Raw genomic sequence first — 70,996 nt, 5'->3', positions numbered from 1 at the left:
TTATGCCAGCATATGCATGCTCCGACCACGGCGCACTGGTGTTTACTCAAGCGGGTCTTGCGGTATGTTAAAGGTACACTTCACTTTGGCCTTCGTATTCATAGGTTGTGTTCTCTTGAATACATACTTTTTCTTATTCGGATTGGGGCGGTGATCTAGAGGATCGTAAGTCGATGAGCTATTTTGTCGTTTTTCTTAGTAGTAATCTGATTTATTGGGCCTGTCGGAAACATCGCACTATTGTGGCTCGTTCTTCGACTGAGGCCGAATACAAGGCTCTCGCAGATGTTTCTGCTGAGGTCATGTGGTTGGTGTCTCTCTTGAAGGAGCTTGGTATACCGCCTTCCTCTACTCCTAAGTTGTGGTGTGACAACTTGGGTGCTGCATATCTCTGTGCCAACTTGGTGTTTCGTACTTGGTGTTTCATGCGAGGACGAAGCACGTAGAGATTGACTACCATTTTGTTCGCGACAAGGTGTCCAAGAAGGAGCTTTAGGTGACTTTCATCTCTACGAATGATCAGTTGGCTGATATATATTTTCACGAAGCTTTGTCTGTGATTGTCTGTGATGCGCTTCTCTTTCTTACGAAGAAAATTCAATGTTGTTCTTGTCAACCTTGCGATTGAGGGGGAGTGTTAGGAATATGTTATTAGTACTCTAGTAGGACTGTAGTACTACTCTTCTCTATCTCTCTTGTATTTCTGGTTATTGAATCTATCATATAATACATTCCTCATCTATATAACTAGGCAACTTGAATGTTGAGAGTTAAAAGTGAAACAAAATGAGAATAGAGTCTTGCAAAGAGTGAAGACTGATCTCGACCATTTATTAGTGTTCATTAATGGTTGAGAGTTTTAGTAAAAAAAATATGATGTTAATTTTATAATTATTAATAACTTTTAAGAGTGGAATTCATTTTATAATTATTTCAAATTTTAAAGTTTAGTAATTTGTAAGATCATATACCCTTTGATTTCTCAAGATGGAGGGTTTGAATGTGTCTACATTTGTTATGGGAGATGTGTTCTCACCTGAATCGCTACATTTGTTTGTCCTTGCAAGCGAAAATGGGGGTGATAGAGCGGTTATATAAACTTAAAAAAGGCAATTTTGTTAATATTCTTGTTTATTTTATTGGTTATGATATTTTTATTATGCGAGTCCCAATAAAAGTGTTTACATCAAGGATTTGTGAGAGAGAATAAAAGTTGAGATCAGGGGCGAATCTAGAAATCTTCTCCAATTAGAGCGAAAAATTAAAACTAGATATTTTGAAGAAAAATGAAACACTTAGGGACTGAGTCATAAATATTGTTGACTAGGAACGAAAAATTAAAATACATAAAGATAAAAAAAATATTTAAAACAAAATATAAAGCATAATTAATTAGATAAAATATTTTGAATTGAAAACACATTATATATAAATCACTCATCTCACTATTAATATTAAAAAATAAAAAAAAATAAATAAAAAAGGAGAAGAAGTCACCATACAAATAAAAAATCTGTTAAAAATTTCACTGTCAATATTAAAAAAAAATGCCAAAAACAAATAAGTGCTCTAAGATTTAAACTGCTGACCGTTCCACATTATATGTGAACAATGACCTTACCATCTAAGTCAAATAAACCTTTTATATAAATTTTGATATATTTAATATATATATATATATATATATATATATATATATATATATATATATATATATATATATATATATGTGTGTGTGTGTGTGTGTGTCAGTGTGTGTGTGTGTGTGTGTGTGTGTGGGAGAGTGGGCACAGCTACTCCCATTGCTCCCACTGTGTTTGTGGCTCCGCCCGTGGTTGAGATTAAAAAGTGGAAGTGGTCAAGTAGTATTTTTCTTTCCCATATTAATATTTGAAGCAAACGCCAATAACTTTATGGTCTAGTTGCATGAAGTAATTTTTCCAAATGCGATGTCATGAGTTCAAAAAAAGAAATATGAATTGATATTACATTGTAACAGAATCAGTAGCACTAACAAAATATTTGAAGCAAACGAGGAGTAATTAAGTACTTGAAGGCAGAAATGATAAATCAATCGAGTGTAAAGCTGCCTGCAAAGTGGTGTCATCATATTTATTTATTATATTTAGGCAGCAGAGCGTGCAGGCTTTGGAGAAGCTAGGCTGAAAGTAGAAGTACTCCGGATTTGGTAATTAACGTAAGCTACAATTAAAGAAGCTTTGATACTTGGATTCATTTTGCTAGATTCCTGTTATGAACATGTACCCACCTGGATTTATATTCCCAACTTCTTTATATTCCTTATCATTTTGTGTGCCTCATTTATTTTTTAATTTTCAAATAAACCTTCTTTTAACTTTTATTTATTAACAAAGAACATTCTCAATGGTTTGATTTTTATCTTGATTTTTGCATAGACATATATAAAAGGGAGAAGAGAGAAAATAAAAAAGAGGAAAAAGAAAAATTGAGAACAAAACCGGAAAACAAAAATAAAAATAAATAAAAAAGTAGATTTATGGCCTGTGCATTGCAACTGGGCGCAACTGTGTGCCCCACGCACAGTTGCGCAACATATGCTTCCATTTTTCCTACTCAATGGATCCCACAAAAGAATTTATTTACAAAGAGAAAACACTATCAAAAAATCTATCCCCATTGGTCTAAAAACCCACACCAAGTTTTTGTTTTCTAAATAACTCAAAAAAAAAAATCCCAAAAATAATTATCTTTTTCCAAAAATCAATTTCAATGAATATGGAGAAACACCAACTCTATAATGGGACGTGATCTTATTTAATAACGAAATTCTACAATGTCGATTCGATATGGTGTTAAATAATTTATAATTCTAAAAATAATGAGGTAGTATTTAATAACTAATTATATATTAGTTATCTACTAACATAATCAATTATTAACAAGTTATACTGCTAAACATCCTTTTTAAGTAATGTTATGTATTCCTTTCACATTTTACTGGTTTTATTTACTATTTAATGGCCAAATCAACTATTTTTTATACTTATTTTCATTAATATTTTTTTATGATTTTTAAATTTAGTTATTTTTTTTTGGTGTTTAATACTTTTAATTTAGTTTATATATATATATATATATATATATATATATATATATATATATATATATATATATATATATATTAAAAACAATAGTACTAAATTTAATATTACCAAAAATTACATTATAAATAACTTTAGTGAGTTCTAGTTAATCGAACTGAACATATAAATTTATAAAATAAGAAGAATAAATATATTTTTTCATTTTCAAAAACATTAAAAAATGTATTTTAGTTTTCTATTAAATATTTTTTTTTCTAATTTTTATATGATGAATGGAAAATTGCACAGTGAGTTACGTTGTTTAGGAAAGTGAAAAATTAATCCGCATAGGCAGCTCAGTTGATTATAGGAATAAAGTTTGAGAAGAATGACGATGGGTCAAGTCTCACTAACGATATTAGTGCGGGGACACTTATTCCAATTTTTTTCCTGTAAAATTCTCTAATTTTTACTTTATCTCAAGAGCCCCACATTCCGTCCAACAGAGTATTTGAGAGGATGTAAATCATGGTAACTAAGCTGAACATTATTATTATTATTTCTTCCCTATGTTCCCACATTTATGTATGAATTTGGGCACTGTTCAGCTCATGTCAACTGTTGTAGTCTTGTACGGCCAGCACTAGAATTGAAAGCTAGAAGGTTCAAATTAGGTGTCCATGTCAGTGCTTCATTTATGGCAATATGCTTTCAATTGCGTTTACACGTGTAGATAAAAAAAAAAAAAAAAAAAAAAGAAAATGACACTTTTGGAAATATAAGTTTTAATTAGGCTATCTTTGTCAAATCTAGCTGAAAAGGTTTCTGAAAGCTTAAAAGAAATTGAAAGTTGAAAAATTATAAGTTAGGAGTTGAAAACTGAAGAGTTGTTAAGTTAGCCATTATGCTTGAAAGTGTTTGTTAAGATTAGCTTTTTGATATGTTGATAAATGTAAAAAATCAAAAAGGACATATTCATAAAATTTAAATTAGTTTGTTTACATATTAAAATTTAACATTTTGTCTTAAAAAAATTTAATATTTTGAAATAAAATTATTAGCATAATCATGATCTAGCATCACATAATGAAGTAGAAAATTTTGTTGCGAATCTCCTTTATCTAATAATAATAATAATAATAATAATAATAATAATAATAATAATAATAACAATAATAATAATAATAATAATTGCGGTGAAAGTTGTGGATAAATGATAAAAGAAAAAGATTTTAATTGGGAATGGTAAAAGATGTCATTTCTTTAAAATAATAAGGGCAATTATGGGAAAAAAAAAGTTAGGAATCTACTAGCTTACTTTGAAACGCTACCTTAGGTAGCTTTCCAAAATAAGCTCTTATTTTAAGCTACCAGCTTATTTTGGCAACATTACCAAACAGAGTTTATTGCTTATTAGTAGCTTAAAATAAGTTATAAGCTTCTAAATAAGCTCTACCAAACAGACTCTTAGGCTATGTTTAACAAACCTAACGGAAAAGGTAGCTGAAAGCTTAAAATGAGCATAAAGCTGAAAAGCTATAAGCTAGGAGCTGTAAACTGAAGAGTTGTTAAGCTAGCTGTTATGCTTGAAAGTGTTTGGTAAAATTAGTTTTTTTATAAGTTAATAAATGTAAAACGACAAAAAGAACATCTTCATAAAATTTAAATTAGTTTGTTTACATATTAAAATTTAACATTTTGTCTTTAAAAAAATTAACATTTTGAAATAAAATTATTAGCATAATCATGATTTAGCATCCCATAATGAAGTAGCAATATTGTTGCGAATCTCCTTCATCTAATAATAATAATAATAATAATAATAATAATAATAATAATAATAATAATAATAATAATAATAATAATTGCAGTGAAAGTTGCGGATAAAGGAGAAGCGAAAAGAATTTTAATTGGGAAGGATAAATGATGTCATTTCTTTAAAATAATAAGGACAAAGATGAAAAAAAAAGTTAGGAAGCTACTAGTTTATTTTGAAACGCTATCTAAGGTAGCATTCCAAAATAAGGTCTTATTTTAAGCTACGGGCTTATTTTGTGAACATTACCAAACAGAGCTTATAACTTATTAGTCGCTTAAAATAAGCTATAAGCTCTTAAATAAGCTTTGCCAACAGAGCCTTAGTGTCGGTTTGAAAATACAAAAAATAATTTTTGGGAGTCATTTTTCAAAAGAATAAGGGTCAAATAGGTTATTTAACTACACAACAAATTGTAATTGGATCATCGAACTCAAAAAATTGCAATTAGGTTTCCGAACAATGCAAATTCATCGAATTTAATCTAAAATGACCTCTTGACCTGGTAATATGCTGACGTGGCTACCCAATTTAAAAATATATTTTTTTTAAATTTTATTTTAATAAATTTAAATAAAATAATTATTTTAAATATGTTGTTATCATACTACACTAATGCAATCAGTTGTTAAGATAGACAAGCAAAATGTCATTTAAAAGATTTGAAGTTTTATATTTAGTTTTCATATATATATATATATATATATATATATATATATATATATATATATATATATATATATAATAAAAAGTTTAATTTTATATAACTCAATAAGGCATAATTTTAAAGCTATGTTCTTTCAAAAAAGCCTCATATAAGGGGAGTATAAATTGTGGAAAGGAGCCCATAGTGTTGGTCTAGTGGATAAAATGTTTCATTTAATAGAGACTTATTTCTGGCAATTGAGTGGAAGTTTAATCCTTCTCCCAAACATTGGGGGTTTGGATTGGCATGGTGGAAACTCTGCCATGAACATTGACTATTTACTTCATGAAACTGTTATATGTTTTTTTTTTTTTTTTTTTTTTTTTTTTTTTTTTTTTAATTTTCAATTTTTATTCTTTGTTTTATATTCTCTCTTTTTATTTAAAAAACATGTTTTCTAACATTCACTTTTTTCAATGTTTTTAGATTAACATTACAAAATTAAAACCATTTAATTTCGAATAATTTTTATAAGTTTAATATTTGTGAAAATTTTAAATTTTATATACGAACCAAATTTATATTCATATATATCATAACTAAAACTATATTTGAACTAATAACCTATTAAGTAGTTCACCTAAAAGTTAGTTTAGATAATATTAATAATTTTTGAGCTAATATTTAAACTATTTTTGGATATATTAATTTGAGTGAAATGCATATATATAATTTTAATTTTACTTTGAAGTCTAATATATGTGAAATTTCAATATTCGATATCTGGAACAAACTTATATTACGATATAACATAATTAAAATATTCAAACCAATAATTTATTTATTTCAATCAAAATCTATAACTTGGTGTAGAGTTCACGTTTTAATTGTGATAATATGAATAATATCTAAGTTAATTTAAGCGTAAGCAAATGAGTTATATTTATATAAATAAATGCGAGTAGAAAATTTAGAAGATAGTTATAAGTAAAAGAAGATAGATAATGAATGTAATCATTATAATATGTAAGTAGATAACTGTGAGAATGTGGTTGTACTGATATATAATCAAATAGATGATAGAGATTTTTATTTATTTATAAAACAGCTTTTAAAAATTCTTCAATTTTCTAAAGATCAGAATTGAAAAATGTTTATAGTTTCTATTATTCAATTCTCGAGTTAGTAAACAGACCATGGTTAGGAAGTTTGGGGTTGAATCCAGTTTAGTGTTATGTCTTGAAACTATATATTTCGAGGAAACCAGAAAACTTAGGTTATCGAAAACTAAAAAATTGGGGGAGAAAAGGCAGCGTACGTGACAAAATAAGGCGGAGCTGTCAATATGACCACCTGCCAACCAGGCATCCTACCACCTCACTTTAAAGCAGTGTCGCATAAGTGGTGTTCCAAACCCACCCACCCACGTACGCAAACCCTCCTATCCCACAAAAAAGAAAGCTAATAATAATAATTATAATAATCATACATTGCAACACTTAACAATGTTCGTATAGTCACAATTATATTGTTACACAAAAAGGGTTATGGCCTGCTAGTGGTGTGAAAAGAGGAAAATGGGTGGCCATAAATTTTGTTGTGGTTGATGATTGTTGAGAAGATGGATCACAGGAATTGAAGTTGTAAGACAAAGAGGTTGGCATATGATGCAATGATAGAGGTGATAATTTGTATTGGATTGGGGAATAGAACAAAACATGAGATGATAGGAGAGCAGTACATGGTACGTTTGGTTACTCAAGAAAGGCATATATACATGGGTGTGTGAGTGACACAAAGGTGTCAAGGTACTTTGTATGTAATATAATATAGCATTTGGTGGATAAGGTTCAATTCAGTCCCTCATCTTTCATGTACTAAAATGGTATATAGTAATATTTTCGATCTCTTACTATCAACTTAAATTTTAATTCTAACTAATGGAATGGACTCATACATCCTTAATAAAAGGTCAATGGTTCGATCATTGACTTTGAGTATGGAACAGTATTAAATCTCTAGGTCAGCTGTCCCAACCAAAAGAGGATTAGACATTAATTCTAATTATTATGATAGGGTGATAATTAATATAAAGAAAAATCTTGATTGTCGGAAATGCAAATGACAAATCTAGTAGTAAAGGAAATATAGATAGGGTTCCAAATGAAGATGGGAAAAAAATTTAATTCCACTAGAATCAAATTTGTATATGTTTTGCTCCATTGACCAATAATGAGTCTTGTATCAACTCCATTATAATCTAACTTGTGGAAAACTCAACCTTGAGTTTATCTTGATCTTTGGACTCACCACTCTTCTCTTGTCCCTCTCACAAGGCCCATTGTTCTTTGGTTTAGATTTATTGTTAGGCCCCATTACAGATTTGCCTGAATACTAATACTGTTTCTACTATGACTACTTTTATCTTGAAATTCTTGTTAACTTCTTAGAGTATGTTTGGTTCATGGGTTTACATACTAGGAATGCGAATCAAAATCATAGTTAGTGTTTGGTTGACAACTTTTTAAAATACATGAGATTTGATTACCTGGCCCATCAATTAAAAACATCATTCCTTAATCAAAAAAGGGGTACACTCCATCTTATTGGTAATCTAGTTTTTAAGTTTGGACTAGTATATTTAGATTTTTGTTTAATTTGTTCATATAATCATATTAGTGCTTTGGGTGTCATTATATTAGGATCAATTGCCTTGATTTTTTATTTTTATATTTTTAAAATCTTTATTTCAATTATAGGGTTATACATAACCAAACATCAATATTGGTAATCATTCCAATTTCATCCTACTACTAAGCGTATATATAAAATACTTTCAACAAAACTCATTACCATTACCAAGTATTTGATTCATATTTCGATTCTGATTCACATGTGCGAACCAAACACACACTTAGAATATCTTCTATTGTTATAAATATTTTTAGATATGATATTGTTAATATTTTTTCCCTTCAGTTTAGACCTCAATCTCTAAGATGGACATTTCTCTCACTCCTTGTTCTATACATGGGGTCCTTGGGATGGTTTAGCTACTAATTAATACTTTGGGTGTGTTTGGTTGACAGGTTTAACATATATAGCTTTAAGGGACGGGTATCAAAGTGATTGGTATTGTTTGGTTGATAGATTTTTAGAATACTAATATAGGTTTTAAATACCTCATTAATTAAAAAATTCATACCCAAATAAAATAAGCTAAGGGTATCATCCCCTTTCGTTCCCTTATTCCTTCTCATCTCCTTTGATTAGTGCTTTTAGATTTTTGTTTTTATTTATTTTGTTCATATTGGTGTTTTGGATGTCTTTATATTAGAATCAATTGTCTTGATTTTGTGTCCTTGTATGTTTAAAATCTTTATTCCCATTATAAGATCATACATAACCAAACAATATTTATAACCATTCTCATTCCACCATGCTACCAAATATGCAAAATACTTTCACAAAAATCAATTATCATTACCAAGTATTTGATACCCATTCTGATTCTGATTCCCATGTGCGAACCAAACACACCCTTTGTTGTTCTCTAATGGGGTAGTTTTCCTTTGGGGTGTTTGAAAAATAGCTTAATTATCAGTAAAAGTATAGTTTGTTTGATCAACTTTAACTTATTGTTTGACTAGTCAAGCAGCTAATATGAGTGTTTGATAAACAATTTTTTGAATTTACTTATTGATGTCAATAAGCTGAAAATGAAAAAGCTACTTTGAGTAGCTTATTGATATAAACTTATATATATATATATATATATATATATATATATATATATATATATATATATATATATATATATTGATATTTTTGTAAATAATTGAACATTGAAGTGCAAGTAAACTGTGTTAAAAGTGTAAGTAACAGTTTCATATAGTGCACCTAAGTGCAAGTAAAATGTATTAAAAGTGCAACAAATAATGTACACTGAGCATCAATATTAAGTGCAACTAACGTTATCATTAAGTACACCAATGTGAAAGACGTTATCATTAGGTGCACCAATGCTAACAACATAAATTACTTACACTATTTAATGAAAATAGTTGCACTTTTAAGTGATTTTACTTGTAAACTTGCACCAGTTACTTGCACCAAAGTTTGAGTTATTTACGAAAATGTCACCGCGTCGTTTTTTCAAAATTACATATGATTCGTTAAATTTGGACACGTGGACGGGTGCGATTGGTTCTTAGTTCTTTCTTGGACTATATATATATATATATATATATATATATATATATATATATATATATATATATATATATATATATATATATATATATATATATATATATATATATATATATATATTGTTAGGAATAAGTATAATTTAGATTTTGATGATACCAAAAGTTAGAAAATTTTAGTCTCCAATTTCTTTTTATTTCTTAGACTTAGAAACTCTATTGTTCATTTTGAATAGTTGGAATAGTAACTCGAATAGTTACATCTCGGATAGTCAAATGACAAGCATCGAAGATTTGAATATCAGAAAGGTTCAAGTTGAAGAGTCGAAGAGTTCAAGACAGGAATGTTGCAAAGGCCGAATTGTGGAAGGGTCTACCTTACCGAATAGAAAGGGTCGGGACTCGGGATTGTAAGAGGGTGTTCGAATAGTAAGAACAACTATTCATAACCGAAAGGTTATAAGCTTTAAGGTTCGAAGCATTAACTCGAATAGTAAGAGTTAAATGTTCGAAAAAGAACTGCTCGAGACATTCTTTGAGAAAAAAGTTCGAAACCTTAAACATATGAGCTTTATGAGAAAATGTAACCAAGGCAAAAAGAGTCCTAGGTACACACCCCAAGAGTGATTTTCCTTAGGAGGCCGAACCTGAAACTCTCGTGTGCTAACAGCAAGAGCCAAAGTGACTGTTGTGAAGATTAAATTCATCCGTTACGGAATTAATCTTGTACTAATTCCAATTTTGAATTCTATTGTTCATTTTGAATAGTCGGAATAGTAACTCGAATAGTTACATCTTGGATAGTGAAATGACAAGCATTGAAGATTTGAAGATCAGAAAGGTTAGTTGAAGAGTCGAAGAGTTCATGACAGGAATGTTGCAAAGGCCGAATAGTGGAAGGGTCTACCTTATCGAATAGAAAGGGCCGTGATTGGAAAAGGGTGTTCGAATAGTAAGAACAACTATTCGTAACCGAAAGGTTATAAGCTTTAAGGTTCGAAGCATTAACTCGAATGGTAAGAGTTAAATGTTCTAAAAAGAACTACTCGAGACATTCTTTGAGAAAAAAGTTTGAAACCTTAAACATATGAGCTTTATGAGAAAATGTAACCAAGGCAAAAAGAGTCCTAGGTACACATCCCAAGAGTGATTTTCCTTAGGAGGCCGAACCTGAAACTCTCGTGTGCTAACAGCAAGAGCCAAAGTGACTGTTGTGAAGATTAAATTCATTTGTTACGGAATTAATCTTGTATTAATTCCAATTTTGAATTCTATTGTTCATTTTGAATAGTCGGAATAGTAACTCGAATAGTTACATCTTGGATAGTGAAATGACAAGCATTGAAGATTTGAAGATCAGAAAGGTTAGTTCAAGAGTCGAAGAGTTCAAGACAGGAATGTTGCAAAGGCCGAATAGTGGAAGGGTCTACCTTATCGAATAGAAAGGGTCGTGATTGGAAAAGGGTGTTCGAATAGTAAGAACAACTATTCGTAACCGAAAGGTTATAAGCTTTAAGGTTCGAAGCATTAACTCGAATGGTAAGAGTTAACTGTTCGAAAGTACTGCTCGAGACATTCTTTGAGAAAAAAGTTCGAAACCTTAAACATACAAGCTTTATGAGAAAACTTAACCAAGGCAAAAGGAGTCCTAGGTACACATCACAAGAGTGGTTTTCCTTGAGAGGCCGAACCTGAAGCTCTCGTGTGCTGACAGCAAGAGCCAAAGTGACTTTTGTGAAGATTAAATTCATTCGTTACAGAATTAATCTTGTATTAATTCCAATTTTTAATTTTGAATTTAATTTTCAGGTAGTGGCCTACTATTTGAGTTGTTGCAAGCTGATTTTTATATAAGTTTAAATGCCAAAATAAATGTTATTCAGTCCAACAGCCCTATATAAGAAGTGGTAGAGCAGCAGCATCTTTACAAGAACAAGAAATTATAGTTTTTCAGCTCCAAAATCTTTGCTTCGATCTACTCCTTATCCTACTGTGTTCAAAGCTGTGCTCTAGTTCGCCAGGTTCAAAGTTTGAGTGCTCAAACGTTGAACCGTACCACGTTTTATCCTGGAAAATCTAGGCTACAACACTCTGTGGGAGGAAGCAAATAAGGTTTTAAGGAAAGAGTGGTTCCCTCGACTCGTGTTAACCACCTACACCAAACCCAATCCATATCTCTTCACCCTTTCCTTCCCTAAATTTCTATAAAAATAATAATCTTTCCGTAGGATTATTATTGGGTTTTAGCAACGAATTATCCAACATTAAACGCAAAGGGGAGAAGATTATGGGATTACCAAGACCAAAGATGCACATAGCATATACAATTTAGTTTAAAACACCTAAAATTTCTAATAAAAAAAGTCATTTTCATTTTAAAAAAAGGCCGTCAAATAAGAATTTGTTTAAAAAAAAAAATAAAAGTTAGACACATATGATTGAATAGATATGATTAATTTTCACGATCTCATATGAAAAGGTGTTCTCACCTGATCATATATATATATATATATATATATATATATATATATATATATATAGTTGCACTCGGGTGCGAACGGCTCGCCCAGACGCGAAATAGGAATGGATTCTGTTCGTCCACGTGTCCAGATCTAATGGATGAGAAACACTGATTTTTTTAAAAAATGTGGTGGCATTTTCGTAAATAATTGAACATCGAAGTGCAAGTAAAATGTATTACAAGTGCATGTAAAATGTATTATAGGTGCAAGTAAAAATTTACACTGAGCATCAATACTTAGTTGCACTTATAGTTCTAAGTAGTTGCACCTATAGTTCTAAGTAGTTGCACACATAGGTATAAGTAGTTGCATCTAGGTGTATGAATGTTTGCGAGTGGTTTTCAGGAGTATTACTACCCGCTGAACTCAGATCAATGAATGTTAACAAGACAAAATTACATGCACTTATAGGTGAAAGTAGGTGCACATATAGTTATAAGTAGTTGCACCTATAGTTATAAATAGTTGCACATATAGTTATAAGCACACCCAGGTGCATGAATGGTTGCGGAAAGTGAATGCTAACAAGGCAAAATTACATGCACTTATAGGTGAAAATAGGTGCACTTATAAGAGATTTTACTTGCACTTCGATGTTCAATTATTTACGAAAATGCCACCGCATTTTTTTTTTAAGTTATTAGATCTGGACACGTGTCACGCGCTGATTCGTTCGCATTTCCTTCCTGGGCATTTATTCGCACCTGAGTGCGTCCCTATATATATATATATATATATATATATATATATATATATATATATATATATATATATATACACGCACGCACGCACAATTCATTACATGATATTTTTTCTTATTTTTACTCGATAGTACGTATTATTATTGATGCCCGGTTAGAATTATAAAATTTTTATTCTAACGAGTAAAACTAATTCTAATGTAATGTCTTTCATATCCTCTGATCTCCACCATGCATGTAACGCAACTGCAACATATATAATTGAGACGTTCATCACGCACTACAAAAATAAGACATTATTATGTGTTAAAAATTACGTACGTTTGGTCCTATAAATGAATGTTATAAATCGCAATAATGGAGTATACATTATTGTTCGATTTTTATAGGGACAATATATTTGATTTCCTTTTCAAACTCATTTCCTCCACTATATTATGCATTTCTCTCTACAATTATAGCAAAAATAATTTTCCCAACCTAACCCTACCAAGCACCGGCCTTCATGGCTGTGCCACCTCCAACGTACATTTTTTTAGTTTTCAATTTTGTATGCATTGCATGCGAATCAGTTGATGAAAGTCCTGCTCATGTTTTTGCTCTTTGATTTGCTATATTTGGACTCATAAATGAGCATCAAACCCTTTTAAAGATACAGAATTGGAGAGAGGTATTATGCTACAAAGAGAAAAAAAAAAAAATTAATCATGATAATATAAGTATATTCGTTTTTAATGAGGGGATGGGTCAGCCAAATTTTTAATGAGATATTTTTAACAATATATATTTTTTATAATTAATTTTATTTATACAAAAAATATATATATTTAAATGGTAGTTAACCAACTAATATCATTGATGGTTTTTGGGTTTTCGGGCCCAAGGAGGTCCAACACAACCTATAGCTGGTGGATACACCTTTCACAAAAGGGTTTGAGTCTTAGTAGAATATGATGCTTAACAGTACTTGTCTATTCCCTCTCCGGGTCCTTGAAATCTGTCCCATACAAGGGTGGAGGAGCCCTCTTTATAGTGGCTCCTCCTCTACTGACTTAAAGGCTTATGATGGCCGACTTAAAGATTACATTCAATGTGCCGAGCTGTTGGGCGACGTTACGGAATCTGCCAACGGCTCTCTTTGGCTAGTAACTGGCGGACCGAGCCCGGCCTTTAATGCCTCAACGGCTCCTTGTCTTAACGGCGTTGAAGGCTCCCTCAACGGCTCTCTGGACCGAGTCCTCTCCTAGATCGGGCCTGGGCCGACTCCCTGTCCCCGTTTGGCATTGGGCCGCCCTTCCGGTTTCTGAACTGGGCCTCCCTCTTTGGATCTGGGCCGAGTCCTAGACTCGGCCCATGCATTCTTTCTGGGCCTCTTTTCTTGGGCCGGGGTTCTCACCCCATCAACTAGTCCCTCACTTTTCCATACCCGGTCCACCAACCTGGGTTTGGAAAAGTAGCAACCATCTCTTGCTCACCGAATCCGTGCCTTGAATGACTCAGGATTGGCCCAGATTATTCGCTATCTCCCGGATCTCGCGGGACCGTTCTGATCTCCTCGGCTTGGCCTGACACTTATAAATGACCTTGGCCGTTCTTTTCTTAACTTACTAATTCCTCATGGGTCGCTCACCACTGAAAGGGAAGCAGATTGATTTTGGGTCGCCCCGGCGCCCTTTGCCTTTGAAACGGACTCGGCCTGAGAGGGAGCCTAAGAGGAAGGCTTCCCGTCCGACTCCACAGAGATCACCTGCTGGCGCTGCCTCTATGGCTCTTCATCCGCCGACTCCTGCTCGTCGTGAAGTCGCTCCGGCTTCTCGCCCTTCTCCTCCTCCGGGGTCTGCTCGAGTGACTTCCCCAGGCGGGACCGTTGTTGACGTGCCTGTCCCAGAGCAGCTGACCTTTCGTATGACCTTTTCTATTCCTCTGGATGACTTGGACGGTCCGGTTACCGGGCTAATGAACGAGGAAGACTTCGCTCGTTATCAAGAGATGTACCCGGACGATGAAGAGCTGGTTGTGCCGCCACTCATGCCGGCGTTCTGGGACTCGCTTTGCCCACCCTCTCCTGGGCCATCGGAAGGGTTCTTTGGAAGCGGCTCCTCCTCGCCGAGTGAGTGATCTTTGTGAACTGGGGTCGGCCGGATTCTTTAGGGGGGTAGTTCTGTTAGGAGCACTCGCTTACTCTGTAATAAGCTCCTTGTAACCTGCACCTTCTTTATTTTATAATAATACATTTCCGGCCTTCAGTTTTCATCTTTTTCAGTATATTTAGTGCGCTCGTCCGTCTCAATTGTCGAGGAGTCGGCTGCGATGTCGAGTCCTCCTTCCGCTTGACACCTGTAAATCTCACTTCCCAGGGCGAGCCAGGCTTTTTCCAGTTTAGCGTGCGAATCTCACCCTTCCTGAGCTAATTGGATGGGATTAGTCTCTGACAGAGATTCACGCTGCCCATCCAATCCGGCTCAGTTATGTCAGTTACGATTCCCTCCATGATTTGCGCCTCGGTCGTTGCTCTCTCGAGGCTCTATATAAGGGCTTTTGGTAGCTCTGTGCTTTCTCACCATTTTACACCTCAAAAACCTCAAGCTATGAGTTTCAGGGACGGTGATCGTCGTTGGTCCATCCGTAATAAGGAGCATGCCCGGCAGGAGGAGCTCCGGCGGAAGAGGGCGGCTAGCGGAGGGTACCTGGTGGGCGACTCCGCTTCTGATCCCATCGTGGTGCCTCCTGACATGCTTGATCCGATGGTCGTGGAACCGGAGGAGGACGAGATGGTGCCCATGGTAGAGGATCCAGAGCCAGAGGGGGACCTAGACTGGGAGGCTCCTCCGCTTTTTGGCGTGGCCATGTCGCCGAGTGCTCTGGAGAGGCCCCTGCAGATGGTCGTAGATGGGAAGCCTGCTGTGTATCTGGATGAACTGCCCGAGCCCGAGCCTGAGCCGAGTCCGTTGCCTTTCCGCCCCCACTACTATTTGGAGGGTCCGGAGCCGGTGCGCCACGCGGAGGAGGAGGAAGTTAAGCCCTAGGCCTGTCTTTTCTGTGTAATGCCTATAGCCGAGTCCTCGGCCTTGTACCCCTGTCTTTATGGAATAAAATCTCGTTTTTACTTTTCCGACCCCGGTTTTTGGCCGACTCTTGGTCGTTATGACCGACTTGTAAACTCTGTCCGGCTAAGTCCTGTGGGTGGGGGACTCGGCAAATCTTGTCGGCCGATCTTGCAACCTGAAGCTCGTCCTGGCCTCTTTATTTGGCCGGACCCGGCCGGATCACTTCCAGAAACTTCTAGCGTGGTCTGGATGGGCCCCCATAGCTTTTGCCTTGATGGGCCTTTGGTCTGGCAGGCCGGGTCATCGTCACTCAGCCTTGGCCTAGGGTAGACGCGCCGCTTGCAGGCTAGCCCTAGACCTGAACCGTCGTTCCGCCCATCGAGGCATTAAATGCGGCGTCCCTTCGACGTCTTATCGCCTCCGATTCCTCCATTACGGAGATGCCGCGTGGCAGCCTCTTGGACTTCTTTCTCCCTTAAAAAGGCTTTTTCCTTCCATTCTTCTTCTTCAATTCTCCCACCAAGCTTCTGCTCTGTCATCGTCTTCTCAGCCTCAACTCCAATCTGTAAGTAATGTCTCCCTCTTCTCATTCATCTTCTTCCTCCCGCCGGCCGTCCTTTGACAACCCGGCGGGGACTTCTCCGTCGTCCTCTTCTTCTTCTTCCGTCGTCCGCCGCCTGGAAATGCCGGCGGACTTCCAGGCGGTGTCTTCCTCTTCCCTCTTAGCCCCTTCTTCTTCTGGGGCGGCCACTCCGATGAGCCCAGCCCCGTTAACTACGGTGGCGGCTTTGCCGGGCGGCGTTGTGCGGCCGCGAGGCAAGTTTGACTCGGTTGTCCGGCCGTCCGGTCTTCCATCGTCGGCCACAGCGGCGGACCTGGATATGGCCCGCTTTCTTCTTGGCCCTTCGGCCATGGTCGTCGCGGCGGAGGGCCGGCCTATCCACGACCCGCCGGAGGGTTTTGTGGGTATCCATTTGCACTCGGTTGCATTCGGTTTCCGAGTGCCCCCACACCCATTTCTTTCGCTTCTCTTTCGGCATTATAACTTGGTCCCGGGCCAGCTAGTGCCTAACTCTCACCGACTCCTAACCAGCTTCATCAATCTCTGCCATTGGTGGAAGTGCGAGCCAGATTTGGACCTATTCCGGTACCTCTTTACCGTGAACAAGGTCGGCTCTCACTCGCCCGGTTTTATCCAAGTCGCCGCCCGTCCGGGGCGACAACTTTTCGAGGGGTTGTCCGACTCGATAAAAGAGTGGAAGCCTCTTTATTTCTTCGTCCGACCTCGCTCCTCTTCCTTCACCTTTCCGACCCTTTGGCCGGCGACTCTCTTCAAGCCCTGCTCTCGGCGCGCCGTCTTTACGGAGGATGGTGTCATGGGCGGCGACTTCTTGAAGGACTTCGGGCCGTACTCCGTTAAGTACTGGTCTCGAGTCCGGGCCATGGCCAAGCATGGCCTTCTGCCGGAGGGCGCCGCCACCATAGGTAGCGTCTCTTTCCTTTTCCTTCTCGTTTTGCTCTTGTCTTCTACGGGAACACTCATAAGTGAGTGTATTTCTTTTACAGGTCCGTACGACTCCGATACCTCCAGCTCCGGCGAAGCAATCGCACCGACTCCTGAGATGGCAAATAGAGCGGAAAAGATGAGGCGTCGCCTGACGCAACGCTCCACGGGTGCGGTCGCTGCGTCCTCATCTCAGCCATCGCCGGCGGTCCGGCCGACTCCTGCATCTTCCCACAACGTGGTCGACCTCACGCCTTCGCCCGTGGTATCGCCCAGTCGGCAGCCGCCTCCTCCCTCTACTGAGAGTCCGAGTTCTAAGCGGCCTGCTGAGCCTACGGAGGGGCCGGCTCCAAAGAGGATCAGGCTGTGCCACGAGGTGGACGAGGACGCCCAAATCTGGATGGGCAACACCTCCGTTCGCAAGTGGTGCAAGGATGTCCTTTTGCCAAAGGATGTGGAGTCGACCCGTGCTCTTGGCGACGGGTTCATCATCGAGGCTTTGCTCCGGCAGTCGTATCGCGTAAGTGTTACTCATTCGGCCTTTCCCTCTGTTTACTCTCTTTTCTGTTCGACTGACGGCTGGGTGTGCAGGACCTCGCCCTCCAGATGGAACTGGGCCATCGGTTCCAGGGCTTTAGGAACGATATGCGGGCCATGACCGCCAAGCAGCGCCAGACAGAGGAAGCTCTTCTGGAAGAGCAGGCGAAGCAACTCAAGATGGTGGAGGTGCACAACGCCGAGCTACTGAGGGTTACCCGTCAATGGGAGGAGGAGAAGGGCAAAGTGGCCACGATCGCTGCGACTTACGTCGCGGACTATAAGAAGTCGGCGGCCTTCGAGGCGGATGTGCAGGCGGCGGTGGCAGCTCGAAGGAGAGAGGTGGCCAAGGAGTGGCTGGCGACCCCGGAGGGCGATGATTTCCTCCTCGACCTGGGCGAGCGAGATTACCGCCTCGGTTTCCGCGAGGCGCAGATGGAGATTCACGCCACATTGTTGGCCCGCGACCCTTCGTTCACTCCCGAGGGCTGGGGCCTCAAGCCGGTGCTGGACGCTGATGGGCCGACTGCGCCTACTGACCCGGCGACTCTTCCTGCGGCGACGCCTCCAGAGCTTGCCGAGTCCCTTCCTCAGGCGGAGGACCCTTCCTCTGCTCCCCTTGCTGGACCATCGGCGGGGGCGCAAGTTGAAGGGGTCGCCGTCGATACCCCCTCCACTGTAGTCTAGGGTCTTTTTTAGAATAGACCCTCTTTTTGTAAGGGCTGGCCTCCTTATCGGCCGTATTTTAATAAAGAAACAGTTTTTCCATCCCTTTTCACGGAATTTTGTCCTCGGGCTCTTTTAATATTGGCATTCTTCTAAGGCTTCGAACTTTGCTTTATCCTCGCCGAGCTCCTCAGTCAAGGCGACTCTTTCATGCTTCTTCCGAGAAACGACTAAGGGCCTGGGCTCTTGTCTCCCAGCTCTTTCTCGCCGAGTCCCTCAGTCGAGGCGACTCCTTTCAGCTTTTTCTCTTGGAAGCGACTAAGGGTCTGGCCCCTTGCTTCCTATCTTTCTCTCGCCGAGTCCCTTAGTCGAGGCGACTCCTTTAGGCTTTTCCTGTTCTCAGAAACGGTTTAGGGTCAGTGCCCCGTTGTTTCTATATATATTTGCCGAGTCTCTCAGTCGAGGCGACCCCTTTTGGCTTTTTCACGGAAACGTCTAAGGGTCTGGGCCCTTGTTTCCTATCTTTCTCTCGCCGAGTCCCTCAGTCGAGGCGACTCCTTTAGGCTTTTTCTGTTCTCAGAAACGGTTTAGGGTCAGTGCCCCGTTGTTTCTATATATATTTGCCGAGTCTCTCAGTCGAGGCGACTCCTTTTGGCTTTTTCACGGAAACGTCTAAGGGTCTGGACCCTTGTTTCCTATCTTTCTCTCGCCGAGTCCCTCAGTCGAGGCGACTCCTTTAGGCTTTTTCTGTTCTCAGAAACGGTTTAGGGTCAGTGCCCCGTTGTTTCTATATATACTTGCCGAGTCTCTCAGTCGAGGCGACTCCTTTTGGCTTTTTCACGGAAACGTCTAAGGGTCTGGGCCCTTGTTTCCTATCTTTCTCTCGCCGAGTCCCTCAGTCGAGGCGACTCCTTTAGGCTTTTCCTGTTCTCAGAAACGGTTTAGGGTCAGTGCCCCGTTGTTTCTATATATATTTGCCGAGTCTCTGGGGACGATTGACTGCAACCCACGCACTTTTATTCAGATTTCTTGGAGTCCTCGAGTTCATACATGGCCTATCATGGGCTACTGATAAAACCTTTTCAAATGTGCTGCATTCCATATACGGTCTATAAGCTTGCCTCCCATGGTCTCTAATTTGTAAGTTCCGGCCTGAACTATGGCCGCGATGCGGTACGGCCCTTCCCACTTGACCGCGAGCTTGCCTCCTTCGGTGGGCTGGCTGGCTTGTCGATCCCGCAGCACTAGGTCGCCAACTTGGAAGGTTCGCGGGCGAGTTCTGCGGTCGCGGTATCTTTTCACTGCCTGCTGGTACTCAGCCATTCGCGCACTCACGGCTTCCCTTCTTTCTTCTAGAAAATTTTTCTCAATCCGCAGACTCTCCTCATTTGTTGCGTCCGAGTAGGTGCGAACCCGATGGGTGGGTTCGACCACTTCGACGGGAACCTTGGCCTCAAAGCCGTATGCGAGTGAGAACGGACTCTCTCCCGTCGCTCGCCGCTGGGTAGTGCGATAGGCCCAGAGGACTCGATCAAGCTCGTCCGCCCAGTTTCCTCGGACGTCCTCGAGTTTCTTCCGGATCCCATCGACCAGGGTTCGGTTCACATTCTCCACCTGTCCATTTGCCTGGGGGTAGGCCACCGATACCTTGGTATGCTTGATACCGTGTCGGTGGCAGAATTCGGCGAACGCCTGGCAATCAAACTGTCGCCCGTTATCGCTGTCGATGTGCTCGGGCAAGCCGTAGCGACAGATCACCTTTTTCCACAGAAAACGTCGACACTGGTACTCGGTGATGGTAGCCAGGGGTTCCGCCTCGACCCACTTGGTGAAGTAATCGATGGCCACGACGCAAAATTTCAATCCCCCCGGGGCGACGGGTAATGGTCCCAACAGGTCTATTCCCCATTTGGCGAAGGGAATGGCAGTGGTGACCAGTGTATAGAAGGTGGCTGGCCGAGTGTTTTTCCTGGCGAATGCCTGACAAACGCCACATTTGGACATCCGTTCAACACAATCTCGCATCATGGTCGGCCAGTAATACCCTTGAACGACCAATTTTCGGGCGAGCGTGTGAGCACCCTGGTGCGCAGCGCAAATGCCTCTGTGGGCTTCATCCATTACCTTCTCGGCCTCAGGCTTAAGTAGGCATTTCAACAAGGGTCCTCCGAACGACTGTTTATATAGGTCTCCGTCTACGATCCGGAAAGAGGGAGCTTTCCGCCGAACCCTTGCGGCGACTGATGGGTCAGCTGGCAACTCGCTTGTTTCCTTGAATCGCCGGATGTCATCTATCCAGAACATCTCCGGGTTTTTCTCTCGATTCTACCCTTCGATGCTTACTTGCTGGACATCTAGCGGCGCCTCTTCGACGCTCGGCCGACTTAGCTCCTCCTTCCGGCAAATCTTTATTAAGCGGTCCGGCACCCCTTCCAAGGCGATTTTAGACAAGATGTCGCCCTCTACGTTGTCCGCCCGGGATATGTATTCTATTTCGTAAGCTTCGAACCCCTTCAACATCTTGGTGGCACATTCTTTGTACAACGCCATCCTCGCGTTCTTAGCTTCGCACGTACCTGAGATCTGCCCGACTACTAGTCGGGAGTCGGTTTTGACTCGTAGCCGTTCGATTCCTAGACCCTTGGCGAGTCGGAGGCCATTCAATACTGCTTCGTACTCGGCCTCGTTATTTGATGCAGGGAACAAGTACCTTAGGGCGTAATACAGCCGAAATCCCTCCGGGGTGATGAGCACAACGCCGCCTCCGCAGTGCTGTCGACTTGATGCTCCGTCCGCATGCATCTCCCACCACTCGCCCGGGGTGCTTTCCGAGGCATTTTCCTTCTCCTCCTCGCTCGCCGTACACTCGACCAGGAAGTCGGCCAAAGCTTGGCCTTTGATGGAGGGCCTGGGTTGGTATTCGATCCCGTATTGTGTCAGCTCGACGGCCCACTTCACTAGCCGGCCGGAAGACATGGGGTTCCGTAGTACATTCCCGAGTGGTTGATCCGTCAGGACCCGGACAGTATGGGCTTGGAAATAAGGCGCCAACTTGCGAACGGTGACCACCAAGGCATACACGATCTTTTCCAGGGCAGTGTACCGTGTCTCGGCAGCTTTCAGTGAGCGGCTTACATAGTAAACCGGGTGCTGGACTCGTTCCTCCTCTCGAACCAGCACCGAACTTACCGCTTTGGCCGAGGCAGCGAGGTACAACAGTAAGGGCTCGCCCTCCTGGGGGGTAGACAGTACTGGGGGAGTCGACAGATACCGTTTTAATTCCTCGAACGATTGTTGGCATTCGGCAGTCCAAGCGAATCCCTCTTTCTTCTTCATGGCTTCGAAGAAAGGCACAGTCTTATCCGCTGATTTGCTCAGAAAACGGCTGAGAGCGGCCAGTCGTCCGGTCAAGCGTTGTAGGTCCTTGATAGTAGTAGGAGGCTGCATGTCGAGGATGGCTCGTACTTTCTCTGGGTTAGGCTCAATGCCTCGTTTGGTGACCATGTAGCCCAAGAACTTACCGCCTTGGACGGCGAACGCACACTTCTTGGGGTTCAGTCGGAGGTTATACTTTATCATTACTTTAAAGCAGTCGGCTAAATCCTCCGCGTGCTTGTCCTCCTCTCGACTCTTGACGAGCATGTCGTCGACGTACGCGGCCATCGACTTTCCTAGCAGGTGGTGGAATAACCGGGCGACCATTCGGGTGTACGTGGCCCCGGCATTTTTGAGTCCGAATGGCATGACTCGATAGCAATACACTCCGTCCGGAGTTAGGAAGGCGGTCTTCTCCTCGTCTGCCGGGTGCATGAATATTTGATGGTACCCTCTGAAGGCATCCATAAAACTGAGCAACGCCGACCCGGCCGTCTCGTCGACTAGCTGGTCGATTCGGGGCAGAGGAAACGGATCCTTTGGGCACGCTTTGTTAAGATCTGTGTAGTCTACACACATTCGCCACGTCGGGGGCTTGGGCACAAGGACCACGTTAGCCAACCATTCCGGGTACTTGACCTCACGGACGTGTCCGGCTGCTAACAGCGTGCTGACTTCTTTCTTCACAAACTCCCTCCGATCGTTTGCCAAATATCGTTTCTTTTGCACGACCGGCCGGTGCTCCGGGTCTACGGCGAGTCGATGTGATATGACCGATCGATCTACGCCGGGCATATCTTCTGGGCCCCAGGCGAAGACCAGCCGGTGTTCTTGGAGTACTCTTGTGATTTCCCCCTTTAGCTTCTCCGAAAGGCCGACTCCGATTCTCACTCGCCTGCTTGGCTGCGCTGGGTCCACTTCAACTTCCTCTAGCTCGACGGCCGGCTCCGGGCGTGGTATCACTGTTTTCTTAGGGGGCCTCTCGGTGATCTCATGGACCTGCATCCCACGCTTGCCCATACCTCTACATGCCTGCAGATAGCAGTCGCGGGCGACCTTGCGGTCACAACGCACCGTTCCTATTCCGTTCGGCGTGCGGAATTTCAGGCACAAATGTTCGATTGAGATCAGAGCCCCGAGGTCTTCCAAACCCGGGCGGCTGAGTATGGCGTTGTGTGAGCAGGCTAGATTGACCATGATGAACTTCATGCTCAACTGCTGCATATTCGGATAGCTGCCGATTTCCACAGGAAGAGTGATGGACCCTTCCGCCTCCACCGAGTCCCCGGTGAAACCGGCGAGAGGGGTGTTCACGGGCCTGAGCTGTTCTCGGGTCAGCCCCATCTTGGTAAAGGTCTCCAGGTACAGCACGTTGACGCTGCTCCCGGTGTCGACCAGGATTCGGCGAACGACCACACCGTTGATGTCCATGGCGATGACCAACGCGTCTCGATGCGGGGTTTCCCCGGCTGGCAGGTCTTTATCGGTGAACACGATGGGCTCCCGACATGTCTTTTTGGAGCTCTCTTCTCGACCATAGACTGTTCCGACATATAGCTGCCGAGCCCAGGCTTTTCGGGTGTTCGCGGAATCGCCGCCTTCTGGCCCACCGACTATTATGTTAATGACCGGCTTCTGGCGCCATTGGGCTTCGTCCTCTTCGGAAGCCGGCTGCTTGCCTCGGCTGTTTTCTGAGTCGGCGACGGGTCCCTCACCTCCTCGATCGGTCGACCTTCGCTTCCATTGGTTAGGGGGCGGTGTCCCTTGCTGGATGATCCCCTCCATAATCTTCTTTAGATAGTAGCATTCTTCTGTGCTGTGAGTATAAGATTTGTGATAGCGACAATATTTAGAAGTCTTACCCGTATCCTCGTCCGCTGCTCGGTCGTCCATCGGCGGAGGCGGAGGCGGGGCGACCACCTGTACTTCGCGGACTGGTCGCTCTGGAACCGGCCGATAGGTGCGAACGACGGGTCGATCATACGGTCGCCTGACCTCGGGTCGCCGGGCGGCATCCGAACGCCTTTCTCTCGTTTCCACCCGCGTCCTTTTTCCACTGGCGGACCCACCGACCTCACGCTGCCGTTTATGCTTCATGGCCTGCTCTGTGTTGGCCCTCTTATTGGCCATCTGGACAGCCTCCGCGTATGTCGCCGGGCGGTTGTCCCTTAGATCTCGATACAGCTGTCCGGATCGCAAAGATTCAATGAAGAAGGTGAGCGCTGTTTGGTCCTCCACCTCTTCTATCGACTGGATCTCCTTCTGCCAGCGAGCAAGATAGGCTTTCAAGGATTCGCCTTCATCCTGATGGATGTCGCCTAAGTGCGTCAGGTCCTTCTGTGGCTTGATGTTAGCGGCATAGTGGCTCATGAAGCGGTCTGCCAACTCTTCGAAGCTGTGGATCGACCCCGAGGGCTGACTTACAAGCCATCTTTGGGCGGGCCCCTTCAGCGTAGGTAAGAAGGCACGGCACATGACCGGATCCCGCACCCCTAGGACTTGCATCTTAGCTTGGTAACTCAAAAGGTGTTCTCGCGGGTCGCCTGATCCGTCAAATGTGGCTTGCTCCGGGAACTTAAAGTCGCCCGGTATCTTGAAGGCCATGACCTCGTCCGAGAAGGGCAAAGCGGTTAGCAACGTACGCCCCGGGGATTTGGCTTTTCCTTCCATCCGTTCTCTTAGATTTCGTACCTCTTGTACTAGGTTGGCCACTTCGACCCTTTCCCGGGTCCGATTCCCCGTGGATTCCGTGCTTTCGCCGACTTCGGACTCAGCCGGTTGGGCAGGGTTGCGAGGAGGTTGCTCCACGCGGCGAGTCTCAGTCCTGGCCCTTTTGGTTCGGCTCTTTTCTCGTGCGGCTTGTCGGTCGCGGGCGACTAATGGGGCACGACTGGGCTCCCTCCGGCCTAATCGCTCCCTTGCCGACCGACGTCCGACACTGGGACCCAGCCGGGAATGAACGGATTGCACCGGTTGGCTTTCTGCCCGTCGGCTCAACTGCCGATTGTCTGGCCTCTGAGGCGGTTGCAACTCGTGTTGCAACTGGCGAGTGATGGACTGTTCTCTCACTCCTAGGCTCGCTTCCGCGCAGGCACGTCCGATTGCGCGCAACTGCTCCGGGGTGAGCTGCACTTGAGGTAATTGCGGGTTTCTCAGCGGCGTCGGCGGCGGTGTCGGCTCGTTTTCATGGCTTCGGGCATTTCTTCTATTCAGCTGGTTTCTCAAGTCGGCCTCCCGTCCGTTGTCTTGACGGCTCGACTGTTCCCCGCTTCCAGCCATGTCTGGAGTTGGCCTGATTCAACTATTGTTTCTCGGACTCGCCTCACCCAAGTGGACACGTGACTCTTCGTTTCGATCCCCACAGACGGCGCCAGTGATGGTTTTTGGGTTTTCGGGCCCAAGGAGGTCCAACACAACCTATAGCTGGTGGATACACCTTTCACAAAAGGGTTTGAGTCTTAGTAGAATATGATGCTTAACAGTACTTGTCTATTCCCTCTCCGGGTCCTTGAAATCTGTCCCATACAAGGGTGGAGGAGCCCTCTTTATAGTGGCTCCTCCTCTACTGACTTAAAGGCTTATGATGGCCGACTTAAAGATTACATTCAATGTGCCGAGCTGTTGGGCGACGTTACGGAATCTGCCAACGGCTCTCTTTGGCTAGTAACTGGCGGACCGAGCCCGGCCTTTAATGCCTCAACGGCTCCTTGTCTTAACGGCGTTGAAGGCTCCCTCAACGGCTCTCTGGACCGAGTCCTCTCCTAGATCGGGCCTGGGCCGACTCCCTGTCCCCGTTTGGCATTGGGCCGCCCTTCCGGTTTCTGAACTGGGCCTCCCTCTTTGGATCTGGGCCGAGTCCTAGACTCGGCCCATGCATTCTTTCTGAGCCTCTTTTCTTGGGCCGGGGTTCTCACCCCATCAATCATTTTAATTAACTTGAAGTATTGTTATAATGACCCTATGCTCATATTTGATACATATAATTTTTTAACGAACCTATAATATTATTATAATGAACCTCAATCCATGGTAGAATTTGTCATGTTCTTCTATCGCAATACTAGTGCAGATACAACCAACTACAATATAATGGTCACTTTAAATACTATAACAGCACATTTGGTTCACGAAATGAATTTTAAGGTAATAGGAATGCTATTTCATAAGGAATGGAATATGTAAGGAATAGAATAGGGATTGTATTCTTTTGTTTGGTTCGCGCAAGTAATAGACTTTAGAAATTATATCACATTGTTTGATTGGTTTAAGGAATAGAAATGATATATGTTTTAAAAAAATATAAATACCCTTATAAAAATATGTGATGGTAGTGGTGGCGGCGATGGCGGCTGTGGTGGTGGTGGTGGCGGCAGCGAACCAGCGATGGTGATGGTGGTGACAATAGCGATGGTGACGGTGGTGACAATACTGATATAACTGATATATATATATATATATATATATATATATATATATATATATATATATATATATATATATATATATATATATATAAAGGGTATTTTCGATATTAGAGTACAAAAGCTATTCCCAAATACTTGAGAATAGCTAATACGAGGAGTCCCCTAAGAATGGTTATTCCCCCTGCAAAGGGAATAGCTCATTCCCGGAAATATTATTCCCAGCCATGAAGAGACAAACCAAACAATGGAATAGGTCTATTCCCGAGAATGGTATTTCATTCCCGACCTATTCCATGAACCAAACACGCTGTAAATTAACAATTTTGCATTTTGTTTCACCCAACCACATTTACCAAACAAATTTCTTTACCAAAAATGTCTACTACTCATTCAATTTTAGTTTCTACTTCACATTTTTTCACTCTATTAAAGATCAATGGTGGCTAATTGGGGAAGAGTGCATTTTCAACTTGATAAAAGAATTATATATGAAATGCAAATAACGTGCGGTTATATATTTATATAGAGTTAATTCCAGCAAAGGTTCTTTGTCTTTAGTGCAATTCCAAATATAGTCTCAAACGTAACTATGAATTTTGTTATTTAACACCTCAGACTATCATATTTTGGACACATCCAAATCAAATGCGATATCCATGTTAGATTCACACTCATAGTTAATGCCAGTAGTCACATGAGTCGTTGAAACAGAGAACAATCCAAATGGCAGATGACCAGTCTGAAATTAGATCTTGAGCTGCATGCTTTTGATCTATTTCAAGGGCTCAGATCATTCATTCATTTCAATCCCACTTCTCTATTCAAGGGTGGAAAGTGAGAGGCAAAACTATTTTCTTGCCATTAAATCTTGTACTAACCTTAGAACCTCGTTGCGCATCTCCGAAACAGCACTGGAGTTAATCTGTTCCTTCAAGGAAGGAAACCACAGATCAACATTATCCTTGGATCCACTGCTTGCATACCAATTACAAATTACCCTTGCAATGGCGAGGACGTATACACCACAATCGTATCCGTTTTCTTGCTTTGGTGTGTCAGGGTAGTCGATATAAGAAGCGTCGGTTGTTGTATAAGGAAGAATGGCATTGTAGACCCGTTTGGCATCCCACTTGTTCATGCCCGAGCTGCTATCGTGATGCACGAACACATTGGTGTTTCTCTCAAATGCGAGTAAGCTCCAATGGGTGCCCCCTTCAGCTAGATTCACATCAGAGTTATTATTGATTGGAAAGATGATCAACTTCCTTCGAGAAAGATGGAGGGGTTCTACAAAGTCTTTAACACTTGCGGCGTCTGGGCACTCTTTTATCCAGAAAGCAATTGAAGGTGATACCAGTAATACGTCCTCAGATGGAAAGCTGGAACTGAGATAGCTCAAATAGAACTCAATAACGCGGTCATTTAGAAAATATGGACCGCTGAGAATGTCTAGATCTGATCGCCTGAGTACAACATCATTGTAACTGAGAACCTTGTCACTGGCTTTCGGAGCCATGCGTCCGTTGAAACTGTGTGCATGGAGAAAAGCAATTAAGTTACATAATATGCAAAATGCAACACAAAAATGTGAGGAAAAAAAAAAAAAAACCCAACAACAGCAACAATCATGAGCTATAACAATATTTCTAATTGCTCTGAATTTATCAAATATTCAATAGGGCATTCTTGCCCCAAAAGGCTGAATCCCAATCCCCAGCCTAATAGAGCATTTGGGAGGATATAAATCACGGTAACTTAGCGGCTCAGCATATAGGGCCTAATGCCGGTGCGCACAAGGGATCTGCCCACTTTGGGCATAATCCACACACAGCCGCTGCGAGTTTCGGACCTTGGTCTCTTGCCCAAATTACTGCCTACTGAACCAGTAAGCTAAGCTCGAGTGGGTTTCAATAGGCCATTCTTTGCATGCTTTATTGAACCCATATGATTATCAAAAACTTTAAATATCTAAATGCTTACTCTATAATATCAGAGTATTAGCAATGCCAGAGGTGACTTCACCAATTCGTTGGAAAGTTTAGTGATTATTTGATGAATGATATATTGCAGCTATACAAGAACATTTTACTGAAACATGTGCAAAGTAGAATGAAGCAGGAAAGCGGAGAAACTGAAAGAGGAGGAAACGGTCTAGGGATTCTCCTGAACATTCCTTAAAAATAACAAAAAAAGAAGAAGATAACATTGACAAAAAAGCTTCAGAAAGCTCTTGAAACTCAATTATAATTCAACTCAACAGAAGATGTTTATGAAGTACTAAAGACACAAAAATAAAACAAATCTATATGTAGCTTAATCCAACCCCAGCATGGATTCAACTAAATTTGGATTGAACTTAAAACTGGACCACAATAACATATCCAAGTAAATCAAAAACATGATTTTCTATCCTACACCCCCCCCCCCCCCCCCCCCCTTTCTTTTTTTTTTTTTTATTTCTTTTACTAATATGATCCATAAACCAGGAAAAATTATTGAGCTTGACAATAAAGAAGTCATTGCATCATCCTGTCCTTTAATAGCATGTCAATATTAGCAGTAACAAAGCCAAATATGACTCACTTGTAACCCATTATCTTATTAGCTCATTGAACTTAAAAAAAAAAAAAAAAAAAAAAAAAAAAAAAAAAAAAAAGAAAAAAAGAAGCAATTGAGTTGGCAACAAATCAGTGAGTAATCCATTATTCCATTGGCCCATAGAATTCAAGTTAATTTGTAATCACTATCCTACAAACTCATATGCATAGAAATTAAAATGGTAAAAGAGACTTGCATACACAACTGGCAACCTTATAGTCTCATAAAACTCAAAAGCAACAGACTTGACTAAAGATTGAAATGCAACCCATTATCAAGGAATGCAGAAAGAGTTACATGCAAATTACTAACATTTTAATTCAGTATATTACATCAACAAAATTATTTTGAGCTTCAAATTAATCCTAATCAAATCAGAGATTTCAGGAAATTTTAAAATCAAATTAAACTGCAGAAGCAAAGAAACTAGGAAATGGCTCAAAGGTTAAACAGAAAAGGAAACCCAGAAGCAGAAAATGCTAAGCATACCTACTCAGGCGAGTCGCAGCGATTTGCTGATCCGCTAGGACGATTCTAGTAATTGAAGGAACTCTGATTAATTTTTGGGATAATTTCACTCGATGCCTGGCATTTGAAGAAAGTGATTCTTGAACCCCTTATCATTTTCGGGATTTACATTATGACCCCTAAAGTTTCCTTACTAATTTCATTCCACTCTACGATATTAATCAATTGATAGCTAAAACAAGTTATAGCTGTTTGTGGTAAGTATCAGGGTTTGAGTTCTAAAATATATGCTGATTTCTGCATTTCGTTTCATATACATAGTGTTTTGTTCAACTTTCAATTTAGTTTGTATAATTATTTAAAATTAATTATTTTTAATATAATTACATGTATGCTTGCGAGATTTAAACATTCAATGTATTGGATAATAAAAGTTAACCACTACGTACCGTTTTAGTTAGGGGTGTCAATGCGGGCCGCCCCGACCCATTAGGCCCGCTCCACCGCGGGCTTTTTATTTGGCGAGCTTTTGCGGTTCGGCCCGCGAAGTCCGCGGGCTTGGAACTACATAGCCCAAGCCCGCCCCATGCGGGCTTGCAGGTCTCGCGGGGTGGCCCGCAGGCCATCAGTTCAATTTAAAAAAAAAAACAGTAAATAGTATATAAACATGTTAAAACCGCTTGAAATATGTCGCCATTTATTGGTCGTTCTTTCACATCCTCACGGTGTATGATACACCTCAATGCACTGGAAACTTCCATAAAATCCATCAATCTCGCCCAAATCTCACTGATCGATACCGCGCGTTAAGTAGAACTGCAGAAGGGTGATCAAAGCTAGGGTTCAACGGCACACTCTATTTCTCTCTCGGCTTCATGTTTTCCCTCTACAGCCCCGTCTGTGTATAATACATATATAAATATGTATGTTTGCTGAGTTGGAGGCGATTTAGTAATTCATAAATATGTATGAATTGATGATTTAGTTTTGACGGAGACAGGAGAACCGGAGAACTACGTACTCTAGGAATTATTGAATTAAGAATTGACGAAGGATTATTCAATTAATTGGATTTCCCTATGCACTCTTAGATGGGTCAGATCTACACACTGCCTAAGAATGAAGATATTTTATATATATATATATATATATATATATATATATATATATATATATATATATATATATATATATATATATATATATATATATATATATAATTTTTATTTTTTTTTTAAACTATGGCCTGGCCCGCAACCCGTGCGGGTTTGCCCGCGCAGGCTTTGGCCCTCCGTGGGGCCAAGCCCGTTAGGCCCGCATTTTTACGAGTCTAATTTCCTACAGCCCTAACCCGCCCCACCGCGGGGCGGGTGCGGGCTAACCCGCGGGCTTCGGCCCACTTTGACACCCCTAGTATTAGTACACACTCATCTTGCCATTTTATTAAATGATAATCGTAGTATATGCAGGATGGAAAAAAAGGTTTGGGAAAGGTGAAGCTTCCCCGGGATGTCGTTCTCTAAGGATGGCGAATGAAAACTATTGAATATTGCGCGGCTAAGCACAAGTGCGTAAGAGCCGTAGAAAGCTAGGTGTCAAGACTAAACAAAGAGTATTATCAAAGTAACAACTGAAAGTAAAGCAACAAGTAATTCTAAAGAAGCAAGTAAGTGAATGAAAGGAACTAGGGCTAGGTGTTCCTTGGTTGGATGCAATAGAATGACCCTAAGTATAGGAAGTAGCTAGTGTAATGCATTGATCATGAATCATGATTCTTGAAAGATGTTTCCATTGTCAAGTCACTCTCGTGGTCTATTTGGCTTATCAAGTAATAAAATCATACTCTCATATATACCAACCTTACTAATTGAGACATTTCATTGAACACTTAGAATCCACATCTTCTTCCTAGCTCTACCTGTCGATGCAAGGTGAGAATTGCAAGGTCAATCTCTTGGCAACTACACACCTCCAAAACCTATTGCATTATGTATCACCATACAATAGTATATACAAAGTCCACTTTCAACAAGAATCAAATCAATACATCAAGTCACTTTCTAATTGCAATCAAAACATTCTAGCATCCTAACAAGTAAACCTAATCCTAATTCCCTAAGAATTAACTAGACATTATCACAATTGAATAGCTAAGATGAAGAATCAATGGAATCATTTGAAATGAAAAGTAAATTGCAATTGGTAAGAGCACTTAGCTTTGAAAGCACAATCTTAAATCTCCAAGTTAATCTTCACAATTGTAAGTTGGAATGAATCCCCCTAGGATCCTTAGATTAATGTGTCAAGTTGCGCCAAGAATCCTAGGAAAAATCCTCTCTTTAAAACTTAAAGTACAAGGCTTAACAATTGGTAAAAATATCGTCCCCCCCGCCCCCCCCCCCCCCCCCACGAAAATGAGAACAAAGTCGTATTTATAGCTTAAAATTTGCTCCGTCTCACATAGCTTATCATTCACGCGGCAATGACCCGCGTGACCAGCAAAAGCAGTTTGCAGAAGTTGGCATCACGAACTGCATCACGCGATAATTTGTGGCGTGATTATATTCTGACCTTGAAGATATTCAAATAAGATTGTGGTCTATAGTAAAATTGTAGACCTTTGAGTTGTCATTCCAATGCTACTTGAATTACCTCATTTGGACAGTTCTTGCCCAAGATATAATCAAAATACCAAACTATCGCCGAAGTGCACTTAAAAAGACATTGTTTTCCTATATTGCACAAATGCAACCACAATTAGTCCTTATTCTTAATTTTAATCAAGATAAGCTATTATAAGTATATAATAAACTCAAAGGACTCCAATTATAGCATAAGATTCCTCCCAAATACCCCACAAAACATACTCCACAATTATTTTATTTTAATAAATTAAGTCATATGTATTTTAATATAAAATATAAAAATTTTAATTGTTAAAAAACTAAAACTCTGAATAAATTGAAATATTAAAATTTAATATTCATTATTAATTTTTATCAACGTAAATTAAATTATTTTTATATCAATATAATCTTCTTTTTTTTTTTAATGAAACTTCTAAATACAAATAAACTTTTCTACTAGTCTCATTTTTTTTAATGATATTTAATTATACTTTACAATAAAATGACAAGATGAGTGTCTAAGTAAGGTGTCAGTGGGTACTTTAATTTTTGTTATGCAATATAGGTTGAGTGTTTAAATTTCAATGTATGTAAATAATCATTTATTGTGTACATGTTAAAAATAATTAATTTTAAATATTTATAAAATAATATATGAATTTACATGTAAATATCAAGACGTGATAAAAATAATGTCAGTGTCACGTCAGTAGTTTCTTCCGTTGACATTTCGCTCTCTTTCTTGAGGTCAACTCTGAGATCCACAACAATGCTCTTGCTCACATCGCCTATGGGCACGTAAGAGCATTACAAATTGTATATTGTGACGGTCGCCAAATCATGTATGTGGAACTTTAAATTCATGAACTTTGACATGTATAAATGTCTCAATTCCCAGTTCGCAATGTTAGAATAATTATTGATGTGGCTCATTAATTAATTATTTTAAGTTCCTCAATTAAGATAAATATTCATTTTAAATTTAATAATGTTCTAATTTTATTATTGGTCAACTAAGAGATAATATCAGTTGTAACCGTTCAGTTTATCTCTCATGTTGATGAAATGTGAGAATATAAGGGTTTTTATTTGAGACTATGGTCGTTTCTCTCGTCTTCCGCATAACTAAGGCTCTCTCCATCGAAGTTCTTAGATTAAGGAAATGCTAAAGGTCTGGAGGGAGAAATCAAATCTTTAGTTCAAGCAACACAGGGAAAGATGGAACTATGTATGCTCATTAAACGTTAATTAATGCATTATACGTGAAAATTATTGTGTTCCGAAGGCCCTGCATGCTTAGGAGTATAAAATTAACATTTGGTATCATAGCTATGTTGAAGGACATATGATTTTTTAAAGATGCAAATGGACAAACAATATAATTGCATTAATGTTCTTAATTGAAACTGCAATATTATATGAATATTCTAAATAACATCTGCTCTCAATTGTAAATTGCAACATTAAATGTGGATATGCTTTGAATGATTAAATATGAAATATATATTAGCGCAGCACACAATGATGTTGAAACTGACGTTGTAACACAAACGATCTGTAACGCAGTTCAGGCAAACAACCCTAATCTGCGAGGCACTTCTCAATTTGAGAACTTGCCTAAATCCACTAAAAGCTCAATATTTAAAGTACACTGTTTGGAACCTGAGATTACACAATAGAATGATCTTTCCTACCAAACTATTGAAACCTAAACACATGTACTACTTTCTAGGGGAATTTAGTATCCTATTCTCAAAGACTCTCGTACCTCACCAGATTAATGTTGAATGCTTGAGTTTTACAAGAAAAGACAACCCCTATTTATAGTAGCTATTCCTAACAGATTCGTGAATAATAAAGCTATTCCTAATCAGACTAGAACTAAACACTTCAATAACAATTCCCTTTAGAGCTAGTACTCTTCAATAACTACTCCTCTTAGGCTTGGTATTCCTTTATAGATCTGGTATTCCTTTTGCACATAACTTTGACAAAACACTTTGAGTCAACAATCTCCCCCTTTGTCAAATTTTTGGCAAAAACCTTGATCTCATAGTGGCTTGATTTCCTATTCTTCTCCCCCTTAGTTGATTCTTCTCTCCCTAAACTTGATTCCTGGAGTTCTTGGAAAAAAAAAAACTTGATACTTGTATTTGAATGTGTGAGTGAAGAGAATTCTTCACTGTCTCTGTACATTTTACCAATGTGTGGTAAAGTAGATCCACACAGTCACAAAAGTAGAGGATTTGATCATAGATAAGTTCAAGTGGTTTTGGATCTGTAAATCAAATTTCGCCATTCACGCAGGGCAAAGCCCGCATCATGCATTTCATTTGGAAGAGGAAGCACCGGGCCATCAGAGATGAATATTCCGGTGGAATCTTCTCCGAGATCATATGGATTTCCATTGCCGTTTGAAACCGGAACGGTAGAGGATCCGAAAGCTGGGTGCGGATCCGACCCGAATCCATAGGGATCGGGACTGTGGACGGATTGAGGAAAGTGCTCAACTGTCACTTCATCGTACTCTCCCGGAAATTCCCCGGCTGATTGGTACGGTGGCGCGTATCCGCCGTAACCGCCGTCATCAAACGGCGGAGGAGCCGTTCTGACGTGCTCATCCATGGTAGATACATCGAAGATGCTGATTTCCCCGTCTTCTTTGATTTTCTGGTGATCCTTCGCACCAGGCTCTCTTCTGGGTTGTTGAGGTAGCAGGAAAATGAAGTCACCCGAAGACTCATGTCATTGGCTTCCATGGAGATTATTATAATAACCGGACAGTAACGGGTTTTGATTGGAAATTAGTTTCGTACTTGTATTCATTTATACAAACCCCTCTCGCATTTGGGTGCGCCTCAACTGTTCGACAGAATTTCGGAGTCATTGTAAGTGCAATCCAAACTTCATATTTTGTTCACATATGTCATAGCTCAACTTTATACCCCAATCATGTATATCTGTTACAGTTTAAGGCTTCATCAATGTTTTTTAGGATCAAACTTGGAGGTGTGGCAGTATACTCCTTTTATTTTGTGGAAATCTTGTTTCTTTCCTCTAGTCTTTATTCTTTGATTGAGATCTCCCATGATATTTTCCAAAGGATGATTTTTCTGATTTTTTAAGACAGTAGGATGACTTTTATCCTTTTCTTCATTTGGCTTTGTTTCTGTTCTGCAATTCTGCATATCATTAGTCAGAGGTGTTGGAACAGTTGTTTCAACAACTCTTGGACTTTTGTCATCATCAGTGGTTATTGCTGAAGTTACATCATCAATGATCACACTATTTGATGAATAGCCTGGGGATACTCCTTGGTCATGAAAATTTATGTGTCCCATACGTTGGTGCCATAATTGTGTTTGACTGATGGTTGTCTGTAAACCGGATAGATCACTACCCCATGTGTAGCATTTGTTTGTAGACCTTTTTCCCATCATGACACAATCATGATTCTGATTAAACACATTGCAACTCTCTCTAGAGAACTCTACTTTGAGTTCATCTTCACAAAGCTGACTTATGCTGATTAGATTTGCTTTTAAGCTTTGTACTAAAAGGACTTTTGACAACTTAGGCAGCCCATGGACATTCAAGGTACCATTTGCAATAATTTGTCCTTTTCCACCGTCTCCAAAAGTGACATGCCCTTCATTTTTGTACTGGATGTTCTCAAGATTTTCTGAATTTCCAGTCATATGCCTTGAACATCCGCTGTCAAAGTACCATATATCTTGCTCTTTGTTTGTTTTGGAGGTATATGCAACATTTTGGTCTTTTCTTACCCAGATTTTCTTACTATTATTTCTGTTCTGTGTTGGCCACACTCTGTTGTTTTGTCTGTAGTAAAGATCATTCTGTCTCTTGTAGCAGTGAGTTTTGATGTGTCCTAGTTTGCGGCAATAGTAGCACCTTATTCTTCTTCGGTGTCGGAAGTGCTGTTGTGACACTTCCTGTGTCTCGGTTTGATGATTCTCACTAGTGTCTGTGCTTGGAGTCCTGGGTCTTTCGGTAAGCTCCTTGATTTCTTGTAGAAGTTTAGCTTCTTTGTTTTTGAAGTCTAATAGTTCGTTTTGAGCTTCTTTGTATTGTTTCTCTATTCGTTCTTTTTCATTCTTCAAATAGTGATTATCTTCCATGAGTTCCAAATTTTTCTTGATGATTTGCTCCCACTTGGCATTTAGTTGAGTGTATGCCTCTAGTAACTCTTGCATGTCATCGCTATTGTTGCTTTCATGGCTAGCGGTGAAGGCTACGAAATTTGTGTTGCTATCATCTTCTTCACTATCTGAGTCGTCGCTTAGGGTTGATATATATGTTTTATTTTTCCTTTTCAAGTATGTGGCACATTCTGATTGGATGTGTCCAAAACCTTTGCATTCATAGCACTGTATTCCTTCTGTATTTGAACTGTCTCTTCTTTTTGAAATAGATTGATTTTGTCCAGTTGGGAAGTCCCCTTGATTGATTGAAGCACTTTTGTTTCTAAATTTGTTAAATTGTTTGAGAACTCTGTTGAAATTCTTTGTTAGGAGAGCAATTGATTGTTCCATGGTTTCAGTATCAATTTCTGGACTTCCTTTCTGCTTTGATTGGAACGCAATTCCTTTGTCATTATCTTTCCCTTTTTGCAGTATCTCAAGCTCATATGTTTGAAGATTTCCCATTAGATCACTCAGTTTGTAGGTGTTTAGATCTTTATGTTCTTGAATAGCGGTGACTTTCATTTGGAATCTTCCGGGTAGTGAGCGTAGTACCTTTTTGACGATCCTATGTTCGGGTATAGGTTCGACTAAGTTGAATGCATCTCCGGATATACTTAAAACTCTGGCACTGAATTGGGTGATGCTTTCTTCCTCTTCCATTTTCAGGTTTTCAAATTCAGTTTCTATCATCTGAAGCTTAGATTGTCTTACAGTTGTGTTTCCCTCATGATGATCGCACAATATACTCCACGCAATTTTGGCTATGCGAGTAGAGGCAATCAGTTTGAAGGTATCTTCGCTCACAGCTCCATAGATTGCATTCATTGCCTTCGAGTTGAAGTTATATTCTGTTTTTTCTTCTTCACTCCAGTCAATTTTAGGTTTTATGTTTCCTTTATCATCAACTGGAGTTTTCCATTCGTTTTCTATAGCATTCCAGACACCTTCTCCTTGTGCCAAGATGTATATTTGCATTCTGGCTTTCCAGTAGGAAAAATTCGTGCCAATGAGGGCAGGTGGCCTAGTGTTTGACAGTCCTTCTCTGGGAAACTCCATTAGGATCCTGCTAATAACTTAAGCAGTTTGGCTCTGATACCAATTGAAATATATATTAGCGCAGCACACAATGATGTTGAAACTGACGTTGTAACACAAACGATCTGTAACGCAGTTCGGGCAAACAACCCTAATCTGCGAGGCACTTCTCAATTTGAGAACTTGCCTAAATCCACTAAAAGCTCAATATTTAAAGTACACTGTTTGGAACCTGAGATTACACAATAGAATGATCTTTCCTACCAAACTATTGAAACCTAAACACATGTACTACTTTCTAGGGGAATTTAGTATCCTATTCTCAAAGACTCTCGTACCTCACCAGATTAATGTTGAATGCTTGAGTTTTACAAGAAAGGACAACCCCTATTTATAGTAGCTATTCCTAACAGATTCGTGAATAATAAAGTTATTCCTAATCAGACTAGAACTAAACACTTCAATAACAATTCCCTTTAGAACTAGTACTCTTCAATAACTACTCCTCTTAGGCTTGGTATTCCTTTATAGATCTGGTATTCCTTTTGCACATAACTTTGACAAAACACTTTGAGTCAACAAAATATATGTCTACATATTGTTGGATTGTTGGCTATGTGGGTAACTATGTAACTATGTTATTGCGTATTGATTCTACCACATTTGAATTGTTATTTCGTTTGAATTGAATTACGTATTTCATTTAATTTTAACTGTTATTACGTATTGATTTTATGACTTTATTTATTATAGTATATTTATTTGATATTTAATTATAATTAATTTTTCACTAAAAAGGATGTTATTAATTTCAATGAAACTTTTTTACCTGTTTCAAAGAAAGACTCGTTTAGAACAATTACGACATTAGTAGCTCAATATGATTTAGAGCTACATCAAATGGATGTAAAAATTGTCTTTCTGAATGAAAATTTAGAGGAAGAAATATACATGAGTCAACCTGAGGGCTTTGTAGCGGAAGGAAAGGAACACATTATGTGTAAATTTAACAGATCGATATATGGACTTAAACAAACATCTCAACAGTGGTATCTTAAGTTTAATGATACTGTTACATTCTTTGGATTTAAGCAAAACACTGTTGATCAGCATATATATTTGAAGGTAAGTGGAAGCAAGTTTATATTTTTTATCCTGTATGTCGATGATATTTTGCTTGCTACTAAAAATCTTGGATTAATGCACGAGACCAAAACATTTCTTTCTAAGAACGTTGAAATGAAAGATATTGGTGAGGAATCCTTTGTGATAGGGAATTGAGATATTCCGTAACAGCACGTTTGGTTCACGGAATGAATTTGGAGGGAATAGGAATGCTATTCCACATGGAATGGAATAGGTAAGGAATAAAATATGAATTGTATTCTGTTGTTTGGTTGGCTGAAGGAATAGACTTTAGTAATTGTATTCCAGTGCTTAGTTGGTTAAAGGAATAGAAATTGAATAGGTTTTAAAGACATAAATACCCTTATACATAATAATAATAATAATAATAATAATAACAATATATATATATATATATATATATATATATATATATATATATATATATATATATATATATATATATATTATTTATATTTATATTTATATTTGTATTTATATACATGTATATGCATGTGTGTCAATGTGTGTGAGAGAGAGAGAATAACAATAATAATAATAATAATAATAATAATAATAATAATAATAATAAAAATAATAATAATAATAATAATAATAATAATAATAATAATAATAATAATAATTATTATTATTATTATTATTATTATTATTATTATTATTATTATTATTATACAAATACATATTTATTTTTATATTTATTTTCTCACTTATCCCACATCGGTTGAAGAAGTAAGGAATGGAGCTTTGGGACTCCTATAAAAGGAGCCTCAAGGCTCCATAATTTCAATTGCAATGCTCATCCGCTAGGCAAGCTTGCAATGCCCATCCGCTAGGCATGCAGATGAGTAGACTACTTAATTTAGGAGCCAAGGATCCATAATTAAGGAGTCTTATACAGTTATTTTTTTTTTATTTACACACACACACACACATATATATGTATATATATATATATATATATATATATATATATATATATATATATATATATATATATATATATATATATATATATATATATATCTCAAAATGCCAATTGCAAACGCTACAAAATGTGTGTGTGTGTGTGTGTGTATATATATATAGATTGATGGATAAAAATTATAATTAATTAAATATATACATTTATATAATACACTATATTTATTAAATAAATATAAATATTATATAATGTGCAAAGGGTATTTTTGGTATTTGTGATATAAAAGCTATTCCCAAGGGCATGGGAATAGCTAATACCAAGGCCCCCCCTAGGAATGGCTATTCCCCTTACGAAGGTAATAGCTCATTCCTAGGCATGCTATTCTCATGGCAAAATGATCCAACCAAACGATGGAATAGGTCTATTCTAAAGAATGTTATTCCATTCCTGACCTATTCCATGAACCAAACATGCCATAATAGATACAAGGAGTGTTAGGGTTGTCTCAGAAAACATATATCAACAGAGTCTTAGAAAGATTTAGAATGGAAAAATGCTATGCATTTGTTGCTCCAATTCAAAAGGGAGATAAGTTTAGCCTTATGCAATGTCCTAAGAATGAATTGGAGTGGAAAGAAATCGAGAATATTCCTTATGCATCTATCGTTGGGAGCTTGATGTATGCTCAAACATGTACCTAACCAGACATTAATTAGCTTTGACATTGGGATGCTAAGTCGATGAAAGGGTAGTATTTGCGGTGTGTGTTTGGTGTGGTGAAAAGATCAAACTTGGAGTTAAAGCCCAGAGTGTCATACTCAAGGAGTGATAAATTGGAAGTTTGGAGTTAATGGTGTTGATAGGTCGTCAAGCTTATCAAGCAATGATCTAAGGGGTGCATAGTACAAAGGACTTTGATGCGAATGAAAGTACGCAAAGATTACAACAATTCAAAGAAAACGGTCTAGGATTGTGCCTACATTGCAATGGTGATTAGCATATATAAAGGAGATTAGGAGTGTGTGTGATGAGTATGAATTCAAGAGGAATGCATGCGATTGCGTAGCCAATTTTTGGTCTCTACGCCTCCCGTAGGTCAAGATGGCACCTAAGTGTCCACATTTCGTATGAGGCAATTCATCGAGCACTTAACCTACATTCCTTCCCGAGCCATGCCTTCTCGGATCTAGGACGGGGAATGTGGAAAACTACAAGTCTCGCCTAGGCTTAGCAATCTCTTGGCTAAGCCTAGGACTCCAAGATTGTCTAAAGAGTTGGGCCCCACTCCAAGAACACATCACAAATCATCCTCCACAACCAGAAATACATACAATTCATCAACACAGTCCATTAATTCAAATCAAATCATACATACTAATCAATCCATTGCAACTAAACACACAATCCTAGCCCTAAGAGTTTAGCTACTCATGATCTTGTATTGTATTCCCAATATATTGAAGAATAGCATCATCAAAACAAGAATTGAAAGACAAAATGAATTGTATTGTATTCCCAATATATTGAAGAATAGCATCATCAAAACAAGAATTGAAAGACAAAATGAATTGTATTGTATTCCCAATATATTGAAGAATAGCATCATCAAAACAAGAATTGAAAGACAAAATGAAAAGAGATTACCAATTTCTCAATTGTCTAGATTACAATGATAAATTGGAAGTAGAATAAAGCTCCACCACAAAGTTGTTACTCCTTTGGAAGCGTCCTTCTTCTTCTTACAAAATTGAGAGTGTTTGAGAGCTAAATCTAAAGAGAGAATCGTTGCAAAAGTGTTTCTCTTAAAAATGAATCTAACCTCCTAAAATATCTGCACTTCTACTATTTAAAGACGAAAATCGTGCCAAGCTTCCACAGCCCCATCCACGCCATCGTCACGCGCGTGATGCCGGCGTGATTAGGTTCAAGAACTTTTTCACGTCGTGGTCATGCGAGTGACGCCGGCGTGATTGGGTTCTAGAACCTATTCACGTCGTGGTCACGTGAGTGATGCTGGCGTGATCTGGTCCCCTTCCCGTGCTCTTCCAAACGTGTCCATTTTGAGCTCCTTTGCCACCCTTTTTGTCCATAATTCATCAAAAATACTAAAATGCATAGATTAGGAGGTTTTGCAATGCACAATTGCATTTCCTAGCTTATTACTTGGAAATTATACACAAAACGACTCAAACTATGCACAAAATGCCTTCAAAATGACCTTAGAAACTAGCACCTTTTGACACTTATCAGTTGATATCAAAGTAATACTGTATGGATCACTGGAAAGCAGCAAAGAGGTGTTATGATACTTACAAGGCACAAAGAGTCACATGCTCACTTATAAGCGGTCCGATCACCTTAAGGTGATAGGATACACAGATTTAGATTTTGTCAAATGTTTGGACACAAGAAAATCCACATCTGGCTATTTGTTTCTTTTGGCCGATGGAGCTATTTCTGGGAAAAGTGTGAATAAGACTGTCATTATATTGTTACATCAATGAGCATGTCGAAAGGTCAAAGGATAGACATTATTGAGAATTATTAACATTTTGTTAAGTTTTATGTTTTGATATATTTGATATTCTGAGCTCAATATAATTTTGTTTATGTTATTATGTATCATATTTAAATTTGGCGTATATATACATAAATGATTTATGTAATTAAGTATAAGCATGTTTTGTCTCTAACAAAGATATTATCGTTGGACCATTATAGTTGATAACGCTATGAGTCTTATTAAACTTGAGGTTAGTATTGTGATACATGGAAGGGGCTACGTTAAATTGTTATGTATTGCCCCCATGATCCTTATTAGTTTCTTACTTAATATAATGTCTTATGTTTGACTAATGCATCGAAGGAATTAGCTTACACTATGCATATTACGTTTTATTATTAAATTTAGGATTTAGGATTTATGAGCCAAGTGAGAGAATGAAATAATAGTTGATGTTGTTCATTAATTAATTATTTTAAGCTCCCCAATTAAGATAAATATTCATTTTAAATTTTATAATGTTCTAATTTTATTATTGGTCAATTAAGAGATAATATCAGTTCTGACCGCAGACTCTAGTCATCTCTCTTGTCTTCCGCATAACTAAAACTCTCTCCATCAAAGTTCTTAGATTAGGAAAATGCTAAAGGTCTGGAGGGAGAAACTAAATCTTTAGTTCAAGCAACATAGAAAAAACATGGAATGGGTATGTTGATTAAACACTAATTAACGCATTATACATGAAAGTCATTGTGTTCCGAAGATCCTGTATGCTTAGGTGTATAAAGTTTACACAAAAAATTAAAAAAAAAAAAATTACATTTGGATCTTTTGATATATGTCCTTCTCTAGGGCTGTGCTTATTAAAGGCATAGCTTTGATTTTCTACTAATTAATGTTTTGCTATAATATGACTCTGCATTCTTGCAGGGGGGTCTAGGCTCTGTTGACGCCTCAACGTTATATTGATACCCAGTTAAGAGCTTGAACGAACATTCTATGTCAGTGGTTATCCAATGCCATGGCAGGCATTTACCGTGTTTTATTTATTTATTTTGGATTATTAAGGAAACCACGCCTTGTAACCCTAGCCGGTAAAGGATCAAAAAGAAATAAATTAGCTTAAGTTACTCATAATTGACCGACTCAAATTAATAAGGCAAGAATTCGAACTCCTAATTTTGTGATCACAAGTGTAGATTTCTTGCTATCTTGGGCTGGGGTTACCCCTACCGTGTTGTTTGTTGCCAATGAATGTATAATGTCCTAGACCGAGTTCTGTGCAGAAATAGAGGTGGAATTTTAGAGAAAATAGGGGAGAATATTAGAACTGGGGTTGTTGATATGATTTTGGTCTCGATTTTGATCTGACCGTACACAATTTGATTTGAATGATAGTTCAGTTCAAACTGAACCATGACCATCGTTACTTCTAATTTCATTCCCTCTGTTGAGTATCGTTCTGTTATATTAAAAACTTCTTAAGTTATGTGTGATGGGATATGGACCTCAAAGATCAGACGGTCACCATGATCGACTCACCGGTGACAGTCGATGACGGAGATTATTGTCGAAGAGGAAGAAGGGTTTTCTTTCCTCTCAGAGAATAGCCGAGTCTTTCCAAAGGCTCGACTGAGGGCTATCTGAGTCCGAGTGTCATAAGGGGTCGGCACCGAGTGAACAAGACAAGAAAAATCCTGAAGATGACTGTTGGCTACCATTTAATGAGGAAACGGAGGACCGTCGCAAGCCAGTAGATAAGGAAAATAAATGGAAAAGTAATTAAGATCCCATTAAAGGGCATTTAATATTCATAATTAGCGAAAAAGCTCTAGTCCGAGTCCTGCCACTCGAACCTATAAATAGTCTTCTAGTGCACTATATTGGATGCGCTCTTCCTAATACACTTACACACTATCTTTCGGAAAACAGTTCTCACAATTTCTTCATATTTTTCGGTGATTCACCAACTTTCCAATTGTGTTGGACTCTCGGTAGGCTTTTCAAAAGTCTAGAAACCAACCAGTTTTATTTTAGATACATCGTAGTTTCATTTCCATCAGCACAACTAAAGTTTCATTTTGTTTCAACTACAGTTTCATTTCACATTATACATAAAGTAGTATTATTACAGTGAGACCTGTTATTGAATTTCATTTTATATACACTGTAGTCTTATTATAACACCACTAAATTATAAATCAAATTCAACTACGGTTTCATTGGACAATATTCACTCAAATATATATATATATATATATATATATATATATATATATATATATATATATATATATATATATATATAAAATGTTATTCAGTTACATTTTTTATATATATTGTATGTAGTTTCATTACAACACAACTAAAATATCATTTTGATATAACTAAAGTTTCATTTGCCAATATACACTCAATATGTGAGACATGTTATTCAGTTTCATTTTATACATACTGTAATTTCATTTCAACACAACTAAAGTATCATTAAATTAAATTACAGTTTCATTTGATAATATAAACATAATATGCGAGACAATTAAGTTTCTCAATTTCATTGTAGATACATTGTAGTTTTATTTTGTTCTGAACACACCATAAATACGGGATTTGTAAAATATAACGGTTGCCATTTCTTTACTTAAACAAATGACGCCGTTTTCGAATCATGATCCACACAACTGTGTGGACCATGATCCACCGTATAACAATTGAGTTTAACTTATTGGCTCAGTAGGTAATATTTGAATTAAGAAACCACGGTTTAAAACTCAGGAGTGTTACGGTGATTTATATGGGGTTAAGAATTCAACCTTTGGGGCAAGACAATTGAAAACCATTAAAACTTTAATATGGATAAGGGTAAGATGGGTTCTTAATTTATTTTAGAAATAACAATTACAATATTAAACTTTAGGAAAAATTACACTTTTCGTTCCTAAGTTATAGGGTAATTGTAAAATTCGTCCCCGAGTGTTGGTCATGCTCACCTTTCGTCCCTAAGTTATCATTGGCGTTGCACTTTTCGTCCCTTTAATAATAAAACATTCACTACTACAGGACATAGCTAATACCATACGGCGGTTTTTTTTTAAACATACACGACGGTTTTCGAAGTGTTGCACGTGTAAGTGACTATTGTTGTAAATATATACTTTCTACGGTGGTTTTAGAAACCGCCGTGTATGTCAATTATATACTGCGGTTAAACAATCGCCGTGTATGTCAACTATATACGGCGGTTATTTAAACAACCGTCGTTTATTAAGTGACGTAAAAAAAATTAATTAAGATATATACGTCGGTTATTTAAAAACTGTCGTATATTAAGTGACGTAGTATAACAAAATATATTAGACGGTGGTTATTTAAAACACCTCCGTCTATTAAGTGACGTAGTATACCGTTTATGTAGTAGTGATTAGGGACGAAATTTGTAATTTTAATATAACTCAGGGACTAAAAGTGCAACGCCAATGATAACTTAGGGAGAAAAAGTGAGCATGACCAACACTCAGGGGCGAAAAGTGCAATGACAATGATAATTTAGGGACGAAAAGTGAGCATGGCCAACACTTAGGGACGAATTATACAATTACCCTATAAGTTAGGGACGAAAAGTGAGCATGGCCAACACTTAGGGACGAATTATACAATTACCCTATAAGTTAGGGACGAAAAGTGCAATTTTTTCCTAAACTTTAACAGGGAGTTTGGTTGGAGAGGGGGAATTAGGTGGGAAAGGAATTACAATTCCATGGGAGATGAATTACTGGGAATAAAGTGGGAATTTAAATTCTAGTGTTTGGTTTACAGGAATAGAATTACTGAGAATTTCAATTCCAATGTCTGGTATACATGGAAATTGAAAGGAATAAGTAGTATAAAGTCAAAAATATCCATTGTTGTTGTTAGACATTAATTTTAAGTTAAAAAAAGGAAGGGATAAATTTGACTCATCACTATTTTTTTTTCTTCTTAAAATCCCAGTAATTAAAATCCCAAGGGGGGAATGAGATTTTAATTCCATGAAAATGGGGGAATTGCAACTCCATAGAATTGCGATTCATTTCAATCAAACAATGGAATTTTGTGGCCTTTGAAATTAGGTGAGAATTAAGTGAGAAGGGATAACAGTATGATGGGTTCTTGACTTATTTTAATTAGAAACAACAATTAAACTATAACTAAAAGTTGTATAAAAACACTTGAACCCATCGGAAAGGCCAGGCAGGCTGATTTGTTAGTTTCATTATATTATTTCCTCTGAGATGGGAGGGTAGGAATGCTTTGTTCATTCCTAAAGAAATTATGAGGATCAACCTTGCTCTTTATCTTCACCAACCTCTCATAATTCTCATTGTAATACTTCAATCCATACTCCTTTCCTTCTGAGTAACTTTCCGGTCCATTGTGGTTGATTCCCAAATCTGTGTCTCTGTAGTTCAAAAACGCCCTCCTAGGATTCCTCGAAACAAAAGGAGTCATACATTCATAGAATTGTCTTGTCAACTCTATGTAGCGCCCCGCCGCCTTCTCATCCTCCTCTTTGTTCCACCAGATTGCGTACTGAATCAAAGCGATGTTTCCCAATCGATGGGGAAAGGGTTTCGCCGTCGATGGAATCTCCGCCATCCTCCCACCGTATGGGTTGAACGTCAACGTCACTCTCTCGAACTCCACTATTTTATTGAATATGATCTCTATGCCGTCCTTGGGCATTGGGGTTTGAAGATAATCTGATTTTATCTTAAAGTATGTGTTGGTGTACTCATTTCCTTGTGGGGACCTATTGAGCAAGGCCTCCTTTGGGGTTCCTGGTGGGAATTGTGTGTAGAAGAGTACTGATTCTATCCATGTCATTTCTGTGCACTCATCCTTTGTTAACCCGAGCTCCGGGAAGTTTTCATTCATGGTGGAGAGAAGTGTTTTCGAGTCTCCTAGGAAAAGGGCGAAGAAGGTGGCGCTTATGATGGTTTTATCTCCCGGATGCTGTGTCGTGCTATTGGCAACCCCAAGTGAGTGACGGATGAAAACGTTCTTGTCTAGCTTGCTGGAGACGTGTTGGTGGCGATAGACGATGTTGGTAGCGTTCTGGTCGTAGGTTCTTGTGACTCTGAAGACCGTCACTCTAGGCGGGACGCGTACTAGTTTTATTTTGTATGATGCGACATTGGGATTCCGCTTTTGAAACAGCTACATATCTAATCAATCGGCTTCCGTCGTCTGCCCTACAGTTTGATACACCCCACTACCGTCTATATAAAACACCACCTACATACACCTTTCTACGTGTCTTCGGGTGCTTATGCTTTCCCTATCTACGGCCATACAATCGGCACAAGATAGAGTAACGCTCAGCCCCGTGTGTCTTCTTAGGGTACCCAGCTTCCTTTAGAGGTTACTGATGCATGGACATAAACACGGGCAAGACCTATATTTGTCGCCACGTGCGCTTTGATGAAAATGTGTTTCCTTTTGCAACTGCTTCTTCAGTACAGGACACAACACCACCAGTCGCAGAAAGCCAACCATGGGCTTCTTGTCCGGTCATACAAGGAACTACAGGTGGACCACCCCCGGCACCACCGATGCGCTGTACCGCCACAACTCCACCACAAGTTCGGGCCACCAGAAAAAGGGCCCCAAAAAGACCACCGGGACCACGGGATCATGTGATGCGGTTGCGGCACATGACTAAAGGCACCGGTGAGCAACTTCAAGCTTTAACCGCAACAACTGATCCACCGGATCCCACCTGTTACACGCAAGCTATTGGTCATCCACAATGGCGTGACGCCATGGACCAAGAATTCAACGCCTTGCTACACAATGACACGTGGCGGCTGGTCCCTCCGACACCCAACATGAATGTGATCGGGTGCAAATGGGTGTTTCGCACCAAGCGAAAGGCCGATGGCTCAGTGGAACGCTACAAGGCACGCCTTGTTGCAAAGGGTTTCAATCAAGTTTCTGGTGAAGACTTTTTTGAAACATTCAGCCCAGTAGTCAAGCCGACTACAGTCCGCATTCTGTTCTCTTTCGCAGTCTCTCGGGCCTGGACTATGCGGCAACTGGATGTCCACAACGCTTTTCTCAATGGCCATCTGGCTGAGACAGTATACATGCGTCAACCCCCGGGTTATGAAGATCCGGACCATCCGGAACATGTCTGCTGTTTACAAAGATCCTTATATGGGCTAAAGCAGGCCCCACGGGCCTGGTTTCGCCGTCTGCATGATTTCTTACTCTCTGCAGGGTTTGTGGCATCCAAAACGGATGTTTCTCTCTTCCACTACTCCACTGGGGATTCACGTGTCTTCTTGCTTGTCTATGTGGATGACATCATCATGATGGGTAATGATTCCACATTGGTAGACACTCTCTTGCAAAGACTGGCGTCCACTTTCAAGATTCGGGATCTTGGAACACCGGGTTTCTTTCTTGGCATAGAAACCATATCCGCAGGGGACTGCATACTCTTATCACAGCGTCGTTACATAAAGGACCTTTTAAATCGAGCAGGCATGACTGACTGCAAACCGCTCGCAACTCCTGCCGCCACAACTCAAGCTGTTACACCTTCGACTGATCCCTATGACAACCCTACTCAGTATCGACGGCTTGCTGGTGCTCTGCAGTATCTCACCATCACTAGACCGGACCTGTCGTTTGCCGTGAACAGACTCTGCCAATTCATGCATGCACCCACACATGAACACTGGGGTCTTCTCAAAAGGGTTCTACGGTACGTAAAAGGGACGCTGGATCTTGGATTGCGTCTATCTCCTTCACCATCCTCCGACATACATGCTTTCTCAGACTCGGATTGGGCAGGCTGTCCGGTTGATCGAAAGTCTACAAGTGGTTATGCAGTTTTCCTCGGGACCAACCTTGTTTCTTGGGTATCTCGGAAGCAACGCACTGTAGCCAGGTCGTCAACTGAAGCCGAGTACAAAGGCCTTGCGGACGTCTCGGCAGAGGTAACCTGGGTAGTGTCCCTACTACGTGAGCTCCGGTTACACTCAGAGACTCCGGCCACCCTCTGGTGTGACAATCTAGGCGCCACCTATCTCTGCGCTAACCCAGTTTTTCATGCAAGGACCAAGCATGTTGAGGTGGATTATCACTTTGTACGTGATAAAGTATCCTCCGGGGTTTTTAAAGTCAATTTTGTCTCGACGAAAGACCAGCTGGCTGATATCTTCACCAAACCGCTAGCTGCGCAACGTTTCGGGGATCTACGTACCAAGCTCAATGTTATTCCGTTACAACCTTGTGCTTGAGGGGGAGTATTAGCATATATTATATATTATTAGTATAAGTCAATAATTGTTATATTGACCTTGTCCTTAGTCATCTGTGTAGGATCTATTTACTAGTAGTATATCTTGTAACCTTATCAGTTTGTTACTGTAATTGAATGAAACACTCGTTCCTAAACTCATCTGGTATCAGAGCCAGACCAAAGGTCATGGGTTCGAATCTCAACGTCACTCATAAGCGACAACGGTTTACCGGTCCACGTGTTGGTTGGAATCCACCGTACACGTGAGGGGGCGTGTGAGCATATAGCCATTAACGTGCAATCCAACTATCAGCTTAAGCTTTTAGTTAAGATGGAGCACATGCTTCAATTTGCGCCAGCACCCGTGATGGCCCAAAACAAGTCCTCCCCCATAGATTTTCGATCAAGAAGATGACCGTTAACATCAACCAATTTAGCATCAATGATGTTATCCACCGTGAGACCGTATTTTCTCATCATATTTCCATATCCGCCGCCACTAATATGGCCACCCACTCCAACGGTTGGGCACACACCCGCTGGAAAGCCATGCACAATATTGCTCTTATTTGCAATTGCATAGTAAACTTCCCCTAAGATGGCTCCAGGCTCAACCCAAGCAGTCTCATCCTCAATGCTAACATTGACGGATCGAAAATTGAACATGTCAAGGATAAAGAATGGCATATTTGAGACATATGACAAACCCTCATAATCATGGCCCCCACTTCGGATTTTCATTTGAAGGTCATGCTCTTTGGCGCATAATATTGACAATTGGATGTGTGAGATGTTTGTGGCTGCCACAATAAAAAGAGGTTTTCTGATATAAGATTTATTAAACCTCAAGTTTCTTAAATATTTTTGAAAAACAGATGAATATGAAGAGTTGTTTGGGGTGTAAATGACGGAAGAAATTGGGTGAGATGGATTTGAATGGCGGTTTAGGCATTTGAAAATGGTATCATTGCAAGAACACAAAGGCGTCCATGCAATAATGCATAAAATGAAAATGCTTAAAAAATATAAACGGAACCTCATATTTTTGGGTTTGAATTTTGGTAAAAAATAATTTAATGATTGAAAGAGTTAGAAGGTAGGTGTAATATGATCACAATGTGGATAGGTTGAGGTTTATATAGGAAAATATGTGGCTGCATGTGATCAATGAAGCTATTTAACATAAGTAATGGCTGTAATGCTACATTCAATTTCACAACCTTTTATTTTTTTTAAGAAAAATTTCAATTTTGGTCCACTGACTATTGCACTTGTGTTAATTGCAACACTTGACTATCAAAAATGTTAATTTAGTACCTTGACTATGTAATTTCTATCAATTTTGATCACGCCGGCCAAATTACTGGCCAAATATGACCGAAAAATTTAAGTCAACAATTTAACTTAAATGGGAGGGCAAAATCGACATTTCATGTTCACTCTAATTTGGGAAAGCTACCTCCCCGGCGGCGAAGGCGCCTGAACATCGACCTTTTGGATCGCCATCTACCAAAAAGACTGGCGGTAAGATCACCGGCGCCGGCTCTGTTGGGATCGTTTGTCAGGTTATTGGTGCCGTTGTTGATGTAAGATTCAATGAAGATTTGCCGCCATCGTTACGGCGCTGGAGGTTATGGATAATCCGATAGGGTTGGTGCTGGAAGTGGCCTAGCATTTGGGAGAGAATATGGTGTGGACTATCGGTATGGATGGAACTGAAGGGCTTGTCCGGGGTCAAAGAGTCCTCAATACTGGCTCTCCAATCACTGCAATTCCCCTTCCAGACGAGCACCGCTCGCATCTCCACTCTCAGAACATCCAGAGATGGCCTTTCCCCTGCAAATCGCCCTATCAAGGTTAACCGCTCTAAATCCACCAGGCGACTCCAATCCAGCGCTGCAATTAGCACAGTTGGATTTTTAATTTACTGATCGCCAACCAAATTTGGCCGCTCCTCAACAAAATCTGCCAGTCTGACATTTGTGCGAGATTGCGCACAAAAATCTCTTCGCTGGGGAGAAATCTCGGGAAATCGGACACAATCAGGCAACAAGTCATCAATTGCATCATCAATATGACCATCTCGATGATTCAGGAAAATTTCTGATTTCCAGCGACATTACCTTCGCCGAAAACCTCCCCGCCACCGTCAGGTCTTCCTCAGCTGGCAGGCTTCAGTTGCACAAACAGACCGTGGAAATCAATTCACGGCAAAAATATGATTTTAAGAATAGAATTAAATGAATTTTTTAAACATTAAAGGGGATTCAACGGCAGAGAACTATTCTCCTGCGATTCACATCAGAGGAGGATCAGAGAAGAGTTTGGCTGAGGTCTCAGGCGGTAGTGGATCGGAAAAGACTATTTTGTCCCTTCCAATTTAGTATATTTGTTGACTTAAGTTTCTCCGGTGACAATTCGCCGGTAATTTGGCCGGAGTGACCAAAATTGATAGAAATTGCATAGTCAAGTAGGTACTAAATTAATATTTTTTTATAATCAAGTGTTGCAATTAACACAAGTACAATAGTCAGTGGACCAAAATTGAAATTTTCTCCATTTTAAATCTCTTTTTGAATTGTGAGGATTGTTATTTAGGCTCCAGTGATATACCATTAGCACCTTATATTAACTTTACGCATCCTCGGAAAGTCATATTATAATCAAATAAATAGAGCTCTTTGAATTTTGTTTGGTGGCGTGATAAGGATCTTCCAATGTTCCTCCTGATTCACCGCAAAGGTGCTACCTCATTATGCTCTCTATAGACATGTTTGATATTATTGAAGCTCCAATCCTTATTCATCCACCTCTTGCACTGTTTTTATCTCTTTATGTGACAATATTTAATTGAACATTTTTTTAATATTTTATTAATAAGTAGCTAGATTCATTTTTCTAATGTTGGGTGAGATCTAGCGATTCATGGTTGCCAACGAATGAAAAATAAAATATCGTCACATTCGGAGGTGAAAATTAGTAAATAAAATTAGGAGGCGTAAATAGCTAGTATTATTCTTTAGAAAGTTGAATATAATAAGCTATATATGATACAAACAAAATGACAAAAAGAATATTATTTTCCGGATAAAAAATTGCTTAATGTTTATTTCCTAACATAAATTTAAAAAAATGAGAATTATTTATTGTTAATATATATATATATATATATATATATATATATATATATAGGGATGCACTCAGGTGCGAATAAGTGCTCAGGAGGGAAATGCGAACGAATCAGCGCGCGACACGTGTCCAGATCTAATAACTTTAAAAAAAAACGCGGTGGCATTTTCGTAAATAATTGAACATCGAAGTGCAAGTAAAATCACTTACAAGTGCACCTACTTTCACCTATAAGTGCATGTAATTTTGCCTTGTTAGCATTCACTTTCCGCAAACATTCATGCACCTGGGTGTGCTTATAACTATATGTGCAACTATTTATAACTATTGGTGCAACTACTTATAAGTTATAACTATAGGTGCACCTACTTTCACCTATAAGTGCATATAATTTTGCCTTGTTAGCATTCACTTTCCGCAAACATTCATGCAACTAGGTGTGCTTATAACTATATGTGCAACTATTTATAACTATAGGTGCAACTACTTATAACTATAGGTGCACCTACTTTCACCTATAAGTGCATGTAATTTTGCCTTGTTAACATTCATTGATCCGAGTTCAGCGGGTAGTAATACCCCTGAAAACCACTCGCAAACATTCATACACCTAGGTGCAACTACTTATAACTATGTGTGCAACTACTTAGAACTATAGGTGCAACTACTTAGAACTATAGGTGCAACTAAGTATTGATGCTCAGTGTAAATTTTTACTTGCACCGATAATACATTTTACATGCACTTGTAATACATTTTACTTGCACTTCGATGATCAATTATTTACAAAAATGCCACCGCGTTTTTTTAAAACATCAGTGTTTTTCATCCATTAGATCTGGACACGTGGACGAACAGAATTCATTCCTATTTCGCGCCTGGGCAAAGCATTCGCACCTGAGTGCGATTCTATATATATATATATATATATATATATATATATATATATATATATATATATATATATATATATATATATATATATATATATATATATATATATATATATATATATATATATTATAGAGGACAAGGATATTATAGAGGACTGTGAGAACTAATTTGGTGCATTGGATTGTAATAATGTGTGGTGTAGATTAAGAGAGATTATTTTGATTAAATGAGAGTTTTAATGTGATGCGTGGTTTTAATGAGATTGCATTCCTTTTGTAATTAAACATGCTCTGAAATCTCTTATTTGCCCTCTTTTAATTATGTTAGGCGTGAATTATACTGCTATGTAGAACGATCTCATCCATTAAATCTCTGGGATTTTATGGATATGATTTGTCCTCACAATCCTCCATATATTGTTATGCTCATGTTAACTCAACTCTCTCTCTCTCTCTCTATATATATATATATATATATATATATATATATATATATATATATATATATATATATATATATATATATATATATATATATATATATTGACACTTTAAGGTGGGAGGAGATCATCCGCATCCACTTAATATATAGACCTTTCATTTAGGAGAGCCACAAAGGTACCATTAAATTACAAACTACTCGACTAATATTTATATTTATTTATTTATTTTGAATATTATATTATTAACTCTAGTACAAGATAGTATCTGTTCTATACTTTCTCAAGGAGGATTCGATCCTATAACCTTCCTCAAGGGGAGCCACAGAGGTGTCATCTGAACAAAAGGTGCTTGACTATTTATTTATATTTTATTTATCATTTTGTGTATGAGTATTTTTGTCATTTAACTATATATTCATTTTCCACTCTTTAACAAATCAAATATTTGAATATAATCCTTATCTAACTTTGCAATCAAATCAAACAATGGGATAGCATTACAATTTTATTCATTCTCTATTACATTCTTTTTGTTATCTTATTCATATTCTCAATATTTTTATTCAATGAACAAACGCAACAAAACAACTTCAACAACAAACATTGTATAAAAAGAAGTTTTTCAAAATGTGTAAAAAAAATTAACCTTATTATATTATTATATTTTAATATTATAATTGTTATTAAATTTCTTATATTTTTTACTTTCCAACACAAATTTACAAGAATAATATTGAAATTCCTAATGTTTTGATTCCAAGTATTTTTAATTCCAGACTACGGCCTAATTTTTTCCTTTTGAAACATATTTATTTTTATATTAAAAAATACCTAAATCATATATGGGAATAAAATAGTTCTAAATTAGGTGATTTAATTCCAATTTTTTTCACAGCTTAATGCCTTTTTAAAATTATTTTCCCTCTTTTCTCATATTTATTTTAGTAATAATATAATTTCCTAAATCATATTACAATATCAATTTTCCCAAGATAATTGCAGATAACTGGGTCATATATTATTTAATTAATTGGTGATACTTTTGCACTAATCATATAGTCAAATAAATATACACTTTTAAATATTAAAATTATTTATAATTTTATCTTTAATTCTATTATCTAAATATATAATAAAAAAAAATTATCTGTGCGAATGAGTAATTTACTAGTGAATCATATATAATGATTGTGAATTTCCATTGATAATAAATAAATAAATAATTAAAACATGAATGACAGCACTGCAAGTGCACAAAAAGGTGTCCATGCAATAAATAAATGCATAAAATGAGAATAGTTATAAGAAATCTAAAGGGAACCTCATATTTTGCGGTTTGAGTTGAGGTAAAAAGTAATTTAATGTTTGAAAGAGTTGAAGATTTGTATTATAATTTATAATCACACGGTGGATATATAGGTTGAAATTTATATTGAAAAATATTTGGCAGCAAATGTATTAAACAAAGATATTTAGAGATGTTTTGGGAGAAGAAGTCAAGAAGATATTTAGAGATTTGACTATAACCTACCTTACAAATAAAAGTTTGCGTCATTGCTTATGTGGTGTGCTAACTATAGTAAATGCGAGTTATTACGGGATGTGCTAACTATAGAGAATGCGAGTTAAGACGTACTGCATATATTTATATATTACTCCTAATTTTTTATGACTTTTGAATGTGTTGATTATTGTCATAGGTTATAGGGACTGGGTACACCTAACCTTTACAATGAGAAATGAAGGATAATAGCCTTATGTTGGTCCCAAAAGAGGTAAGGTGAAAGTCTAGAGGGGGGTGAATAGACTTTCAAACTTTTTCGCACAGCACAACAATTGCTAAGCCAGAGATAAATCAAAACTCTTAACTAGATTGTTAGAGTATGGTGCACAGCGGAAATAAATAAAGATAAAGTGTGTGTGAGATTGTGATAGATATACCTCGTGTAGAGCAAGTGAAGAGCAGTAAGTAAAGAAAGCAGTAAAGAACACAAGACAATTATAGTGGTTCGGAGGTGGTGTAATCTTCCTACTCCACTTGCTCTTATCTCCCAGAGCAATTCACAATATCCACCACTTCTTGGTTCCAAGATACAATGAATTCCTGTGATCTAGTGCTTTGATCACCAAGCCCGCACTAATCACGCCTAGTGACACCACACTGCTGCTTCGGGTTTCACGTTGCCGCGCTACTATCCCAGGATTTCACGACTCCGCGTTACTTTCAGCCCGTCTTCCACACTCCGGTAGAAACGTATCCCGTGATCTAGTGCTTTGATCACAAAGCCCGCACTAATCACGCCCAGTGCCTCCGACACTGCTGCTTCGGATTTCACAGCTCCGTGCTACTTTCCTCCCTTTTCTTGTTTTAATTTGCTCCAAAACAAGTGTTGTCTTGCTTCCAACTTCGAGACTCTGTAGTTGATCTTCAATGATGCGCTTAGTCTCTTTGATGAAGATTAAACACTCTTGATGATTTCTCTTGAACGCTCTGAGTGTTTTTCTCTCTTTGAAAATATCAAGTAAAGCACTTGATTTTTGCTATGTTTAAGAACACTCAGAATATTTTTCTTTGAAACTCTCTGAGTTCTTTTTCTTTTCTCACTTCTCTTGAAGATTTCTTTTGGTATGCTCTGTACCAAATGAGACTTTTGCTCTTTATATTATTGCTCTTTTGCTCGTTGGTTCCCCCTTCTTCAAGTCTTCATATCTTCATCATTTTATAGTTGGTAATGAGAATCTGCCCGTTGGAAAGAGACGATCTCATTTTTGAAATCTTCTATCTTTTGTCAGAGATCTTATCTTATCTTCTGCAAAGTGTCAGAAAAGATAAGCTAGCCGTTGGTAGAGCTTCAACTTCATGCAAATGAGTACCCAAACTTCATATGATATTCCTCTGGTTTTCTCACGTTTCTTGGAAATATCTGGGTCTTAGTTTTGTGTAGAATGGCTTCTCTGATCAGCTCTGAAGTGGTTCTTGTTTCTTTGGGATTTAAATACTTCAAAATATTCTTCAATTTAATCCATCCCATACTAGTTAGACTAGTATTTTTCCTTGTGAGAATATTTTTACTGTAAGTTTTTCTTCATCTTCTACATTCTCACGTCTGGGTGTTCTCAGACTTCAAACTGGTTTTAAACTTCCTCCCAATTTGAATTTCTCCTTTGTAATTGAGACCCAATTGCAATTGACTTGTAATTGGCACCCAATTTGAATTTCTCCATTGTAATTGGCACCCTCCTTTGTAATTGACACCCAATTGCAATTGACTTGTAATTGACACCCATTTTGAATTTCTCCATTGTATCTCCATTGTAATTGACACTATTACACCCAATTGCAATTGATTTGTAATTGGCACCCAATTTGAATTTCTCCATTGTATCTCCATTGTAATTGACACTTTGACTTGTAATTGGCTCCCAGACTTCTCCTGGTATTGAATTTCATCTGAATTCAATTATCTCAATTTCTTTGAATCGGTCCCCCCGGTCCCCCAATTTCAATTCATGCATTGGCTCTTTGAATCGGTCCCCCAATTTCAATTCATGCATTGGCTCTTTGAATCGATCCCACAATTTCAATTCATGCATTGGCTCCCAACTTGAATTGATTCCCATGGGAGCTAACTAGCGCCCACTCCCAACTTGAATTGATTCCCATGTGAAACTAGCTCCCAATTTTAATTGCGGACTTAATTAATTTTGGCTTCTCAATTTACCTTGTAAAATTATTGATGGTGAGATTCAAACTTGAGCCATTTCGCATAATACATCAGGCATCTTCCACTTCGTTCGTACAACTTATTGGTTAAATCTCCAATCATCTTTGATGTACTCCTTTCTTTCCATATATGCTTGATCTCCAAGTCAAATTCATGCAATCTTCCAATCTTAATTTTCTTTCACGAAAATTCTTTCTGGGATATCTTTTGAGTAGCATTGACGTGATTTTCATAACATTCATCTTCTTCTTCAATTTGTCATTTTCTCCAGACAAATTCTTGATTTTTGGCTTGATATCTTCTTCTTCTTCTTCTTCTATTTTCATGCATCTTCCTCTGTTTTTCGCTTTTGCAACTTAAATAATTTCTCGATCATGGTCTAAGACTCTACTAGACCTAGAAATAAAGTTGGGGGATCTACAAATACAAATTTGGCATATCAAAACCATTACACTTTATTCCTAACAATTTCCCCCCTTTTGATAATGCCAAAACCTATACTCAGTCATTGGCTTTAAGTCTTCGAAAAATAATCTTTTTGCTCAATTTTATTTGACAAAGCCAAGATGAGTTTAACAAATGGTTTTCTAGACACAATCAAAAGAAACTTGTGAATTAATTTTTAGACAAGCTCCTAAACGCATCTTGAATTATTTTATTTTTTATCATCATTTTTTTTTTAATTTTTATGTGCGTTTTGACATTCCTTGTCTTTTTAATTCACGAAGGTCTAATTACAAAAGACAAATAAAATTCTAAACTCAAAATAGACAATGGGAAATTATTATTGAGATATTTCGAATATTTAGAGAAAAATGCAACAGAGGTTCGAAAATAGCGAAAACATCAGCTTAAGAGATTTTTCCAGATTACCTTCTGGGTTTCTTCACACCCATGTCTTTCTTCAAGATTTCCTTGACATGTTCTCTGAGCTTGAAGAAATCATCTTTGAACTTCGCATTCTGAAATCTCTTTGTAACTTGCCCGGCCATGTAATATCCAAAAGCTTCTTTGATATTATTGCCTTGAAGAACTCCAGCTTCCTACCATAAAACACATTCTTCGAAGCTTCTTTCTTCTCCAAGATTCATGCCCATACTTCCAGTGAAATCTCTTAGTTCATACCACATCTCGGTTCTTCTCCTTTTGCCTTCTTCTTCTTTATTCTTGTCCGAGATTCATTGGGCTTGATCAGCTGCAGGCCATTTCTTGATCATGCTTGGTAGATTTTCCTTAGTCCATATTGTTGTCTAAGTGGCGGTACCTTTAGAGCATTCAAACCAGCCACGAGTTTCAGCAACTTTCGATGTACTCGTACCAAGACTAGGATTCGTGAACTGAGCAAAACTAATCTGAGATGGTCCTTGTGAGGATTGTCCGCGGCTTCGGCCTCGACCTTGGGTCGATATTACTGGCTGTTGTTGGCTTCCAAGAATAAATTCTTGTTGTTGCAAAGCCAAGTGACTGAGAATTTCTTCCCCCCTTTTGGCGTTATCAACCAAAAATGCAAGGGTTTTACAATCTCAGTCTTGGTTTGCTTTCACAGCTTCAACACTATTGTGTGTTTCAATGGAAACAGCTTGTACATTTTCCAGCTTGTTTGTTGCAACTGTGAGTTCAACTTCAAGTTTGTTGATTCGGCTTTCTTGATCTTGAATCGCCTTGATTTGCCGCAAGTGACGTTCGTTGTGAATATTTTCAGCTGCTTCACGTTCCTTCTTCATGAGTTGAATCACTTCAAGTAAGCCTTTTGTTAATTCTCCTTTCAAGATCCTTTCAGCTTTGTCAATCTGAGTCTTCAAAATATTTTGATACTCCATTAATTCCTTCAGATTGATTCGTGTATCTGTATGTTGTTGATCCATCTTTTGATTTTGTTCAACCAACTTTTCTCCAATTGTTTGACAAACAACATCACCGGATTCGGCAACTTTGACAAATAAGGATGTAAAAATGTCATCTTCTTGATCACTTGTCTGCACAAAATTTTGAGGAGATCCGAATGGACTCCTTCTCGGATATGTGAGAACGGGTGTATCAACGAGTTGCATCCTTTCTTCTTCTTCAGGTGAAACGACCTCTTGATTGAGATCACCAATCTCTTCTTCTAAGACTTCTGTTCTTGTGTAGTTGTCTGCAAATAAATCTTCATTTTCTAGAACAGGGTCCATGATAGGCATGGTAGACTCGGTATGGTGTACTGGCAATACACTGGATAAATCCTCTATGATTTGTTGTCTACCCTCAGTAGCAACTTCTACTGCAACTTCAACTAGTATATCTCTTCTTATTTCTTCTTACTCTTCCCCTCTTAATTCTTTTCTTCTTTTATCCCTTCTTGTAGCCATAATATTTTTTTTTAATTATTTCTTTTATTCTTCTTTTTGCTTTTGTTCATAAATTTTTTTTGTGTATCTTTTTTGCTACGAAACTTTTCATCTTTTTATATACCGTAGTGATTTTTTCATTTTTAGGAGAGAGATAGAGAGAACCAGTAGCAAAAACAACCATAATTTTTTTTTATTTATCTCCTTCTTAGGGAGAAAGAGAGATAACATTTTCAGATCACTCAGATCACATCACATATTCAGGCTTCATTGGTAGAGAAACTAGCGCTGGGATTAGCCTCAAGATCAGCATGCGGTGGAGACGGGGAGCTTGATTTCGAAGCATAGACTAATCCAGGTTCCATTGGAAGTCGAGCAGATCGCTTAAAGCTGCGGGTTTGAGGTCGAGATGACAGTGGTGATGGCGTTGAGCGTCGTAGCTGCACTGCTGAGACTTTCGGACCTTTTTGAACTTGATCCTTGGTCGGTGGTTGCCCTTCCTCTTCTTCAGATAATAGGATGAGCGGATCGCTAGGTGTGTCTCCAACTTCATGTCCTCCATTTGCGGCACGTCGAGCTCTCAGCATCACTTATCTCCTGATTTCCTTTTCAAAAACGTGTACCACAAATACACTCACACTCAAACATCTCGTTAGTAGCATAAATCAACCATAAATAATCAATCACACATAACAATATACATTAAACATATACACGGCAATTTCCAATCAAATTAAACACATTTTGGAAATTAACAAAATTATCACATATATTCCAAATTAATATTTAGAAACATCTTCATATAATTTGCACAAAAATCAGATTCTAAAATATTTTAGAAACTAATACAAAAAAATATATATATTAACTTTCAGCTCAGATTTCTAAAACATTTTATTACAAATTATATCACATAAACCACATATGCACGTAACACATATATAATGCAATAAACACATTAAATTAGATTTTTAAAGCAAATTGTTCATGCAAACAAATTAATTAAATTATACAAACATGAACACATATTCGTAGATTAAATAACACATAGAAACATGCAATTCTAAACACATTGTCAAATAATCACGAAATGCACATTTTATCAAATTAATTTGCATGGCATATGATTTCACGTTAAATAACACATGCAAATACACAAATAAATTCCTAACACATATTGTAATTTTATTACATAAAAATTTCGAATATACATATGCATATAATCACATAAAATAATTTATTTTGAGGACAAGTATCAAATTTAAATTGAGAGATTAAGTGCAGTGATACTTAGCTCATTTCGATCATTCCCAACTCGTGCCTTAAGGTAGAAAATCTCGTTTCGCATAAAGGCTTCGTGAGAATATCAGCAACTTGGTTTTCCGTAGGGATATATTCGATCTTTAGATTTTTCTTTTCAACGTGATCCCTTATGAAGTGATGTCGAATGTCGATATGTTTGGTTCTTGAGTGAAGCACCGGATTGTGAGTGATAGCGATTGCACTAGTATTATCACAATAAATACTAACGTCATCACAATTAACTCCGTAATCCTTCAATTGTTGCTTCATCCATAAAATTTGCGCACAACAACTTCCTGTAGCAATATATTCGGCCTCGGCGGTACTAGTTGCGATGGAATTTTGCTTTTTGCTGAACCAAGAAACAAGCCTTTCCCCCCAAGAACTGACATGTCCCGGAAGTGCTTTTTTCTGTCAATTTTGCAACCTGCAAAATCCGCATCTGAAAAACCCGTTAGAGTAAAATCTGTACCTTTTGGATACCACAATCCAACATTGATTGTGCCTTTCAAATATCGTATGATCTTCTTTGGTGCGGTGAGGTGGCTTTCTTTTGGATTTGCTTGGAATCTTGCACACACTCCCACAGCATAAGAAATGTCCGGCCTGCTTGCAGTAAGATATAGAAGAGAACCAATCATTCCTCTATATTTTGTTTGATCGACATCCTTTCCATCTTCATCTTTGTCTAGCCTTAATGATGTGCTCATTGGAATTTTGATCGATGATTTTCCATCAAGGCCAAACTTCTTTATCAAGTCGCGGGTGTACTTTGCTTGATTGATGAATACTCCTTCTTTCAGTTGTTTGACTTGTAAGCCCAAGAAGTAATTCAGTTCACCCATCATACTCATTTCGAATTTATTCTGCATAAGCTTCGAAAATTTCTCACACAAAGAATTGTTAGTGCTTCAAAAAATAATATCATCAACATAGATTTGCACTAATAAAATATGATCACCATCTTGAATTGTAAATAAAGTTTGGTCAACAAGGCCTTTGGTGACTCCACAACTTATCAAGAACATTGACAAAGTATCATACCAAGCTCGATGTGCTTGTTTCAACCCATATAATGCTTTTTTAAGTTTGTAGACTTTATCACCTTCACCTTTTACCTCAAAACCTGGCGGTTGTTTGACATAAACTTCTTCTTCGAGTAGACCATTCAAGAATGCGCTTTTCACGTCCATTTGATAAACGGTGAAATCTTTGTGTGCGGCGTAGGCTAGGAAAATTCTGATTGCTTCAAGTCTGGCCACCGGTGCAAAGGTTTCATCAAAATCTATTCCTTCTTTTTGAGAGTATCCTTTTGCAACGAGCCTTGCTTTATTCCTAACAATCACGCCTTTTTCGTTTGCTTTGTTCCGGAAGACCCATTTGGTTCCTACAACATTCTGGTTCGTCGGTCTTGGAACAAGTTTCCAAACATCATTTCTTTTGAATTGATCGAGCTCTTCTAGCATAGCATCTATCCAATCGGATCATTAAGAGCTTCGTCCACTTCTTTTGGTTCAATTTGAGATAGATAACACGTGAACAATGCTTCCATGGTAGATGATCTCGTTTTCACGCCTTCATGAATATTCCCAATAATTAATTCTGGAGGGTGATTTTTGAGACATCTTAAATCTGGTTCAAATGGGTGCATGGTACTGGGTGGATCCATTTGTTGTGTACTAGCAGTGTTGGTTCGAATTTCCTCAATTAATTCATTTTGGAATTGATTACCAACTTCGCCTGTAACTTGATCACTAATTGGATCACCAACCTCAACCCGTACTGCATCTCCATTTTCACTTGCGGCTTCACCTCCAAAATTATTATTAAAAGAATTTCCAACTTCTTCTGGATGAGGGATGAGATTTTCTAGAAAATTAATTTCCAACTCATCCATTCCCTGCAAAACATCATCTTCACACGTATCATTAGTATCACAAAAATCAATATGACACTTGTTACCATTTTGTTCGAATTCTTCGCCCAGAGCATCATTTTTGATCTGTGATTTTTCATCAAATACCACGTGTATGGATTCTTCAACCACCATTGATCTTTTATTAAAAACTCTGAACGCCTTGCTGGTAGTCGAATATCCTAGAAAAATTCCTTCATCTGCACGCTCATCAAAAGCTTTTAGATGTAATTTATCATTAATATGAATAAAACATTTGCATCCAAAAATATGAAAATAACCAATATTTGGTTTTCTCCCTTTATAAAGCTCGTATGGCGTCTTCTTGTACTGCTTATGGATCATGCTTCGATTTTGCGTGTAGCAAGCAGTGTTGATAGCTTCCGCCCAATATCGTTTCGGGAGACCGGCTGCACTAATCATCACTCGTGCGGCTTCTTTGAGCGTCCGATTTCTTCTTTCGGCAACACCGTTTTGTTGTGGTGTTCTTGCGGCAGATAATTGATGAGAAATTCCATGTGAATTGCAAAAAGCTTGTATAACTCCATTTACGAACTCGGTTCCACGATCCGTTCGTATTTTTGATATTTGCAATTCTTTCTCATTTTGTAGTTGCTTCAACATCTTCGGTAGAACTTGCTCAACTCCATTTTTCTTCTTGAGAAACACGGTCCAAGTGTACCTAGAAAAATCATCAACAACAACGAGAGTATATTTCTTACCACTTACACTTATTGGATCAACCGGTCCAAATAAGTCCATATGTAATAAGCTTAGCGGTCTTGACGTTGACTCGTGTGTCTTTGATTTGAATGATGATTTGATTTGCTTTCCATGTTGGCATGCATCACACACTTGGTCCTTCTTGAAGATAATATCTGGCAAGCCTTCAACTAGATTCTTCTTTGCAAGTTGATTGATAGTCTTGAAGTTTAAGTGGTTGAGCTTTCTATGTCATTCCCAATTAGCTTCATTCGAATTTCTGGCCATTAAGCACAGTGAAACTTTGCTTGTACTCCAATCAACAACATACATGTTCTTTCGTCTTTTTCCAGAGAGTATGTATCACATCATTTGTGAGCTCATTTTTTATTAGGCAATTATCTTTAGAAAATTCTACAAGATAGCCTTTATCACAAAATTGACTAGTGCTCAACAAATTAAATTTTAAGCCTTCAACGAAAGAAACATCTTCAATCTTTAATCCATTTTTCTTGATCGTGCCAACTCCTTTTGTAATTCCATAATTTTGATTTCCTCCGAATATAACTTTTGGTCCATCGATTTCTTTGAAATTCACTAGATATGATTTATTTCTAGTCATGTGGCGTGAGCAACCACTATCGATATACCAAACATCCTGCAAAAAGATTAATTAACTTTAGGTACCCATACTTTCTTGGGTCATTTACTGTTAGTTATTTTTGGTAACCAAACCCACCTTGATCCTATTGAATTAAGATGAGGCGGTTTGTAACCATTTGAGACATGATAATCATAACTCACTTTTGAAAACATTTTTGGCGTCGGATTTTGAAAAACATTTTTATATTTTGGCACCTGGGAAGAGGATTGTTGCTTTGGTCTATAAAAAACATTACATCTATTACACAACCAATCCTTTTGAGTGGGATAAAATCTCCCAACTCTATTTCTAGAAAAGCTTCCCTCTTTTCTATGAAATCTTTTTGCACTTGACTCTTTGGCATATCTTTGTTTAAAAAATTTTTGTTGCTTTGCCGTATAATTAAATTGTTTCGGCCTTTCAACATTCAACTTTGCTTTTGTTTGATAGCCAAGTCATTGTCTCATCATGCTATTCTGACTTTTAACAAATTTTACCACTTGAACTTTATTATTTAAAGTAACAGTAGAATTAGTCAGATTTTGAGGGGTTTGAGAACATGTGGAGTCATAACCGATTCCGGTTTTATCTCCTGATGGCTTTTGCATGCTCACCATCTTGTCCATTATTTTGGACGAGTTAGTGAACGTAGCAATGGTTACCCGAAGGTTATGTTCTCTAACCTCTATTGCTTTACACTCTTCTTGAAGATGAATATTTTCATTCTTCAACTTACTCACTTCAAGTAAAGCATCTTGCAATTTTTTATTCATTTCTTCTTTTTCAAGAATTAGAATATTATTGCGCTTCTTGAGTTGATGATGAGTGAGCATAATCTCTTGACATTCTCGCATTAGATTGTCAATAGATTCACGAGAAAAAGAAGAATTAACAGAATTGAAAGAATTAGATGTTACCACTTCTTCCTCTGCTTTAAGAGCCATAAAACAATCTTCACTTGTACTCAACTCAATTAATTTAAATACTAGCGCCGTATCATCATCCAAACACGAGCTTTCATCACTTGATGATGAATCCTCCGAATCATCATTTTCGTTTGGTTCGTTGCTAACGAGAGCTTTTCTTTTGTCGCACTTGAAGCTTTTGCTTTCGGATTTGTTCGGCGTAGATTCAACATTTTTGCCTTGATACTTGCTAACGATCGGATATGGACAATTTATTTTAAAATGTCCGGGTTTGCGGCAATTGTAACATAAATCCTTGTTTTCTTCGACTTTTTCTTCTTGTGTTATGCGAGAGACGAATTATCCACGAGCAGAATTTTTGTTGTCTCCTTTTCGCATAAACCTTCTGAATTTTTTAACAAAAAGAGCAAACTGTTCGTCAGTCATAAAATCAACATTATTTTCTACTGACCTGGAGGTTGACGGTTGTTCGGCCATTAGAGCAGCATTTCGAACTTCATGAACATCATCATCTTTGGCCTTCATTTCGAACTCATATGCTGTTATCACTAAATAATTTGTCTGTTGACAACATTCTTAGATCTCGGTGATCCCGCATAGCCGTAACCTTCATATCCCATGCAGATGGTAAGCCTCGTAGGATTTTGAGATTAAATTTCTTTTTTGCTAATATTTTTGCCAAGATCACTAATCTCTCCAAGAACTTTGATCATTCGAGCTTCCATGTCTGCAACACTTTCATTTCAGAGCATTTTGAAATCTTCAAACTTCTTCATGGCGATTGTAAGCTTATTGTCTTTTTCTTATTAATCTCCTTCGCCAATCTTGATGAGAGTTTCCCATATTTCTTTTGCAGTAGCACACTTTCGGATCTTCGGAAATATTGTATCATCCACGGCTTTGAATAGAATATCCTTGGCAATATTGTCAAGATTATTCCACGTTCTATCGTCCGATGTCCATTCCGGTTTTGGCTTTTGTACGTACTATGGAGCATCCGGAGATATAACAAACGCCGTATTGACTTTTAATTGTTCGATAGGGCCAATGGAAATAACTTCCCACATTTCATCGTGTAAAGTCGATAAGTGTACCTGCATACGAACTTTCCAATCATCAAATTTATCAAGTGAGAATAATAGAATTTGAGCTAAATCTTTCTTCATCATCATCACGAGAGATATGAAAGATTAATCCAATCACACACTTTGTAGAATGGATCAGCTTAGCAGTCAGAAACAGTTAACCCAATTAGGCGACGTGTTTTAATACCAAAGGTTGGTATAAGCTGACTCAAATAGGCTACAGGCTCTGATACCAATTGTTGGTCCCAAAAGAGGTAAGGTGAAAGTCTAGAGGGGGGGGGGGGGGTGAATAGACTTTCAAACTTTTTCGCACAGCACAACAATTGCTAAGCCAGAGATAAACCAAAACTCTTAACTAGATTGTTAGAGTATGGTGCACAGCGGAAATAAATAAAGATAAAGTGTGTGTGAGATTGTGATAGATATATCTCGTGTAGAGCAAGTAAAGAGGAGTAAGTAAAGAAAGCAGTAAAGAACACACGACAATTATAGTGGTTCGGAGGTGGTGTAATCCTCTTACTCCACTTGCTATTATCTCCAAGAGCAATTCACTATATCCACCACTTCTTGGTTCCAAGATACAATGAATTCCCGTGATCTAGTGCTTTGATCACCAAGCCCGCACTAATCACGCCCAGTGACACCACACTGCTGCTTCGGTTTTCACGTCGCTGCGCTACTATCCCAGGATTTCACGACTCCGCGTTACTTTCCCCCCGTCTTCCACACTCCGGTAGAAACGTATCCCGTGATCTAGTGCGTTGATCACAAAGCCCGCACTAATCACGCCCAGTGCCTCCGACACTGCTGCTTCGGATCTCACAGCTCCGTGCTACTTTCCTCCCTTTTCTTGTTTTGCTCCAAAACAAGTGTTGTCTTGCTTCCAACTTCGAGACTCTGTAGTTGGTCTTCAATGATGCGCTTAGTCTCTTTGATGAAGATTAAACACTCTTGATGATTTCTCTTGAACGCTCTGAGTGTTTTTCTCTCTTTGAAAATATCAAGTAAAGCACTTGATTTTTGCTCTGTTTAGCTCTGTTTAAGAACTCTCAGAATATTTCTCTTTGAAGCTCTCTGAGTTCTTTTTCTTTTCACACTTCTCTTGAAGATTTCTTTTGGTATGCTCTGTACCAAATGAGACTTTTGCTCGTTGGTTCCCCCTTCTTCAAGTCTTCATATCTTCATCATTTTATAGCTGGTAATGAGAATCTGCCCGTTGGAAAGAGACGATCTCATTTTTGAAATCTTCTATCTTTTGTCAGAGATTTTATCTTATCTTCTGCAAAGTGTCAGAAAAGATAAGCTAGCCGTTGGTAGAGCTTCAACTTCATGCAAATGAGTACCCATAATTCATCTGATATTCCTCTGGTTTTCTCACGTTTCATGGAAATATCTGGGTCTCAGTTTTGTGTAGAATGGCTTCTCTGATCAGCTCTGAAGTGGTTCTTGTTTCTTTGGGATTTAAATACTTCAAAATATTCTTCAATTTAATCCCATACTAGTTAGACTAGTATTTTTCCTTGTGAGAATATTTTTACTGTAAGTTTTTCTTCATCTTCTTCATTCTCACGTCTGGGTGTTCTCAGACTTCAAACTGGCTTTGAACTTCCTCCCAATTTGAATTTCTCCATTGTAATTGACACCCTATTGCAATTGACTTGAAATTGGCACCCAATTGCAATTGACTTGTAATTGGCACCCAATTTGAATTTCTCCATTGTAATTGGCACCCTCCTTTGTAATTGACACCCAATTGCAATTGACTTGTAATTGGCACACAATTTGAATTTCTCCATTGTAATTGGTACCCAATTGACTTTGACTTGTAATTGGCTCCCAATCTACTCCTGGTGCTTTCAATTGCTTCCCAATTTGAATTTTTGACTTTGATTTCGAAATTGGCTCCCAGATTTCTCCTGGTATTGAATTTCATCTCAATTCAATTTGATCTCAATATCTTCTTTGAATCGGTCCCCAATTTGAAATTGCATCCCATACTACAACTTGAATTGGCTCCCAATTTCAATTCATGCATTGGCTCCCATTTGAAATTGCATCATTTCATCTCAATTCAATTTGATCTCAATGTCTTCTTTGAATCGGTCCCCAATTTGAAATTGCATCCCATACTACAACTTGAATTGGCTCCCAATTTCAATTCATGCATTGGCTCCCATTTGAAATTGCATCTCATACTACAAATTGAATTGGCTCCCAATTTCAATTCATGCATTGGTCTGAAATCGGCTCCCAATTCCTTTGAATTGGCTCCCAAGTGCAATTGCTTCCACTTGTAATTGACGCTCAAAGCCAAACTAGCGCCCAACTCCATCAGACTTAATTAATTTTGGCTTTTGGCTTCTCAATTTTACTTTGTAAAATTATTGATGGTGAGATTCAAACTTGAGCCATTTCGCATAATACATCAGGAATCTTCCACTTCGTTCGTACAGCTTATTGGTTAAATCTCCAATCATCTTTGATGTACTCCTTTCTTTCCATAGATGCTTGATCTCCAAGTCAAATTCATGCAATCTTCCAATCTTAATTTTCTTTCACGAAAATTCTTTCTGGGATATCTTTTTGAGTAGCATTGACGTGATTTTCATATCATTCATCTTCTTCTTCAATTTGTCATTTTCTCCAGACAAATTCTTGATTTTTGGCTTGATATCTTCTTCTTCTTCTATTTTCATGCATCTTCCTCTGTTTTTCTATTTTGCAACTTAAATAATTTGCCGATCATGGTCTTAGACTCTACTAGACCTATAAAATAAAATTGGGGGATCTACAAATACATATTTGGCATATCAAAATCATTACACTTTATTCCTAACAATTTCCCCCCTTTTGAAAATCCCAAAACCTATACTCAGTCATTGGCTTTAAGTCTTTGAAAAATAATCATTTTGCTCAATTTTATTTGACAAAGCCAAGATGAGTTTAACAAATGGTTTTCTAGACACAATCAAAAGAAACTTGTGAATTAATTTTTAGACAAGCTCCTAAACGCATCTTGAATTATTTTATTTTTGATCATCATTTTTTTTTTTAAATTTTTATGTGCGTTTTGACATTCCTTGTCTTTTTAATTCACGAAGGTCTAATTACAAAAGACAAATAAAATTCTAAACTCAAAATAGACCATGGGAAATTATTATTGAGATATTTTGAATATTTAGAGAAAAATGCAACAGAGGTTCGAAAATAGCGAAAACATCAGCTTAAGAGATTTTTCCAGATTACCTTCTGGGTTTCTTCACACCCATGTCTTTCTTCAAGATTTCCTTGACATGTTATTTGAGCTTGAAGAAATCATCTTTGAACTTCGCATTCTGAAATCTCTTTGTAACTTGCCCGGCCATGTAATATCCAAAAGCTTCTTTGATATTATTGCCTTGAAGAACTCCAGCTTCCCACCATAAAACACATTCTTCGAAGCTTCTTTCTTCTCCAAGATTCATGCCTATATTTTCAGTGAAATCTCTTAGTTCATACCACATCTCGGTTCTTCTCCTTTTGCCTTCTTCTTCTTTATTCTTGTCCGAGATCCATTGGGCTTGATCGGCTGCAGGCCATTTCTTGATCATGCTTGGTAGATTTTCCTTAGTCCATATTGTTGTCTGAGTGGCGGTACCTTTAGAGCATTCAAACCAGCCACGAGTTTCAACAACTTAACCAGTTGTGGTCATCTTGGAAGGACCATGGGTTGTTAAAATTTGATTGTTGAAGGACTATGAGTGGTTATTAATTTGGACCAAGATAATAACAATTTGAAAATCGAAGAACCACAGGTGCTCATTTTGAAAATTTAGGACTAAATATAGTAAAATAACTATATTCGGAGGACTCCAAATGATATTTACTCATTTCACTATTGAAAGTATTTGATTTTTTTTTTCATTTTATGTTCTAAAGTGGAAAATCGTTCAAATTTAGCTCACAAATTAAAAGTGACATATTTTTTTTAATAATGTGAAGATTAAAATGACACTTGTTTAATAGTTACAAACCAAATATGATGGATTTAAACTCAAAATTCTAAGTAAAATATACAATGTTTAAGAGTGAAATTAGAATTAACGAAAAAAGTTTAAAAGCAAAAACTCTAGAAGATAAAGTTCTATCATAAACAATATTATAATAATTATACTATTAAAGTGGCCTTACGAGATGAGGCCACCAAAGCCCGGCACTTTAGCGGGCCTTGAAAAGGCTAGCCCAATTTATCTCACCTAGGCCTGTGGCGCCTATGGCCAGTCGTTATATCGTGGACCGCGGTACACGTGCACCACGGTAAAAAATGCGTCGTTTCTTTAAGTAAAGAAACGGCGTACCGTTAGTTTTAACAGAGCACGCATTTTTTTGTATGTTAATTACCAACTGACACTACACTATATCTAAACTGACATTGCTTCACGTATTATTTTTATATTTTCAAATGAAATTGCAGTTATATTAAAATGATACTGTAGTTGTGGTGAAATGAAACTGCAGTGTATATAAAATGAAACTGAATAACATTTCACATATTTGAGAGTATATTGTACAATGAAACTGTAATTATATCAAAATGATCATGTAGTTGTGTTTTAATAAAACT

General features: G+C 38.3%; 3 protein-coding genes across 5 annotated transcripts; all 3 read right to left on the bottom strand.

Moving 5' to 3' along the window:
• Positions 1–27,083: 27,083 nt before the first annotated feature.
• On the bottom strand, positions 27,084–29,796 carry LOC109185036 (NEDD8-specific protease 1). Of its 3 annotated transcripts, none has more exons than XM_019335034.1 (3): positions 29,599–29,668; positions 28,492–28,684; positions 27,084–28,040 (listed from the first exon to the last, which is right to left on the bottom strand). In XM_019335034.1, the coding sequence occupies exon 3, from the start codon at positions 28,025–28,027 to the stop codon at positions 27,359–27,361; it is 669 nt and encodes a 222-aa protein (XP_019190579.1). In that variant the 5' UTR covers positions 28,028–28,040; positions 28,492–28,684; positions 29,599–29,668; the 3' UTR covers positions 27,084–27,358. The 3 variants fall into 3 exon arrangements, with proteins under 3 accessions (XP_019190579.1, XP_019190580.1, XP_019190578.1); XM_019335035.1 differs by having other exon boundaries at positions 28,492–28,642; positions 29,599–29,649; XM_019335033.1 differs by lacking the exon at positions 28,492–28,684 and having other exon boundaries at positions 29,599–29,796.
• A 5,389-nt stretch (positions 29,797–35,185) lies between these two features.
• LOC109185071 lies at positions 35,186–37,465 on the bottom strand. The gene is made up of 2 exons (XM_019335068.1): positions 35,990–37,465; positions 35,186–35,866 (listed from the first exon to the last, which is right to left on the bottom strand). Exons 1-2 carry the CDS (start codon positions 37,463–37,465, stop codon positions 35,186–35,188), a joined length of 2,157 nt encoding a protein of 718 aa, XP_019190613.1.
• Positions 37,466–46,162: 8,697 nt separating this feature from the next.
• On the bottom strand, positions 46,163–50,426 carry LOC109185079 (berberine bridge enzyme-like 8). The gene is made up of 3 exons (XM_019335074.1): positions 49,658–50,426; positions 48,605–48,610; positions 46,163–47,199 (listed from the first exon to the last, which is right to left on the bottom strand). The coding sequence occupies exons 1-3, from the start codon at positions 50,342–50,344 to the stop codon at positions 46,273–46,275; spliced, it is 1,620 nt and encodes a 539-aa protein (XP_019190619.1). The 5' UTR covers positions 50,345–50,426; the 3' UTR covers positions 46,163–46,272.
• Positions 50,427–70,996: the final 20,570 nt, after the last annotated feature.

Source organism: Ipomoea nil, unplaced genomic scaffold (assembly GCF_001879475.1).
Source record: "Ipomoea nil cultivar Tokyo-kokei standard unplaced genomic scaffold, Asagao_1.1 scaffold1310, whole genome shotgun sequence".
Classification (NCBI taxonomy): Eukaryota; Viridiplantae; Streptophyta; class Magnoliopsida; order Solanales; family Convolvulaceae; genus Ipomoea; species Ipomoea nil.
This window is presented reverse-complemented; position numbering and strand designations above follow the sequence as displayed.

What these genes read in the sequence shown, in the direction of transcription:
- LOC109185036 (XM_019335033.1), bottom strand. Translation starts at nt 28,027, where the DNA reads ATGGCTCCGAAAGCCAGTGACAAGGTTCTCAGTTACAATGATGTTGTA.
- LOC109185071 (XM_019335068.1), bottom strand. Translation starts at nt 37,465, where the DNA reads ATGGAGTTTCCCAGAGAAGGACTGTCAAACACTAGGCCACCTGCCCTC. An exon ending in ATAATAGTAAGAAAATCTGG is followed by an intron (nt 35,867 to 35,989) that starts GTAAGAAAAGAC and finishes GAGAACATCCAG; the next exon opens with TACAAAAATGAAGGGCATGT.
- LOC109185079 (XM_019335074.1), bottom strand. Translation starts at nt 50,344, where the DNA reads ATGAGGTTCCGTTTATATTTTTTAAGCATTTTCATTTTATGCATTATT.